The sequence below is a fragment of the Phaseolus vulgaris genome, chromosome 3 (assembly GCF_051622355.1).
Source record: "Phaseolus vulgaris cultivar YP4 chromosome 3, ASM5162235v1, whole genome shotgun sequence".
NCBI classification, from domain to species: domain Eukaryota; kingdom Viridiplantae; phylum Streptophyta; class Magnoliopsida; order Fabales; family Fabaceae; genus Phaseolus; species Phaseolus vulgaris.
This window is the reverse complement of record NC_143500.1, coordinates 3,843,696-3,906,957: the sequence shown is the minus strand read 5'-3', so window position 1 is coordinate 3,906,957 and position 63,262 is coordinate 3,843,696. Positions and strand designations below refer to the sequence as shown.

General features: G+C 28.0%; 3 protein-coding genes and 7 long non-coding RNA genes across 12 annotated transcripts in view; 7 read left to right on the top strand and 3 right to left on the bottom strand.

Annotated features, from left to right (window-relative positions):
* Positions 1-3,136: 3,136 nt before the first annotated feature.
* On the top strand, positions 3,137-4,489 carry LOC137805745 (uncharacterized). The gene is made up of 3 exons (XR_011080230.2): positions 3,137-3,290; positions 3,442-3,516; positions 4,319-4,489. It is a non-coding gene; the product is annotated as an uncharacterized LOC137805745 (long non-coding RNA).
* A 3,127-nt stretch (positions 4,490-7,616) lies between these two features.
* Positions 7,617-8,662, top strand: LOC137805744 (uncharacterized). Its single transcript, XR_011080229.1, has 3 exons — positions 7,617-7,755; positions 8,186-8,352; positions 8,454-8,662. It is a non-coding gene; the product is annotated as an uncharacterized LOC137805744 (long non-coding RNA).
* A 2,433-nt stretch (positions 8,663-11,095) lies between these two features.
* Positions 11,096-12,123, top strand: LOC137805743 (uncharacterized). The gene is made up of 3 exons (XR_011080228.2): positions 11,096-11,235; positions 11,663-11,829; positions 11,943-12,123. It is a non-coding gene; the product is annotated as an uncharacterized LOC137805743 (long non-coding RNA).
* A 5,602-nt stretch (positions 12,124-17,725) lies between these two features.
* Positions 17,726-18,643, bottom strand: LOC137805741 (uncharacterized). The gene is made up of 3 exons (XR_011080226.2): positions 18,517-18,643; positions 18,263-18,427; positions 17,726-17,923 (listed from the first exon to the last, which is right to left on the bottom strand). It is a non-coding gene; the product is annotated as an uncharacterized LOC137805741 (long non-coding RNA).
* Positions 18,644-19,731: 1,088 nt separating this feature from the next.
* On the top strand, positions 19,732-20,486 carry LOC150028630 (uncharacterized). The gene is made up of 2 exons (XR_016519624.1): positions 19,732-19,855; positions 20,287-20,486. It is a non-coding gene; the product is annotated as an uncharacterized LOC150028630 (long non-coding RNA).
* Positions 20,487-24,522: 4,036 nt separating this feature from the next.
* LOC137805740 (uncharacterized) lies at positions 24,523-25,370 on the bottom strand. The gene is made up of 3 exons (XR_011080225.2): positions 25,262-25,370; positions 25,010-25,174; positions 24,523-24,674 (listed from the first exon to the last, which is right to left on the bottom strand). It is a non-coding gene; the product is annotated as an uncharacterized LOC137805740 (long non-coding RNA).
* A 5,135-nt stretch (positions 25,371-30,505) lies between these two features.
* On the top strand, positions 30,506-31,529 carry LOC150028629 (uncharacterized). Its single transcript, XR_016519389.1, has 3 exons — positions 30,506-30,652; positions 30,984-31,139; positions 31,474-31,529. It is a non-coding gene; the product is annotated as an uncharacterized LOC150028629 (long non-coding RNA).
* Positions 31,530-42,964: 11,435 nt separating this feature from the next.
* On the top strand, positions 42,965-47,625 carry LOC137805739 (uncharacterized). Of its 2 annotated transcripts, none has more exons than XM_068605672.2 (4): positions 42,965-43,119; positions 46,501-46,656; positions 46,997-47,149; positions 47,438-47,625. In XM_068605672.2, exons 1-4 carry the CDS (start codon positions 43,056-43,058, stop codon positions 47,587-47,589), a joined length of 525 nt encoding a protein of 174 aa, XP_068461773.1. In that variant the 5' UTR covers positions 42,965-43,055; the 3' UTR covers positions 47,590-47,625. The 2 variants fall into 2 exon arrangements, with proteins under 2 accessions (XP_068461773.1, XP_068461774.2); XM_068605673.2 differs by lacking the exon at positions 42,965-43,119 and adding an exon at positions 46,249-46,408.
* Positions 47,626-49,249: 1,624 nt separating this feature from the next.
* On the top strand, positions 49,250-51,160 carry LOC137806161 (uncharacterized). Its single transcript, XM_068606144.2, has 2 exons — positions 49,250-50,106; positions 50,854-51,160. Exons 1-2 carry the CDS (start codon positions 49,450-49,452, stop codon positions 51,010-51,012), a joined length of 816 nt encoding a protein of 271 aa, XP_068462245.1. The 5' UTR covers positions 49,250-49,449; the 3' UTR covers positions 51,013-51,160.
* Positions 51,161-52,936: 1,776 nt separating this feature from the next.
* Positions 52,937-63,262, bottom strand: part of CPSF73-II (cleavage and polyadenylation specificity factor 73 kDa subunit-II) — a 12,464-nt gene continuing 2,138 nt past the window's right edge. For both annotated transcript variants that reach the window (XM_068606127.2, XM_090300348.1), the window contains exons 5-13: positions 62,968-63,041; positions 61,047-61,183; positions 60,138-60,201; positions 59,190-59,255; positions 58,732-58,801; positions 57,445-57,549; positions 56,322-56,463; positions 54,674-54,770; positions 52,937-54,005 (exon numbers count right to left, since the gene is read on the bottom strand). In XM_068606127.2, the coding sequence (XP_068462228.1) occupies positions 53,541-54,005; positions 54,674-54,770; positions 56,322-56,463; positions 57,445-57,549; positions 58,732-58,801; positions 59,190-59,255; positions 60,138-60,201; positions 61,047-61,183; positions 62,968-63,041 (1,220 nt within the window). In that variant the 3' untranslated portion in view covers positions 52,937-53,540. The remainder of the gene's footprint in view (positions 54,006-54,673; positions 54,771-56,321; positions 56,464-57,444; positions 57,550-58,731; positions 58,802-59,189; positions 59,256-60,137; positions 60,202-61,046; positions 61,184-62,967; positions 63,042-63,262) is intronic.

Here is a 63,262-nt window from a genome sequence, read left to right as displayed (position 1 = left end):
GTCGGAAGAAGTTAATTTTCCCTAAATTAGAAGGAATGCAGGTTATCTTAGCTCATCAGTTTGAGAGAGAGATACGAGAAGGTGCAGAATGTTTTATGTTCTTGGCTTGTTCTATAGTTACTGATAAAGTACAAAAAGATATGTTTGTAGTTCAGGAGTTTATGGATGTATTTCCTGATGAGATTCCTGGACTTCCACCTAAAAGAGAGATAGAGTTTGCAATAGACTTGATTCCCGGAGCAGGCCCTGTGTCAATTTCTCCATATCGGATGGCACCAGCGGAGTTAGCTGAATTGAAGAAACAACTAGAAGACTTATTGGAGAAGCAATTCATTCGACCTAGTGTTTCTCCATGGGGAGCTCCAGTGCTATTAGTGAAGAAGAAAGATGGTTCGTCACGTCTATGCATAGATTACAGACAATTAAACAAGTTAACAATAAAGAATAAATATCCTCTTCCTAGAATTGATGACTTAATGGATCAGTTGCATGGGGCAGTTGTCTTTTCTAAGATAGATTTGCGCTCAGGTTATCACCAAATTTCAGTGAAAGCGGAAGATGTTCAGAAGACTGCTTTTAGATCAAGGTATGGTCACTATGAATTTCTGGTTATGCCATTTGGGGTGACTAATGCTCCAGCTATTTTCATGGATTATATGAATTGGATATTCAGACCTTTTCTTGATAAGTTTGTGGTAGTGTTCATAGATGATATTTTGATCTATTCTCGTACAAGGGAAGAACATGCAGAACATCTTAAAACCGTCCTGAACATTTTGAGAGAAAAACAGTTATATGCTAAACTTTCAAAATGTGACTTCTGGATGTCAGAAATACAATTTTTAGGACATGTCATCTCTGCACAAGGAATATCAGTAGATCCTTCTAAAGTGGAGGTTGTACTTCAGTGGGAACGTCCTAAAACAGTTACTGAAATTAGAAGCTTTGTCGGGTTAGCAGGATATTACAGGAGATTTATAGAAGGTTTTTCTAAAATAGTGGCTCCTTTGACCCAATTGACTAGAAAGGATCATCCTTTTGCATGGACTGAACAATGTGAGAAAAGCTTTGAAGAGTTGAAAAGAAGGTTGACTAATGCTCCTATATTGACAATCCCTGATACCAATCAGTCTTTTGAAGTTTTCTGTGATGCTTCCTATCAGGGATTGGGTTGTGTTCTAATGCAGAATAAGAAAGTCGTTTCCTACGCTTCTCGTCAGTTAAAGGTGCATGAAAGAAATTATCCAACTCATGATCTAGAATTGGCAGCAGTTGTCTTTGCTTTAAAAATATGGAGACATTTTCTTTACGGAGTTAGTTTTAATGTGTTCAGTGATCATAAAAGCTTGAAGTATTTGTTTGATCAGAAGGAGTTAAATATGAGGCAGAGGAGATGGATTGAATTTTTAAAAGACTATGATTTCCAGCTAATATACCATCCTGGGAAGGCAAATGTTGTTGCAGATGCGTTGAGTCGTAAAAAGATACAAATGTCTTCGCTTATGATTAGAGAGTTAGCATTGATTGAAGATTTCAGGAGTATGAATTTGAAGGTTTCCATGTCTTCAAATTGCATTAGTTGTAATACACTTGTTATAACTAATGAATTTCTGGAGAAGGTGAAGGAGAAGCAGTTGGAAGATTCGAAATTGAAGAACTTCATGGGCTTATTAAATACTGACAAAGCTAAAGACTTCTCTTTAGGAGTGGATGGTATTTTGAGATTCAAAAATAGAATATGTATACCAGAGGATAATGAACTAAAGCAAACAGTGTTATCTGAAGGTCATAAAAGCAAACTCAGTTTACATCCAGGAATGACCAAGATGTATCAAGATCTCTAGAAGTCTTATTGGTGGCATGGCATGAAGAATGATGTAGCTAAGTTTGTAGCTGGTTGCTTGACTTGTCAGAAATCAAAGATTGAACATCAACGGCCTGGAGACATGTTAACTCAGTTAGACATTCCAGTGTGGAAGTGGGACAGTATCTCAATGGATTTTGTTACCCACTTACCACGTACTTTGAGGAAGCATGACTCTGTTTGGGTCATAGTGGACAGGTTGACAAAGACGGCACACTTCCTACCTATAGACTTGAGAATCTCTATGCGAAAGTTGGCCCAAATTTACATAGATGAAATAGTCAGATTGCATGGTGTACCCTCCAGCATAGTTTCAGATAGAGATCCTAGATTCACCTCCAGATTCTGGCAAACACTTCAAGAAGCTTTGGGGACTAAACTCAGACTTAGTTCAGCATACCATCCTCAAACTGATGGACAATCAGAGAGAACTATCCAGTCCTTAGAAGATTTGCTTAGGACTTGTGTGTTAGATCATTTGGGCAGTTGGGATGAAATTCTACCATTGGTAGAGTTCACTTACAATAACAGTTACCAAGCTAGCATAGGAATGGCTCCTTTCGAGGCATTGTACGGAAGAAAGTGTAGGACACCTCTGTGCTGGTTTCAGAATGGTGAGAGTGTGTTAATTGGACCAGAATTAATACAACAAACCAATGAGAAAGTCAAAATGATTCAGGAAAGATTGAAAACATCTCTCAGCAGGCAAAAATCTTATGCAGATCAAAGAAGAAGACCTTTAGAATTCTCTGCGGGTGAGCATGTCTTTTTGAGAGTTACACCGTTCACTGGTGTAGGAAGAGCACTCAAATCCAAGAAATTGACTCCTAAGTTCATAGGACCTTATCAAATTCTCAGGAGAATAGGCCCTGTGGCTTATGAAATTGCTTTGCCTCCTCCTTTAGCTAACATTCACAATATTTTCCATGTATCCCAGCTACGAAAATATGTGCCTGATCCTAGCCACATTCTAGAGTCTGATTCCATCCAGATGAAAGAAAATCTGTCATTTGAAGTGAAGCCAATCAGAATTATAGATTCACAAGTGAAACGACTTCGTGGAAGAAGTATTCCCAGGGTGAAAGTATTGTGGGATCTCATATCTGGAGACTCCACTTGGGAACTTGAAGAGGTGATACGAGCATCATACCCTAATCTCTTTCTTGGTAAGTTCATTTTCGAGGACGAAAATTTTTGTAGTTGGAGATAATGTAACAGCGTAAACAAAAAAAAAAAGATAAAGAAGAAAAAGCCAAACCCCTGCCTCCACACACACGAAACCTCTTTCTCTTTCTCTCTCCATCTCTCCCTTCTACCTTCTCTCTAAATTTCTCACTCTATACCTCATCTATTTTAGAATCTAATCATACCACGCTGTAGCAGAAGAGTTAAGGAACATTTCTACCCGATCAGATTTTCAAACAGAGTAAGTTCATTTTTACTCTAAATATCCTTTGTTCTCTGTTTTTCCTTAGGATTTAGTCATCAATCTTGGTGGGATCAGTTGAGAAGTTTAATCCTCTCAACTTATTCTACTATATACTGAAATTTTGTTCTGTTTGGATAATTTGCATTAGACCCGTAAATCTTGAAGCTTATCCGAACGGTGGGGAATAAAATTCTAAAAGTTGCTTGGAAAGCAAGCAATTGAGGTAAGGGAAGCTAAATTTAATTTTTAATAGCACCCTAGGATAGAAGATCTGAATGTGGAAGGGACGTGGTCCCAATATTCAATTTCTCTTGCAGGGATGTTGTTTGTTTATATATTATTTAAATTTGTAAAAATATTAGATTTTGATGGTTTAATATTTAAGGTGTTGTTTTCTTATGTTAATTACGCTTTTGAATGTTGTGGATCTTGTTTGGAATGATATTGTATGATGAATAATCTGGAATTGAATTCATACATTTGGGATAATGTATGGACTGATATTCGTTGTGTATTAAGTATTGATGTCAGGATAATGTATGGACTGATGTTTGTTGTGTATTAAGTATTGATGCCTATGTGGTAACAGAGATCTCCGAGCTTAACTGATGATCTAAGTCACATAGACTAAGATATCAGGTGGTGAGAAGCTGATGGGGGAGTTTATGCACACCGTGACATATGAGATGCACGGCTTGGGTTGTATTGAACTTACCCTGATCCTTTCTGTTGGATTCGCTGGTAATCTTTGGATCAGGTGTTAGTCTCTGGTAGGACTTACTTAATACGGGTCTTCCGGAAGACGTTGTTTGTTGAATATTCTGGATGTGTAGATCCATGTGAGATCTATGTGATTGTTTATTGTTGAGATTTGAAGAAAATTGAATAATTTGATAAATTGATCATGTAATTTGGTTTTCTCTTTGGATTTAAGTGTGTATATTATAAAATTCTATTTTTAGTCGCTTACCCTTGCTTTTCTTGCTGTGTTTGAACTGCGATGAATGTACTATGTACACGAGCAGATGACCATACAGGTGCAGGAGAACCTTAGAGGTTACAGAGTTTTATTTTGAGCTGTGGATATGTAAATATTTGTATTTCTATAAATCTTAATCATGTACTAGGAATATTTTGAAAAACTGTAAGCTTGTATAGAATTATGTAGAACCGGTATTGTAATAGTTATATGTAAATTATGGGGTGTTACAGTAATCATTTTGAATATAAATCTTATTAGATAACCTTTCATTAATATTTAAATTAAATATTTAATAAAAATTAATATATGAATAATTTTACCAAATATATGCTCCTAAAAAATGTTGCTTTATCTTTCCATTGTATTGTTAATGTTAGCTTATGGTTTTGTTCTTTATCTAATCTTAGATGCAATTTTTTTTATTATCAACACCCAATATTGTTTGAGTGTTTAAATTTTTGTTATTAATAAAAAAATATAAATGAAAAACAATAGAGTATACTATCAAAAAGTTAAAAAATTATTTAGTGTTGAATAAGAAAAAAAAAGCAAAATAAACAATAATACAAAATTATTTTGTTTTATTTTTAAGTAAAAAATCCTTTGTTGTTACTTTTTGCACACCCACACCCATTTTATCAACCCCCCTCCCTTTCCTTACATTTTCCTTTTTACCCTCGCAGCCCATTCCACTATTTACGTTTCGCACCTCTGTTTTTATTTCCCGCAGCGTCGTAGCCCATTCCAGTTTTGCGTTTCGCACCCGAGCTTTACTGACACACCTCCTCACTCATTTCCAACCCTAATTTCAAACTCTGGCTTACCCTCTCCCACAGTACGCCTCTGCACACGCCACCTTCAAGGGACATGGAGGAGAAGGACCCACCGCGCAACACAGGACCGCCACCGTGCACCTCCGTCGCGCAGCTCGCCTCTGTCCGCCGCACGAGCGCCCCCAACCACCGTACCAAAGCCACTCAAACCGTCCCAGAACCCCGCGCTAGTCACCTCCAGCCACCTTCAGCCCTTTACATGGTCACTGCACTAAGGCAGTTTCTATATAAAAACTGTAATATTTTTTTTCATTTCAAATCGTGAAATTCAAAAAAATTTGATCGACGCTACCAGTAAAATTTTAGATTGACATGTTCGGTAACTTTCTGGATTGGTGTTTCTGATAACTTCTTAGAATAGTGCTTCCAGTAGTACATGAAAGACAATGTTAAAATATATGCATTTTGGATCTGTCAATCCTTAAGTCAAAATATACATTACGGATTCATCTGGAAAGCAACCTGATTCACTTTCAGATTGATGAATCCGTAGCACACTCCCAGATCCAATTTCAAATAAAATGTGAATGTCAGTTTTGGGATTTATAAAATGTTGGGGGTGCAGGAAGAAAAATGTAGGGGTGCAGGAAACTGCCCTGCACCAACTCCAAAGAGTTCCGCTAGGGCCTGGCCCCCATCTTGTTGGCCCAAAAAAATTTCTGTTATTAGACTGTTTCTTCCAGTACTTCCATATCTTTTTTGTCATCCCATACTAAAATAGGAAAATATCCTTTTATCTTTTTCGTGTCACTCGCATACATAATTCAGAAAATATTTTTGGATCTAAAAGATTTATAAAATCCAGAAACTAATCTCGTATCCAGAAAAGCTTTTGGATTATATAATCCAGAAACTAATCACACATTTAAAAAAAAAATGGATTACGTAATCGAAAAGCTAATATCAAATTAAAAAAAGATTTTTAGATGATGTAATCCAGAAAATAATATCATAAAAAAACTTCCAAATTATATAATCTGAAAGCTAATTACAAAAGGTTTCCAAATTACTCAAAACTAATTACAAATATAAAAAAATACTTGTGAATTATGTAATTCGAAATATTAAAAATATATATTTTAGGAATATAAAAATTTATGGGGTTACACAAAAACTTATGAAGATATAAGAAGAAACAGTCCTACTATTAATATTTTCACCCCAACGCTCCTACTATTTGCAGCATATTTTTAATATAAAAAAGATAATTATGTAAGAATAAAATTCTTGGATTGATTTTGAACATCAAGAGTGAAATTAAGTTAATTAATTAGACATAACTTGATATTAATTTACAATATCATTGGATTTACCATAAAACTTTTAAAATCCGAATAATTACAATTTGAACACACTCAAGTTGACGCTAAAAATGTTATATTTTTATTTAATTTTTATATTAATATATTATATTTAACTCTAAAAAATAAACTTCTTTATCATTGTTTATTCCCTTTAATTTAATTTAAATTTGAATATTTAATTTCTCCTTTTTATAAGTTCATTATTTTGAGTTAATTATTTTAAGTTATTATATATAATACTTTAATAATATAAAATAATATAAGTTGACTATTTTAAAATATTAACTTATATTAATTTTATATTATTAAATTATTACATAATTAATTTTATAAAATTTTTAAAATAATTTAAATGTAATCATTTTTTAATTATATATAATAAAAATTTATTTTCTAAAACTTCAGTCATTTTTTAATTATATAGTAAAAAAATATCATATCAAAAAATGTCAGAAAATCAATGCATAATCAAATGTGTTTTTAAATATTTAAAAAAAATTAATAACACAATTTCTAAACACTTCTTTAAAGTGAACATGAAGTTACTCTACATGAAGAAATACAAGTAACAAAAAAAGAAATTTAGGAGAGTGGGAAAATGGCATTGATTACAAATTTAATATTTAATAACATAATATTAAACTATATTAAATAATACAGTAGTTCAAATTAAATGTAGGGGAAAAAATGGAGTGTTTATGACATTTGTATTCTATATATTGTATATAAAATTATAAATTGAATATTTGACTTTTATAAAATTTCCTTGCTAGAGTACGTTAACTTAATATAACATTAAATATTATGAATTTTAATTAAGATTATGATCATAAAAATTAAAAAAGAATTTATTTTAAAACAACTATTAAAATTAATTTTAAAGATAAAAATAATTAATTATTATATTGTAAACTATTTTGTAAACTAAAAAATTATTGATATCTGTATTAATGTCTATTATTAATAACAAATTATAAATTAATTTTTAAATTGATATCTATATTACTCACCAAATTTTACCTACCAACTTCTTTATATTTTAATTAGTATAAAATATTATTGAATTTTTACTATATTTGTATTATATATATTATATATGTAGTATAATAATATTTAAAAAAAAGTAAATTAAGATTTTATTTTATAATATTAATATCATCTTTTCCTCTTGTATAAATAGGACAAAGTTTGAGTCTAAGAAGCACACAATTATCATTCATACAAAGTTCTCAGCTTTGAATTTTATCATCATATATTGAGATTGTAGGTTGGAGAAGATATGTCGAAGAAGAATTTAGTATTGGCAGTTGTGTTTGTAATTCTTGCCATGGAAGTTTGTGTTGGTATATTCATTTATCCCTTCATCAATGAAAGTTAACTTTTGTTGCATTATTACAGATTTTGATTGATATTTATGGCTTTTGGGTGTTTGATTTATTTTTCTCGTTCGAAAAAATTCTATTCAGTTGTTGGAGAATGGTATAGGGTGATATTTATTCTGTCTTATTGTGAGAACGTGACTTCTTTGGAGGGATAACGTAATTGTATTCTGATATGATCTCATCATGCCTTATATCAATCTTGTCATGTCTATATCACTTTTGTTGATGTTTTATAGAGTATGATGAATCTTCACTTAGTTGGGTGCTAAGAAGTTTGGTATGAGTTTTTTTTGTATAAGAGTTGGAACATTCGTGAAGTGTCTCATTTATTTTATTTATTTATTATTGATAAAAAAAACGTTTTAGAAACACGAAATTGTATGTTTTGTAGGGAATTCATTTTCGATGGAAGAAAACACAGAGGGAAGTGATATAGTTGTGGTTGCATGTCAAACAAAGCAAGACTGTCTTAAAAACATTCGTGCTCTTCCTTGTGGAGCATCAGTTGTTAAGTGTTCTGATGGTTACTGTGTTTGTAATCATTAGATCAAAACAAAGGTATTTTCATTTTCATTATTTATTAATTACTCACTTATCTCTTCCTCATTAAACCCTTTATTTTTTATTTTCATTAACTTTCAAATTATTTAATTTTGCAGGTAATTTGTCTTGAAGGGAATCTATAAGCTTATAAGAGGAGTGAATGATTCTACTTATTTAAACTTTTTAATAAATGTATTTTATGGTTCTATGCTTCAAGCTCTGTCATAGAATAATAATATTCCGAAACAATGAACAAATACATTGTTCATGTTGAAATATATAAAAGTGATTAATACAACATAAGTATCTCTATTTCCCTTTTTAATATGAACATTTTTGCTATTCAGTAATCAAATAAAGGAATAATTATATATAATTTTTTAATTAAAGATTATCAAATAAAATAAAGTAAAATTAGCATTGAACTTTTTTAATGAAAATTGTAAGTATTAATTAGTAATTTGGTAAGATATTGAAGTTGTAATAGTACTTTGAGTTAGGTAAATAAAAATAAATATATCATGTGATAAATAATGGATATAGCTTTTGTATACTAATTATATGGAAGTCATTAAAGACTTGGAAACAACTTTGACTAAAATTAATATGCATGATAATGAAGACATACTTATCAGACATACTAAAACTAATCACACATTTGAAAAAAGATTTTTGGATTACGTAATCCAAAAGCCAATATCAAATCTAGAAAATCTGAAATCTACAAAAGACTTCTAAGTTATGTAATGCAGAAGATAATCTCATGTATAGAAAAGACTTATGGATTATGTAATCTAGAAAGTAATCTCAAAAGACTTCCAAATTACATAATCCAGAAACTAATTACAAATATAAAAAAAATACTTGTGGATTATGTAATCCAGAATATTAAAAAAAAAGATATTTTTTTAATACAAAAATTTATGGGGTGACACAAAAACGTATGGAGGTGTAGGAAGAAACAGTCATACTATTAATATTTTCACCCCGCTCCTACCATTTGCACCATATTTTTAATATTTGCATCGCTTTTTACAAAAGAGGATAATTATGTAAGAACTAATTGATGTTTCTTGGATTGATAATGATGTTTTGAACATCAATAAGAGTGAAATTAAGTTAATGGGATGAAATGTTATATACCAAATAAGTAGAATTAGTTAGAAATAACTTGATATTAATTTACAATACCATTGGCATTTACCATAAAACTTTTGAAATCCGAATAATTACAATTTGAACACACTCGAAATGACGCCAAAATTTTTATATTTTTGTTTAATTTTTATATTTGATGGGAAAAAACGCACGCGAAAAGCAATACACAACCACCAATCAACCGCAGAAAAATAAACGACACAAGATTTAACGTGGTTCGATCGCCAACTGCAACCTACATCCATTTCTTTCCTGTTGCGTACCAATTACAAGTACAATTATCTCTTTAAATATAGATAAATAGAGATAATAAAGGGACATAATGATTAAACCCACTCACTAAAACATGGTGTCTGCTCAACCCAACCCAATTGGTCATGACTTCATACCCAACAATCTCCACTTGAAGTCACGGAATAATGTTCACCTACGCTTCAACTGTTTCAGCCCAACCCAATTGGTTTTGACTTCATACCCAACAATATTAATATAATATATTTAAGTGTAAAAAATAAACTTCTTTATCATTGTTTATTCCTTTTAATGTAATTTAAATTTGAATATCTAATTTCTCCTTTATATAAGTTAATTATGTTCACTTAACTATTTTAAGTTAATTATTTTAAGTTATTATATATAATACTTTAATAATTTAAAATAATATAAGTTGACTATTTTAAAATATTAACTTATATTATTAAAGTATTACATCATTAATTTTATTAAAAATTTAAAATAATTTTAATGTATTCATTTTTTTAATTATATATAATAAAAAGTTATTTTCTAAAAATTCACTATTTTTTAATTATAAAGTAAAAAATTATTATATCATAAAATCTCTAGCATAATCAAATGTGTTATTAAATATTTTAAAAAATTTCAATAACACAATTTCTAAATAATTATTTAAAGTAAACATGAACTTACTTTTTTGAAAATATGATTTGAGAGAAATAATCTCTAATTAATATAGGATGTGATTATGAGGTAGATAAAACATGAAGAAATAACAAGAAAAAGAAATTTAGGAGAGTGGAAAAAGGGCATTGATTACAAATTTAATATTTAATAACATAATATTAAACTATATTAAATAATACAGTAGTTCTAATTAAATGTAGGGAAAAAATTGGAGTGTTTATGACATTTGTATTCTATATATTGTATATAAAATTATAAATTGAAGATTTGAGTTTTATAAAATTTCCTTGTTAGAGTACGTTAACTTAATATAACAATAAATATTATGAATTTTAATTAAGATTATGGTCATAAAAACTAAAAAAGAATTTATTTTAAAACAACTTTTAAAATTAATTTTAAAAATAAAAATAATTAATTATTATATTAATTAATTTAAATACTATTTTGTAAACTAAAAAATTATTGATATCTACGTTAATGTGTATTATTAATAAAACATTATTGAATTTTTACTGTATTTGTATTATATATATTATATATAAAACTAAAAGTTTAAAAGTCTTAAAAATGTGTAGTGTAATAATATTTTTAAAAAAAAGTAAATTAAGATTTTATAATATTAAAATCATCTTTTCCTCTTGTATAAATAGAACAAAGTTTGAGTCTAAGAAGCACACAATTATCATTCATACAAAGTTCTCAATTTTGAATTTTATCATCATATATTGAGATTGTAGGTTGGAGAAGCTATGTCGAAGAAGAGTTTAGTATTGGCAGTTGTGTTTGTAATTCTTGCCATGGAAGTTTGTGTTGGTATATTGATTTATCCCTTCATCAATGAAACTTAATTTTTGTTGCATTGTTGCAGATTTTTTTTATATTTATGGCTTTTGGGTGTTTGATTTATTTTTCTCCCTCGCAAAAAATTATATTCAGTTGTTGGAGAATGGTATATGGTGGTATTTGTTCTGTCTTATTGTGAGAACGTGTCTTCTTTGGAGGGATGACGTAATTGTATTCTGATATGATCTGATCATGCCTTATATCAGTCTTGTCATGTATATATCACTTTTGTTGATGTTTTGTAGAGTATGATGAATCTTCACTTACTTGGGTGTTAAGAAGTTTGATATGTGTTTTTTTATATAAGAGTTGGAACATCCGTGAAGTGTCTCATTTATTTTATTTATTTATTATTGATAAAAAATGTTTTATAAACACGAAATTGTATGTTTTGTAGGGCATTCATTTTCGATGGAAGAAAACACAGAGGGAAGTGATATAGTTGTGGTTGCATGTCAAACAAAGCAAGACTGTCTTAAGAACATTCGTGCTCTTCCTTGTGGAGCATCAGTTGTTAAGTGTTCTGATGGTTACTGCGTTTGTAATCATTAGATCAAAACAAAGGTATTTTCATTTTCATTATTTATTAATTACTCACTTATCTCTTCCCCATTAAACCCTTTATTTTTTATTTTATTTTTTATTTTCATTAACTTTCAAATTATTTAATTTTGCAGGTAATTTGTCTTGAAGGGATTCTATAAGCTTATAAGAGGAGTGAATGATTCTACTTATTTAAACTTTTTAAATAAATGTATTTTATGGTTCTATGCTTCAAGCTTTGTCATAGAATAATAATATTCTGAAACAATGAACAAGTATATTGTTCATGTTGAAATATATAAAAGTGATTAATACAACATAAGTATCTCTATTTCCCTTTTTAATATGAACATTTTTACTATTCAGTAATCAAATAAAGGAAATAATTATATATTAATTTTTTTAATTAAAGATTATGAAATAAAATAAAGTAAAATTAGCATTGAACTTTTTTAATGAAAATTGTAAGTATTAATTAGTAATTTGGTAAGATATTGAAGTTGTAATAGTACTTTGAGTTAGGTAAATAAAAATAAATATATCACGTGATAAATAATGAATATAGCTTTTGTATACGAAGTCATTAAAGACTTAGAAACAACTTTGACTAAAATTAATATGCATGATAATGAAGACATACTTATACATACTAAAACTAATCACGCATTTGAAAAGAGATTTTTGGATTACGTAATCCAAAAGCCAATATCAAATCTAGAATATTTGAAATCTAGAAAAGACTTCCAAATTATGTAATGTAGAAGATAATCCCATGTATAGAAAAGACTTCTGGATTATGTAATCTGGAAGCTAATCTCAAAAGACTTCCAAATTACATAATCCGGAAGCTAATTACAAATATAGAAAAATACTTGTGGATTATGTAATCCAGAATATTAAAAAACGATATAATTGGAATACAAAAATTTATGGGGTGACACCAAAACGTATGGAGGTGTAGGAAGAATCAGTCCTACTATTAATATTTTCACCCCACTTCTACCATTTGCACCATATTTTTAATATCTGCATTGCTTTTTACAAAAGAGGATAATTATGTAAGAACTAATTGATGTTTCTTGGATTGATAATTATGTTTTGAACATCAATAAGAGTGAAATTAAGTTAATGGGATGAAATGTTATATACCAAATAAGTAGAATTAGTTAGAAATAACTTGATATTAATTTACAATGCCATTGAGATTTACCATAAAACTTTTGAAATCTGAATAATTACGATTTGAACACACTCGAGTTGATGCTAAAAATGTTATATTTTTTGTTTAATTTTTATATTAATATATTATATTTAAGTGTAAAAAATAAACTTCTTTATCATTGTTTATTCTTTTTAATTTAATTTAAATTTGAATATCTAATTTCTCCTTTATATAAGTTAATTATTTTAAGTTATTATATATAATACTTTAATAATATAAATAATATAAGTTGTCTATTTAAAAATATTAACTTATATTATTTTATATTATTAAAGTATTACATCATTAATTTTATTAAAAATTTAAAATAATTTTAATGTATTCATTTTTTTAATTATATATAATAAGAAGTTATTTTCTAAAAATTCAGTAATTTTTTAATTATATAATAAAAAATTATTATATCTTAAAATCAGAAAATCAATGTCTATAGCATAATCAAATGTGTTTTTAAATATTTTAAAAAATTTCAATAACACAATTTCTAAACAATTATTTAAAGTAAAGATGAACTTACTCTGTTTAAAAAATATGATTTGAGAGAAATAATCTCTAATATAGGATGTGATTATGAGGTAGATAAAATACGATAAAATACAAGTAACAAAAATAAGAGATTTAGGAAAGTGGGAAAAAAGCATTGATTACAAATTTAATATTTAATAACATAATATTAAACTATATCAAATAACACAGTTGTTCTAATTAAATGTAGGGAAAAAATTGAAGTGTTTATGACATTTGTATTCTATATATTGTATATAAAATTATAAATTGAAGATTTAAGTTTTATAAAATTTCCTTGCTAAAGTACGTTAACTTAATATAACATTAAATATTATGAATTTTAATTAAGATTATGGTCATAAAAATTAGAAAAGAATTTATTTTAAAACAACTATTAAAATTAATTTTAAAGATAAAAATAATTAATTATTATATTGATTAATTTAAATAATATTTTATAAACTAAAAAATTATTGATATCTACAGTAATGTCTATTATTAATAAAAAATTATAAATTAATTTTTAAATTGATATTTATATTACTTACCAAGTTTTACATACCAACTTCTTTATATTCTAAATCAGTGTTAAACATTATTGAATTTTTACTATATTTGTATTATATATTATATATAAAAGTAAAAGTTTAAAAGTCTTAAAAATGTGTAATGTAATATTTTCATGTGATGGCAGATGATTGTTATTAATTGAGGTGTCAGCCTAGCTGAGATGTCTAGTTCCATAGTGATGCCTAGCATGAAAACTTTTTATATATAAAAAGAATGTGTAGTGTAATAATATTTATAAATAAATAAATTAAGATTTTATTTTATAATATTTTATAATATAATTATAATATTAAAATAATCTTTTCCTCTTGTATAAATAGGACAAAGTTTGAGCCTAAGAAGCACAAAATTATCATACATACAAAGTTCTCAGCTTTGAATTGTATCATCATATATTGAGATTGCAGGTTGGAGAAGATATGTCGAAGAAGAGTTTACTATTGGCAGTTGTGTTTGTAATTCTTGCCATGGAAGTTTGTGTTGGTATATTCATTTATCCCTTTTTTTTCATTATTGCAGGTTTTGTTTGATATTTATCGCTTTTGGGTGTTTGATTTGTTTTTGCTCGCTTGCAAAAATTCTATTTAATTGTTGGAGAATGATGTAGGGTGATATTTATTCTGTCTTATTTTGTAAGAACGTGTCTTGGAGGGATGATGTAATTGTATTATGATCTGATCTGATCATGTCTTATATCAGTCTCGTCATGTCTATATCACTCTTGTTGATGTTTTGTAGAGTATGTTGAATCTTCAGTTAGTTGGGTGTTAAGAAGTTTGGTCTGAGTTTTTTTTATAAGAGTTGGGACACCGATGAAGTGTCTCTTTTATTTTATTTATTTATTGTTGATAAAAAAACAGAATAAAAACATAAAATTTGATGTTTTAGGGAATTCATTTTCGATGGAAGAAAACACAGAGGGAAGTGATATAGTTGTGGTTGCATGTCAAACAAAGCAAGACTGTCTTAAGAACATTCGTGCTCTTCCTTGTGGAGCATCAGTTGTTAAGTGTTTTGATGGTTACTGCGTTTGTAATCATTAGATCAAAACGAAGGTATTTTCATTTTTATTATTTATTAATTACTCACTTATCTCTTCCTCATTAAACCTTTTATTTTATTAATTTTTATTTATTTTCATTAACATTCAAATTATTCAATTTTGCAGGAATTTGTCTTGAAGGGAACCTATAAGCTTATAAGAAGAGTGAATAATTCTACTTATTTAAACTTTTTAAATAAATGTATTTTATGATTCTATGCTTCGAGCTCTGTCATGGAATAATAATATTCTAAACAATGAATATATATTGTTCATGTTGAAATATATAAAAGTTTATAATACAACAAAAGTTTGTTTTTATTTTCTTTTTTGATGGGAACATTTTTAGTTTTCAGTAATCAAATAAAGGAATAATTATGTAGATTTTTTTAATTAAATATTATCAAATAAAATAAAGTAAAATTAACATTGATCCTTTTTAATGAAAATTGTAAGTATTAATTAGTAATTTCGTAAGATATTGAAGTTGTAAAAGTACTTTGAGTCAGGTAAATAAAAATAAAGATATCATGTGATAAATAATTTTTGTATAGATCAATTAAAAGTGTATGAATCAAATAAAGAAATAAAATAAATGAATAATTATGTAGAATTTTTAAACATAGAAACCAAATTGATAACACGTGTTATTTTGTAAGTTCGAAATAGTTACGGTTATGTGAACAATGTATTTATTCTTCTTTCTTCTCTTTTATTCCATATAAGATAATTATGATATTCAAAATGTTCTAATTTTAAAATATGTTTATGGATAAAATATGAATATGAAATAGGTAGATGTAAGGAATTTTTTTATTATATATCATTTAAATAAATTATAACTTGATATTAGCTTTTAATTTAAAAATTATTATTTTTAAATATTTTTTTTCTTCAACCTCCATGGAGTGTTAGGATAACACGTAATTATTAAGTAAACTCTCTTTTCTTTTAGAAAATAAATTAAGTAATTTCCAGTTATAATATTTGAAGGTCATTTCTAAAGAAGAAGTTTCTATACCAATTAAAGTAATTTTTTACTAATGATATTATATTATTATAAATTATAGATTATTATTTTAACAACTATTATATATATATATATTAATGATTGTAGTATATATTTATTCATGTTATATTTTTTTATCTATTATTTAAATAGACACTATAAAAAAATCATTAAATAAAAATTAATTTTAGAGATAAAAATTAATTATCATTATATTAATTAAATTATATACTCTTTTTAAGATAAAAAATTATTGATATATAAATTAATTTTTATTATTAATAAATAGTTTTTAAATTATATCTAATTAATTAATAAAGTTTAAAAATCATTTATTAATAAAATTAATTTAGATATTAATAATATTTTAATATCTAAAATAGTATTAATGTAATAATTAATTAACAAAGTTAAAAAAGTGAGAATTACGGAACTCATGATACTGCATGAGAAAGAATTAAAGTTAGTTAATGTAATCTAATAATATGCAATGTAAAACTTAGTTAATGTAATCTAATAATATGTTATAAGTAACAATTAAATAATAAAAACACATCTATTCTCATTAACTCATGAGAGTTGATAGGAATGACAAGGTGGTTGGTACACATATTTTTGGATTAGTCGCATAATTTTTTTAATTAATAAAAAATAAAATTTTAAATATAAATTTTGAATAAATTTATTTATTGTTATTTAGATAAATTAGGTAAATTATTTACATTATTATTCTTACGACACATGCATAATAAGATATGAGTAAAAATATTATTACCATATTTTAATTTTTAATAAAACTTAAATTTTAATTGTATTAATAAATCGACTAATAAAATATTTCATAAAATATATACACTTTTTTAAAGTTAATATATGGAAACACATGATTATTTTTTAATTTAAAAAAGAATATATATATATATATATATATTTATATAATATTATATTTAATTTTTATTATAAACAAGATTAAGTTCTAACTAGTGCATTGAAACCTAAAAAATCTATACATTTTGGAATGCAAAAAAATTTCATTAAATATTAAAAAATTATTATCGAATTTTGTGAAGGTGTTATGAATTAGGATTGAAGGAAGTTTCTTCCTTTACCTACATGTCTTTCATCTTGCATCTTATATTTGAAAAAATACTCAAATTACTTTTGAAATTTTTCATTGAACGTTTTTTCTATAATTTTGGAATGTGGAATCCAGAGACTTTCCGAGTTATAGAATTTGGAAGTTAAAATTTGTGTTTCGGATTGTACAATATTTTAGATTGCACAATCCATAATACAAATTTATATTCTGAATTGTAGAATTTTGAATGAATAATTTTACAATTTTTGAAAATATGAGATTGCATGAAAAAATTATAGAGTGCAAAAAGAAATTTATAGATTTTAAGATATGCAGTTTTGACGAACTATGAATTATGCAGGATATATCTAAATGGACAAACACGTGTTGAAATAGACAATTTATCCTGTTTTTTTTTCCTTAGCAAGCCGTGGACCTGCTCATAGACTTCATCCCACATTGTTATTTTTATTTTTTAGAGTATATATATGCGGAGAAAATAAACACTTTTAATTTATTATTCAATTTTATATATTTCAAACGTCAACCATATACGTTCACAATATTATTCTCCTATGATGAGAGTCCTTTCATCTTACAACCTGAAAACACACTTGTTTAAAATGATTCTTTAACTAGAATCATTCACTTCTCCATCTCTTATTCCTTCCCTTGAAAACAAAGCACCTGCAAAATTGAATAATTTTAATGTTAAAAAAATAAATAAGTAGAAAATATATAGAACTACTGTTTGAATTTACGTTTTTGATAAATTTTCATTCGACGATCTAACCACAAGATACAACAACATTAAATTATTGGAATGTAATATTATAAATCAAATAATTAAAAACTTGTTAGAATGACTTAATATTAATCTACAATACCATTAACATTTTGCAACTTTTGAAATCTGAATAAATAGGATCTGAAGACGATGTCACACTACAAATATTATATATATGTTTAATTTGTATATTAATATATAATATTCAATTATAAAAAAATAAAATAAAAATAAAATACCTGAGTTTTCGTTTTTACGATTACAAGAACAATATCCATTGATACACTTAACTACTGATGCACTGCAAGGTAGAGCACGAATATTGCGAAGACAATCCTTCTTTGATTGACAAGCAACTACAACTATATCGCTTCCCTTGTTTGGTTCCATCGAAAATGAATGCCCTACAAACATAATTATATGCTTTTAATACAAGTAGATAATAGAAATAAACAAAAGAAATTCAGAAAGAAAAGGTAAACAAAAGAAATACCATAGCAAACTTTCATGGTAAGAATTAGGAACAAAAATGTTAATATGAATGAACTCTTCAACATGTTTTTTCAGGCTACAATCTCAAAATATGATGATGAAATTTGAAGTTCAGATTTTGTTATGATAATTTTGGTGTGTCATAGCTTGATTATTTATAGGAGAGTATGAAGTTCTTATTAATGGCAACATAGAAAACGACAATGAAGTAGTAATGTAAATGGTGCAAAAGTTTTGTTTGATGTAAGTGTAATAAATACATTATTTAATATACTATAACATTAATATTAGTATTAATGTTTCATTAATGTTTTGTAATTGATGAAATATTTGTTTTAATTATTATAGAAAAATTAGGTTTAGGATTACTCATACTTTTCGTGAAGGGGATGCGTGTGCTGATAAGTTGACTAATTTAAGATTTATTCATAGAGAATCATTTCATTAGTATCATAGGCTTTCATTTAGTTTGTTCTTAGAATTCTTTATGAATATGTGTAGTGTATCTATGTATCATTTTTGTTAACATATGAGTTTTGGTCCCATATTTTTTGTATTTTTTTTAATAATACTTTTTTCATGTAATGGTACATGATTGTTGTTACTTGAAGTGTCAGTCTAGCTTGATTATTTATAGGAGAGTATGAAGTTCTTATTAATGGCAACATAGAAAACGACAACGAAGTAGTAATGTAAATGGTGCAAAAGTTTTGTTTGATGTAAGTGTAATAAATACATTATTTAATATACTATAACATTAATATTAGTATTAATGTTTCATTAATGTTTTGTAATTGATGAAATACTTGTTTTAATTATTATAGAAAAATTAGGTTTAGGATTACTCATACTTTTCATGAAGGGGATGCGTGTGCTGATAAATTGACTAATTTAAGATTTATTCATAGAGAATCATTTCATTAGTATCATAGGCTTTCATTTAGTTTGTTCTTAGAATTCTTTATAAATATGAGTAGTGTATCTATGTATCATTTTTGTTAACATATGGGTTTTGGTCCCATATTTTTTGTATTTTTTTTTAATAATACTTTTTTCATGTAATGACACATGATTATTGTTACTTGAAGTGTCAGTCTAGCTAAGTTGCATAGTGATGCCTAACATCTTTTATAATATTTTTTAATATTAAAATAATCTTTTCCTATTGTATAAATAGGACAAAGTTTGAGTATAAGAAGCACACAATTATCATACATACAAAGTTCTCAGCTTTAAATTTGATAATCATATATTGAGATTGAAGGTTGGAGAAGATATGTCGAAGAAGAGTTTAGTATTGGCAGTTGTGTTTGAAATTCTTGCCATGGAAGTTTGTAATGGTATATTCATTTATCCTTTCATCAATGAAAGTTAATTTTTGTTGCATTATTGCAGGTTTTGTTTAATATTTATGGTTTTTGGGTGTCTGATTTATTTTTTCTCGCTCGCAAAAAATCTATTTAATTGTTGGACAATGGTGTATGTGGTATTTATTCTGTCGTATTTTGTGAGAACGTATTTTCTTTGGAAGGATGATGTAATTGTATTATGATCATATCTAATCATGCCTATATCAGTCTTGTCATGTCTATATCACTCTTGTTGATGTTTTTGTAGAGTATGTTGAATCTTCAATTAGTTGGGTGTTAAAAAATTTGGTCTGAGTTTTTTTGTATAAGAGTTGGAACACCAATGAAGTGTCTCATTTATTTTATTTATTCTTTGATGATAAAAAAAATGGTTTAAAAACATGAAATTGTATGTTTTGTAGGGCATTCATTTTCGATGGAAGAAAACAGAGAGGGAAGTGACATAGTTGTGGTTGCATGTCAAACAAAGCAAGACTGTCTTCGCAACATTCGTGCTCTTCCTTGTGGAGCATCAGTTGTTAAGTGTTCAAATGGTTACTGCGTTTGTAATCATTAGATCAAAATGAAGGTATTTTAATTTTCATTATTTATTACTCACTTATCTCTTCCTCATTAAACCCTTTATTTTATTATTTTATTTATTTATTTTCATTAACATTCAAATTATTCAATTTTGCAAGTAATTTGTCTTGAAGGGAACCTATAAACTTATAAGAGGAGTGAATGATTTTACTTATGTAAACTTTTTAAATAAATGTATTTTAGGGTTCTATGCTTCAAACTCAGTCATGGAATAATAATATTATGAGCAATGAACATATGTATGGTTCATGTTGAAATATATAAAAGTGATTAATACAACAAAATATATCTATTTTCTTTTTTTAATATGAACATTTTTACTATTCAGTAATCAAATATAGGAATAACTATGTAGAATTTTTTTTTTAATTAAAGATTATAAAATAAAATAAAGTAAAATTAGCATTGAACTTTTTTAATGAAAATTGTAAGTATTAATTAGTAATTTGGTAAGATTTTGTAATAGGGGTAAATAAAAATAAAGATATAATGTGATAAATAATCAATATAGCTTTTGTATAATAAGAATATGAAAGTCATTAATACTGAATTAAATTTAAAGTGTATAAATCAAATAAAGGAATGATTATGTAGAATTTTCAAAAATAAATACCAAATTGATAACACGTGTTATTCTGTAAGTTCGAAAGTTCAAAATACGTAAGTATTGATATTTAATGTCACTTTTGATAAGGATTACCTAAAACAATGTATTTATTCTTCTTTCTTCTCTTTTATTCCATATAAGATAATTATGATATTCAAAATGTTATAATTTTAAATATATTTATGGATAAAATATGAATATGAATAGGTAGATATAAGGAATTTTTTATTTAAATAAATTATATCTTAATGTTAGCTTTTAATTTAATAATTATTTTTTAAAAATATTTTTTTTCAACCTCCATGGAAGGTTAGGACAACACGTAATTATTAAGTAAGATCTCTTTTCTTTTAGAAATTAATTTGTAAAAAATATTTTTTACATCAAGATTTAAGACATGACATTTAGAGATGCTCTCCACTTATACAAGTAATATTTGAAGGTAATTTCTAAAGAAGTTTGTATACCAATTAAAGTAATTTTTTACTAATGATATTATATTATTATAAATTATAGATTATTATTTTAACAACTATTATATATATATATTAATAATTGTAGTATATATTTATTCATGTTATAATCTACACTACACAGGGACTAGAAGTCAAATCTCTTGAAGAATGTCAGAAGTTTTAACCATGACATAAGTCAAGTTTTATTGTTATGATTATTATTATAATTATTAGATATTAATATAATTCATAAAATAAAAATTAATAACATTATTCATATATTTAATATCATTAATTTTATTAAATATTATTACTATTAAATACTATTAATATTATTAAATACTATATTATTACTATTATTAAATATTATTAATATTGTTAAATAATATTAATATTGTTAAATATTATTAAATATTATACATATTATTAATATTATTAAATATTATGCATATTATTAATATTATTAAATATTGTGCATATTATTAAATATTATTAATATTATTAAACATTATAAGTAGTGTTATTATTATTAATATTATAAAAAATATTAATTTTATTAATATTTTTATTAATAGTATTTATATTATTAATGTTATTATTACTAATATTTTTTTTATATTATTAATATCATTAGTACTATTAATATTACTAATATTATTATTATTAATATTACTAATAATATTATTATATTAATATTATTAATTTTATAATATTAATAATATGTATACTTATTAGTTATGATTATTATTATTTATGAATATTAATTATGATTTTATAGTTATTTATATTATAATAATATTAATATTATGTATATAATTATTATGATAATAGTTGGTAGATAATAGAGATTCGTGGGTGATAGTTCGTGGGTAAAAGTTGGTAGGTAATAGAGATCTATATGTAAAAGTTTGTAAGTAATAAGTTTCGTAAGTAATAATTAGTAGGTAATGCTGAATTTATCTACGAATTTAGAATTTATGGGTAATATCCGTAAGTAATGTTGTCTGTGGATAATATTCGTAGTTTATGTTGAATTTACCTACGGATTTGAATCCGTAGATAAAAATTCGTAGATAATACTGATATTTTTGTAGTGATTATTTAAATAGACACTATAAAAAAATCATTAAATAAAAATTAAATTTAAAGATAAAAATTAGTTTATTATATTAACTAAATTATATATTATTTTAAAAACATTATTATAAAAAATAATTTTTATTATTAATAAATAGTTTCTAAATTGATATCTAATTAATTAATAAGATTTAAAAATTATTCATCAATAAAATTAATTTAAATAGTAATAATTTTTAATATCTAAAATGATATTAATACATTAAATAACTAATGATTGAATAGTAGTAAGAGTTAAATATATTAACAAAGTTAAGGAAGTGAGAATTACGGAACTCATGATATTGCATGAGAATGAATTAAAGTGAATTAAATAGAAAATTATTCTTCAAGTAAGTGAATTTTATTTATGTATATCTGAACATGTGTAAATATATTACTTAATTATAATACCTATTTAAAAAGTTATTTTTATTTTTTCTTATTGTGTTATGAATTATTATTGTGTGATGAATTGTATTATGTATATGAGTAAATGTTAATATAGGTGAAAAAACATATCAAAGAAAATAAACTTTTCATTAGTTTTTTTTTTATTGTAAATGACTTGTATTTATCTAAATATTTTGAAACACTCCATACTCAGTATAGATCATCTATTAGATTTACACAATATGTTATAAGTAACATTTAAATAATAAAAATACATCTCCTTCTCATTAATCCATTCTAAGTGTTTTATTTGACTTTGAAGTGAGAGTTGGTAGGGATGATAAGGTGGATTGGTCCGCCATGCATAATAGCTCGGTCGTAAGTTTGTGGATTAGTCCGCATAAATTTTGTAATTAATAAAAAATTATTCTTAAATATAAATTTTAAATAAATTATTTATTTATTTTTAGTTTGATAAATTAGGTAAATTGTTTTACATTTTTATTCTTACAATACATGCATAATAAGATATGAGTAAAAAAAATTATTATGATATTATGATTTTTAACAAAATTTGAAATTTAATTGTATTAATAAATTTACTAATAAAATATTTCATGAAATATATACACTTTTTAAGCTAATACATGTAGGATACATGATTACTTTTTAATTTAAAAAATAATATATAGTACTATATTTAAATTTTATTATAAAAAATTAAGGTTTCCCTAGTGCATTGAAATCTAAAAAATGTATGCATTTTAGAAAGGCAACAAAATTATTAAATATTAAAAAATCATTATCAAAATTCTTGAAGGTGTTAGGATTGAGGAAAGTTTCTTCCTTTACCTACATGTCTTTCATCTAGCATCTTATATTTCAAAAAATATTTAAATTACCTTTTGACATTTTTCATTGAACGTTTTTTCTTTAATTTCAAAATGTGTAATTCATAGATTTTTCAGGTTATAGAATTTGGAAAAAAAAATTGTGTTTCGGATTGTGCAATATTTTAGATTGCACATTCCATAATACAAATTTAAATTTTGGATTATAGAATTTGGCATTAATAACTTTACAATTTTTGAAAATATGAGATTGCATGGAAAAATTATGCAGTGCAAAAAAAAGAAATTTATAGATTTTATGATATGCAAACCTAACCTACCTGCTCGAAGTGCGAATTCTGCAAGACACATCTAAATGGACCAACGCGCATTGAAATAAATAGTTCATCCCATTCTTTTTTTTCCTTAACGAGTCGTGGACCGGCTCATAAAGTTCATCCCACATTGTCATTTAGAATATATATATATATATATATATATATATATATATATACCAACGCGCATTGAAATAGTCCATTCAATTCTTTTTTTTTCCTTAACGAGCCATGTACTAGCTCATAAAGTTCATCCCACATTGTCATTTAGAATATATATATATATATACACTTTTGATTTATTATTCAATTTTTTAAATTTCAAACCTCAACCATATACGTTCATAATATTATTCTCTATAATGAGAGTCCTTTCATCTTACAACCTTAAAACACATTTGTTTAAAATGATTCTTTAACTAGAATCGTTCACTTCTCCATCTCTTATTCCTTCCCTTGAAAACAAAGCACCTTCAAAATTGAATAATTTTAATGTTAAAAAATAAATAAATAGAAAATATATAGAACTACTGTTTGAATTTATCCTTTTGATAATTTTTCATTCGACGATCTGACCACAAGATACAATAACATTAAATTATTGGAATGAAATATTATATATCAAATAATTAAAAATTGGTTAGAATGACTTAATATTAATTTACAATACCATTAGCATTTTGCAACTTTTGAAATCCGAATAAATAGGATCTGAAGACGATTTCACACTACAAATATTATATATCTGTTTAATTTTTATATTAATATATCATATTTAATTATAAAAAAATAAAAAAATTAAATACCTGGGTTTTCGTTTTTAGGATTACAAGCACAAATTCCATTGATACATTTAACTACTGATGCATTGCAAGGTAGAAAACGAATATTGCGAAGACAATCCTTCTTTGATTGACATGGAGCTATGACTACATCATTTCCCTTGTTTGGTTCCTTCGAAAATGAATGCCCTACAAACATAATTATATGCTTTTAATACAAGTAGATAACAGAAAGAAAAAAAAATCAGAAAAAATAGATAAAAAGAAAACAAATACCATGAAAAACTACCATGGCAAGAATTAGGAACAAAAATGTTAATATGAATGAACTCTTCAACATAGTTTTTCAGGCTACAGTCTCAAAATATGATGATGAAATTTGAAGTTCAAATGTTTGTTATGATAAATTTGGTGAGTCATACCTTGATTATTTATAGGAGAGTATGAAGTCCTTATTAATGGCAACATAGAAAACGACAACGAGGTAGTAATGTAAACGGTGCAAAAGTTTTGTTTGATGTAAGTGTAATAAATACATTATTTAATATACTATAATATTACTATTATGACTAATGTTTCGTTGATGTTTTTTAATTGATGGAATACTTGTTTTAATTACTATGAAAAAATTAGGTTTAGGGTTACTCATATTTTCCGCGAAGAGAATGCGTGTGCTGATAAGTTGGCTAATTTAATATTTATTCATAGAGAATCATTTTATTGGCATCATAGATTTCCATCTAGTTTGTTCTTAAAATTCTTTATGAATAGGTGTAGTCTACCTATGTATTGTTTTTGTTAACATATGGGTTTTGGTCTAGTCCTTCCATATTTTTTGTATTTTTTTAATAATAATTTTTTCATGTAATGACAAATGATTGTTGTTACTTGAAATGTCAGTGTAGCTAAGTTGCATAGTGATGCCTAACATGAAAGCTTTTAAAAAAATAAAAAATTAAAGATAAGAAATAATTAGTTACTACATTGTCCAAATTATATACTATTTTATAAATTATAAAATTATTGATATTTATATTAGTTTTTTATTAATAAAAAAATTATAAATTAGTTTATAATCACTTTAGATACAGGTTTTTTTAACTAATTTTTTAGTCTATAAAATAGTATTTAACTTAGTTAAGGTATTAGTTTTTATATAATGATTTAGTTTCTATTTAACAATTTTTTGAATGTAAAATAATAAAATAGGTTAATTGTAACCGCACGTAAAGAAAAAGCAACATACCTCCATAGCTTTTATCCTTTCTCTTTCCCAACTTCTCTTCTTTCCCTTTTCTCTTCAATTTCTCTTCCATAAATCATTTATTTCAAAATTTGATCACACCCTGCAATAGTTGAGAAGTCAAGCTACATTTCTATCCAATTAGATTTTCAAACATAGTAAGTTCATTTTTACTTTAAAGATATCTTATTCTTTGTTTTTCTTTATGATTTAGTCATCAACCCGTGTGAAACCAATTGAGAAAAATGTTTCTCTCAAACTAAAATTTGTTAATGTGTGAATAACTTGCTCTAGGTTACTGAATTTTGGAATGATTCCCTTGTTTGAGGTAGAATTTTCATCAGATAAGAAATTACAGGTAAGGGAAGTTATCTATTTTTTTTTATATAGAACCTTGGATAGTTGATTTAAATAATAAGTTAATCTAGTAATTGTATGCATGTTAGGTTATAAAGTTAGTTAAACTAAATTTGATTATGAGTTTATATGAGTATGAATTTGAAATATACATGTAATTGATTTGAGAAATCTTAAATGATGTATGTATGAGTGATTGATATGCATTGTATGTGAATGATGTGTGTTATATGTGAATGATGTGTTGTATGTGAATGACATGTGCCGTATGTGATTGATGAAATTTGCATGAACTTGATGTTATACATTCGAGGTAATGTATGAGATGTTGTGTTTTGGTACATTAAGTATTAAAAGTCTATGAACAAAGATCATCTAGCTTCACTGATGATCTAAGTCACATAGACTAGGGTATCAGTTGGTGAGAAGATGACGAGGGACTTCATACACATTGTGACCGCTTGTAGTCACACGATATGGATGTTTAAACTCATACGAATCCAATTGGAGTATATTAGATATTAGTCTCTAGTAAAGGCATACTTAATGAGTCTTCCAAAAGAGAATAAATCCATATGTTATCACTGATTGAAATGAAATAAAAAAAGTATTGGGGATTGAAAGGAAATCAAGGTACTGTGAAACAAATGTATTTATGTGGCCACAATTTGATTAATGAGTCTTTCGAAAGACGATATATTCATATGCAATCACTATGATTGGCTTGAAATCAAAGGTACTGAGGGTTGAAACGATGTGAGGCAAATGAATCTATGTAAAGTCAATATGATTGAAATGAAATCAATGTACTGTGGATTGGAATGAAATCGAATTATTGTGATTGATATTTGGATTTTGTATGACTGTGTTTCAGTAAAAAAGGAACTAATTTAATTATGAATTACTAATCAAATTAGCTATCTTACTTATATTTTCGTGTGTCAGAACTTTATTTTGATAGCTTACCCTTACATGTGTTTGCTTGTGTATGAACTGTGACGACTGTACTATGTACATAAGCATAGCAAATGATCATACAGGTACGGGAGAATCTAAAAGGCTTTAGAGTTTTGTTTTAAACTATGAATTGTAAATATTTGTATTTTTATGAGTCATAATCATGTATTATAAATGTTTTGAAAAACTCTAAGCTTGTATATAAATATGTAGAACTTGTATTGTAATAGTTAAATGTATTTTTGGGGTGTTCCATTAACTATTTTTTAGAAATCACACTTATTTAATGCAATCTACTAATATATTATACATAATCCTTAAAAGAATAAAACTTCAAGTATTTTTAATAAATATATTAAATAAATAATCATGAAAATTATTATATTTAATATGTCATAATTAAAGTGTTGAAACTTTAACGTTTCTTTTTTCTTTCTATTTTGTTTTTTTCTTTACATTTTTTTATAGGATATTTTTAATTGATCAAATTTTTACTTTTTAGATAAAGTAAGTACATGTTTATTTTAAAGATTCTTTATTATTTTTTGTTTCTTGTGATTTTGTCATTAATTTTTATGGATTGGTTAAGAATATTGATCATTTCATCTTAATTAAACTCATACAAAAATTTGATTATGTTTGGATCACTACATCATTTTTAAACTTAGGACAACACTGAACTAAGTTACAATACAATCCAAGTCGTGCATCTCATATGTCATTTTGTGCATGAACTTTCTCATTAACTTCTCACCACCTAATATCTTAGTCTATACATAGGCATCAATACTTAATACACAAACAAACATTTGTCCATATATTATCCCAAATGTATGACTTCAATCCCATACAATCTTCATCATATAGTATCACTCAAAATGCGATATACAACATTCAAAAATCAATTTAACATAAAAAAATATATTTAAATTCTAACCCATCAAAATCTAATATTTCTACAAGTTTAAACAATATATAAACAAACAACATCCCTGCAAAAGAAATTGAATATTATGACGATATCCCCTCCACATTTAGATATTCTAGTCTATGATACTATTGAAAGTTAAAGTTAATTTCCCTTACCTTAATTGATTGCTTTCCAAGCCACATCTGAAATTTTAGTTTCTCACGATAAGCTTCAAAATATAAGGGCCTAATGCAAGTTATATAAATAGAACAGAATTTCAGTATATAGTAGAATAAGTTTAGAGAATTACTTATCTCAACTAACTCCACCAAGATTGATGACTAAATTCTAAGGAAAAACAGAGAATAAAGGATCTTTAGAGCAAATATGAACTTACTCTGTTTGAGAATCCGTTCAGGTATAAATGTTCATTAACTCCTCAACTACAACATGGTGTGATAATATTCTAAAATACATGGAAATTAGGAGACAAAATTAAGAGAGATGGGAGAGAAGAAAGTTGGGATCGAGAGAGAAAATTATGTGAGGGAGGAGGGTGTCCATTGTTGTGTTTACCAGGGAGGGGGTTACATTATTTAGGCAATGTGATGAGCCCAATGTTATTGTGAAAATGTGTGATCTTCTACTTTAACAAAGTTTCCTCTAACTAGAAAAAAAAATAAAGACGATTTCTTGTAAGATAAATTTAAATTTAAAAATAAAACTTTTTTAATTTTAAACTGAAAATTTGAATTTAAAAAAAAAACTAGAAAACACAGTTTTTAAATTTCAAACTAAAAATTTGAATTTGAAAACACAATTTTTGAATGTAAAGGATGAAAAAGGAAAATGAAAAACACATTTTTATCATATAATCTATCATTTTTTTTTTCAAAACCTAATAATTAAACGATTCTATTTTGTTGTGGTAATTATGAATATCTTATCATTTAATTAAGATATAACCACAATTCATTCAAATATTTGCCTACATAAAAAAATTGTCAATATATGTATATTACATATATGTTTATTTGATAATTGACATTAAGTCAATTGAAGGTAAAGTATAATAATTTTACATAATAATGATTACAATAATATTTTTTTATTCATATAGATATTAACAAAGAAAATTACTCTCTCAAAAAATAAACAAGCCTAATATATATATATATATATATATATATATAATATTTATATTTTATAAATTATTTTAATTATTCAAATTCACATTATAATTCTTTATTTTACCATATAAGAGAATTTTATATATACTCATAGTCCTATAACAGTAATTTTTTTATAAAACAAGATATCTATATTTATGAGATTCTTATACTTTATTTAATCTTTTATTATAAATTATATAATATTAATATCTCATAAATTACATTAATTTATTTTTATGTAGTTTTTTAAAACTCAATAAATTATAAATGATGTGTTTTATACATTAAGAAGATTACTTTCCTATTTAAATAATATACATTTACTCCATTATTTTTATAATTTCATAAATATAAATATATTTGTTAACAAAACTTTTAGTTGTTATGAATTTGTTCAACCAGGCAAAGAAGAATTAAACCCTCAAAACTTGTTTTAATAAAAGCATACATAAATACATGCTTACAACACTAATTCAAACAAATCTTACACATTTAATTTAAATTTTAATATTTGATTCACACTTAAATTATATGTATAACGTTTCTTTCAATTAGTTTCAAGTCTACCCTCTACTATAAATATTCAAAACGATCAATAGTACATACCATGAAAAAACCCAATTTTGCTCTATTTAGATAAATTGAGTTTCAAATTTTGTATTTTTCTTCACTCACAAAATTTCAATCTTGTATCCCAAGGCTACAACCTAGAAGATATGTCAAAGGGTTCATTGAAATTAGTCTTTTTGTTCTTCATTATTGCCATGGAAGCCTTTCATGGTGTGTATTTGTTCTATAATTATTTGTCCCATGTTCTATGTAATATTTTTCTCATATCTTCTTATACTAAAATCATTTAATGAATTTTGTAGGTTTTTCATTCTCAAAGATACCAATGGAGAAGGGTGGAATGGTTGATTCATCTCAATGTTTTACCGATAAAAATTGTGTTCCCTACGTTCCATTTATGAAATGTGGTGGAGCAGGTGTTTTTTGCAGAGATGGTGCTTGTGTTTGTAAACACAAAAGTATGTAATATCAAAAGATGGAGTCAGATATTCATCTTAATATTTTTCAAAGGAAGATTACAACTCATTTATGAATAAGAATAGAGATAGATTGAATTAAAATTAGTAATACTTTCATGAGTTTTATTAAAATAAATAAATTAAACTATTATAAAATTAAATTAATATGAGATAAATTAAAATTATAAAATTGAATTAATATGAGAGAACATAATTGAATATAAATTGACTATTATGTATTTGTTATTTGTTCTATAATTATTTCTTCCATGTTGTATGTAATATTTTTCTCATATCTTCTTATACTAAAATCATTTAATGAATTTTGCAGGTCTTTCATTCTCAAAGATACCAATGCAGAAGGGTGAAATGGTTGATTCATCTCAGTGTTTTACCGATAAAAATTGTGTTCCCTTCGTTCCATTTATGAAATGTGGTGGAGCAGGTGTTTTTTGCAGAGATGGTGCTTGTGTTTGTAAACACAAAAGTATGTAATATCAAAATATGGAGTCAGATATTCATCTTAATGTTTTTCAAAGGAAGATTACAACTCATTTATGAATAAGAATAGAGATAGATTGAATTAAAATTAGTAATACTTTCATGAGTTTTATTAAAATAAATAAATTAAACTATTATAAAATTAAATTAATATGAGATAAATGAAAATATTATAAAATTTAATTAATATGAGAGAACATAATTGAATATAAATTGACTATTATGTATTTGTTATTTGTTCTATAATTATTTCTTCCATGTTGTATGTAATATTTTTCTCATATCTTCTTATACTAAAATCTTTTTAATGAATTTTGCAGGTCTTTCATTCTCAAAGATACCAATGTTGAAGGGTGGAATGGTTGATTCATCTCAGTGTTTTACCGACAAAAATTGTGTTCCCTTCATTCCATTTATGAAATGTGGTGGAGCAGGTGTTTTTTGCAGAGATGGTGCTTGTGTTTGTAAACATAAAAATATGTAATATCAAAAGATGGAGTCAGACATTCATCTTAAAGTTTTTCAAAGGATGATTACAAGTCATCTATGAATACGAAAATAGATAGATTGAATTGAAATTGGTATTCCTTTCATGAGTTTTATTAAAATAAATAAATCAAACTATTATGAAATTGAATTAATATAAATTGTTCTAATATGAGATAAATTAAAATATTATAAAATCAAATTAATATGAGAGAATTATGTGAAGGTAAATTGTGTTTTATTACATCACAATTTTAATGAATTAAATTTTATTTAATAATTTTAAATTACGTTAGCATATACATTGTTTGAATTATTATCTGTAGATATTTTATTTCAAAATATATTTTTACATCTCAAGTGTTATAATTCAGTTCAATTTAAATAAACTTATTTAAGAGTAATATAGTTTTTTTAATTAAATTAATATAATAATTCAATATAAAAAATAAAAAATTTCATTATACAATTTAAATAAGTTTTGTATCAATTTAGTTCAAATATTTTTTTAATGTAAATATTTGTATTTCTATAAATCCTAATCATGTATTAGGAATGTTTTGAAAAACTCCAAGTTTGTATAGAAACTGGTATAACTGATATTGTAATAGTTATATGTAAATTATGGGGTGTTACATTTAATGGTATCAGAGCAGTTCATCCTTAGGATAACCTGAGGGTAGTGGGTTTATTCTGTTTTTCCAGCGTGTAGATTTTTGTTTAAGTCTAGCCTCAAAACTTAGTTAAAAGTTTCTAATAAGATGTTTGATAAAGTTGTTTTTCTTGAAATTTTGTTTGTGTTCGAGTCAAGTTAATTGTTATGAATAAAGATGAAAGTATTAAGAATGAAAAGAATCTTGATAGAGTGGTGATGGTGCACACTCATGACTAGATCAAGATTATTTTCTATCTTAATTCTAAGTAGCTAGAGTACATTTTAGAGATAAGTTTGATTTATTTTTTTTACCTGTTTCGTATGATTATTTCTTTGAAGTTAATTTGTCTTAAAGATGTAGTTGGAAATTTTTAGTAATTTCGAACCCAATTCTTTACGTGCTTAGAAGATGACACGTAGACCACCTACTCCTCCTCCACCAGTAGATATGCCCAACTTAGCTCGGGCAATAGAGATGATGGCAACAACCTTGCAACAACAGAGTGCTACTATTGCACAACAACATCAGGCCGCCCTTCATCAATTAGAAACAACTAGATTAGCAGCAGAAGCATCTCAACTTCATCAACAACCCCATACCTTTAGTCTGGAGGATTTTCTAAGACACAATCCACCCAAATTTAATGGCAAGGTAAATCCAGATGGAACAGACCAGTGGTTGAGAGACATAGAAAGAATATTTGAAGCTACTCAATGCCCTAAAGAGAGAAAGTTATCTTATGCCATTTATATGCTTATTGAAGAAGCTGAGTTTTGGTGGATAGGCATGAAGCAAATGATGGAAGACAAAGGAGAAGATGCCACTTGGGAGAACTTTAAAGTAAGATTCCTGGAGGAGTATTTTCCTGATAGTGTCAGGTATGCAAAAGAAATTGAATTCATGCAGTTGGAACAAAGAAATCTTTCAGTCACTGAATACGCTACTAGGTTCAAACACCTAGCAAGATTCTACACCCAGACCATGACTGAGGCTTGGAGATGTAGAAAATTTGAGTTTGGATTGAAGCAAGAACTTAAAGAAGTGGTGATTCCTATATCCATTAGAGATTTCCTTGCTCTAGTGGAGAAAGCAAAAGTATTGGAGAGTTTGAAAAATAGTAGCATACTTGCTAAGCCTTAAGTGGGAGGACCTTCTAAGAGCATGCCTAAATATGAAGATAGAAAGAAACCTTATTTCAAACCTCAATCTCATAGCAGTGGAAGACCCAGTTCTAAATCACCACCTAGTTCCAGATGTTTTAGATGCGGTGGGCCACATGTTGTTAGATTTTTCCCTCATCCAGTGTCAAATGTGACATGTGATAGATGTCACAGGTATGGTCATGCAACAAAAGACTGTCGTGTCCAATTGGTAGCTCCAAATTTTGGCGGAGTGCAGCAAGTACAACAAAATAGTAATAAAAAACCCAAAGTTGTTGGCAGAGTTTTTGCTATTGGTGGAGCTGAAGCTTCACAGTCTGATAGCCTTGTTAGAGGTATTTGTTCTATCCTTGGAACATAGTTATCTGTATTGTTTGATTATGGGGCAACCCATTCTTTTATATCTTTTGATTGTGCTAAGAAACTTAAGTTGGCAGTCCGAGAATTAGAATTTGAGTTGGTGGTATCTACACCAACATAAGGTATTATAGTAACTTATTCCATGTGTGCTGAGTGTCCAGTAATTATAGATGGGTAGAGATACAAGATCAACATGATTTGTATACCTCTAAAAGATTTGGAGGTTATATCGGGAATGGATTGGTTGTCTGCTAATCATATCCTTGTAGATTGTGGTCGGAAGAAGTTAATTTTCCCTAAATTAGAAGGAATGCAGGTTATCTCAGCTCAACAGCTTGAAAGAGAGATACAAGAAGGTGAAAAATGTTTTATGCTCTTGGCTTGTTCTATAGTTACAGATAAAGTACAAAAAGATATGTTTGTAGTTCAGGAGTTTATGGATGTATTTCCTGATGAGATTCCTGGACTTCCGCCAAAGAGAGAGATAGAGTTTGCAATTGACTTGATTCCTGAAGCAGGCCCTGTGTCAATTTCTCCATATCGAATGGCACCAGCAGAGTTAGCTGAATTGAAGAAACAACTAGAAGACTTATTAGAGAAACAATTCATTCGACCTAGTGTTTCTCCATGGGGAGCTCCAGTGTTATTAGTGAAGAAGAAAGATGGTTCGTCACGTCTATGCGTAGATTACAGACAATTAAACAAGTTAACAATAAAGAATAAATATCCTCTTCCTAGAATTGACGATCTGATGGATCAGTTGCATGGAGCAGTTGTCTTTTCTAAAATAGATCTGCGCTCAGGTTATCACCAAATTTCAGTGAAAGCGGAAGATATTTAAAAGACTGCTTTCAGATCAAGGTATGGTCACTATGAATTTCTGGTCATGCCATTTGGTGTGACCAATGCTCCAGCTATCTTCATGGATTATATGAATCGGATATTCAAACCTTTTCTTGATAAGTTTGTGGTAGTGTCCATAGATGATATCTTGATCTATTCTCGTACAAGGGAAGAACATGCAGAACATCTTAGAACTGTCCCGAACATTTTGAGAGAAAAACATTTATATGTTAAACTTTCAAAATGTGACTTCTGGATGTCAGAAATACAATTTTTAGGACATGTCATCTCTGCACAGGGAATATCAGTAGATCCTTCTAAAGTGGAGGTTGTACTTTAGTGGGAACGTCCTAAAACAGTTACAGAAATCAGAAGCTTTGTCGGGTTAGCAGGACATTACAGGAGATTTATAGAAGGTTTTTCTAAAATAATGGCTCCTATGACCCAATTGACTAGAAAGGATCATCCTTTTGCATGGACTGAACAATGTGAGAGAAGTTTTGAAGAGTTGAAAAGAAGGTTGACTAATGCTCCTATATTGACAATCCCTGATAACAATCAGTCTTTTGAAGTTTTTTGTGATGCTTCCTATCAGGGATTGGGTTGTGTTCTGATGCAGAATAAGAAAGTTGTTGTCTACGCTTCTCGTTAGTTAAAGGTGCATGAAAGAAATTATCCAACTCATGATCTAAAATTGGCAGCAATTGTCTTTGCTTTAAAAATATGGAGACATTTTCTTTAAGGAGTTAGTTTTGATGTGTTTAGTGATCATAAAAGCTTAAGGTATTTGTTTGATCAGAAGGAGCTTAATATGAGGTAGAGGAGGTGGATCGAATTTTTAAAGGACTATGATTTCCAACTAATATACCATCCTGGGAAGGCAAATGTTGTTGCAGATGCGTTGAGTCGTAAAAAAATACAAACGTCGTCGCTTATGATTAGAAAGCTAGCATTGATTGAAGATTTCAGGAGTATGAATTTGGAGGTTTCCATGTCTTCAAATTGCATTAGTTGTAATACACTTGTTATAACTAATGAATTTCTGGAGAAGGTGAAAGAGAAGCAGTTGGAAGATTCAAAATTGAAGAATTTCATGGACTTATTAAATACTGACAAAGCTAAAGACTTCTCTTTAGGAGTGGATGGTATTTTGAGATTCAGAAATAGAATATGCATACCAGAGGATAATGAACTAAAGCAAACAGTGTTATCTGAAGGTCATAAAAGTAAACTCAGTTTACATCCAGGAATGACCAAGATGTATCAAGATCTGAAGAAGTCTTATTGGTGGCATGACATGAAGAATGATGTAGCCAAGTTTGTAGCTGCTTGCTTGACTTGTCAGAAATCAAAGATTGAACATCAACTACCTAGAGGCATGTTAACTCAGTTAGACATTCCAGTGTGGAAGTGGGACAACATCTCAATAGATTTTTTTACCCACTTACCACGTACTTTGCGGAAGCATGACTCTGTTTGGGTCATAGTGGACAGAATGACAAAGACGACACACTTCCTACCTATAGACTTGAGAATCTCTATGCGGAAGTTGGCCCAGATTTACATAGATGAAATAGTCAGATTGCATGGTGTACCCTCTAGCATAATTTCTTATAGAGATCCTAGATTCACCTCCAGATTCTAGCAAACACTTCAAGAAGCCTTGGGGACTAAACTCAGACTCAGTTCAGCATATCATCCTCAAACTGATGGACAATCAGAGAGAACTATCCAGTCCTTAGAGGATTTGCTTAGGACTTGTGTGTTAGATCACTTGGACAGTTGGGATGAAATTCTACCATTGGTAGAGTTCACTTACAATAACAATTACCAAACTAGCATAGGAATGGCTCCTTTCGAGGCATTGTACGGAAGAAAGTGCAGGACACCTCTGTGTTGGTTTCAGGATGGTGAGAGTGTGTTAATTGGACTAGAATTAATACAAAAAATCAATGAGAAAGTAAAAATGATTCAGGAAAGATTGAAAAATCTATCAGCAGGCAAAAATCTTATGCAGATCAAAGAAGAAGACCTTTAGAATTCTCTGTGGGTGAGCATGTCTTTTTTAGATGTAGGAAGAGCACTCAAATCCAAGAAATTGACTCCTAAGTTCATAGGACCTTATCAAATTCTCAGGAGAACAGGTCCTGTGGCTTACGAAATTGCTTTGCCTCCTCCTTTAGCTAACATTCACAATATTTTCCATGTATCCCAGCTAAGAAAGTATGTATTTGATCCTAGCCACATTCTAGAGTCTGATTCCATCCAGGTGAAAGAAAATTTGTCATTTGAAGTGAAGCCAATCAGAATTTTAGATTCACAATTGAAACAACTCGTGGAAGGAGTATTCCCATGGTGAAAGTATTGTGGGATCTCATCTCTGGAGATTCCACTTGGGAAATTGAAGAGGAGATACGAGCATCATACAACCTCTTTCTTGGTAAGTTCATTTTCGAGGACGAAATTTTTTGTAGTTTGAAATAATGTAAGAACGTTAAAAAAAAAGAATAAAGGTGTAGAGAAGCCCTTTTTCCCCACCACGGTTTTTTTTTTCTTCTTTCTCTCTCTCTCTCCATATTCTCTTCTCTCCCTCTCTCTTAATTTCTCTCCCAATCTTCATTTATTTTAGAATATGATCATACCACGCTGTAGCTGGGGAGTTAAGGAACATTTCTACCCGATCAGATTTTCAAACAGAGTAAGTTCATTTTTACTCTAAATATCCTTTGTTCTCTGTTTTTCCTTAGGATTTAGTCATCAATCTTTGTGGGGTCAGTTGAGAAGTTTAATCCTCTCAACTTATTCTATTATATACTGAATTTTTGTTTTGTTTGGATAATTTGCATTAGGCCCGTAAATCTTGAAGCTTATCCAAACGGTGGGGAATAAAATTCTAAAAGTTGCTTGGAAAGCAAGCAATTGAGGTAAGGGAAGCTAAATTTAATTTCTAATAGCACCCTAGGATAGAAGATCTGAATGCGGAAGGGACGTGGTCCCAATATTTAATTTTTCTTGCAGGGATGTTGTGTGTTTATATATTGGGTTGTTTGTTTGTATATTATTTAAATTTGTAAAAATATTATATTTTGATGATTTAGTATTAAAGTGTTATTTTATTTATGTCAAATAGACTTTTGAATATTGTGGATCACTTTTTGAATGACATTGTATGACGAAATGGTATGGAATTGAATTCATACATTTGGGATAATGTATGGACTGATGTTTGTTGTGTATTAAGTATTGATGCCTATGTGGTAACAGAGATCTCCGAGCTTCACTGATGATCTAAGTCACATAGACTAAGATATCAGGTGGTGAGAAGCTGATGGGGGAGTTCATGCACACCGTGACATATGAGATGCACGACTTGGGTTGTATTGAACTTACCCTGATCCTTTTTGTTGGATTCGCTGGTAATCTTTGGATCAGGTGTTAGTCTCTGGTAGGACTTACTTAATACGGGTCTTCCGGAAGACGTTGTTTGTTGAATATTCTGGATGTGTAGATCCATGTGAGATCTATGTGATAGTTTTATTGTTGAGATTCGAAGAAAATTGAATAATTTGATAAATTGATCATGTAATTTGGTTTTCTCTTTGGATTTAAGTGTGTATATTATAAAATTCTATTTTCACTAGCTTACCCTTGTTTTTCTTGTTGTGTTTGAACTGCGATGACTGTACTATGTACAGGAGCAGATGACCATACAGGTGCAGGAGAGCCTTAGAGGTTTCAGAGTTTTATTTTGAGCTGTGGATATGTAAATATTTGTATTTCTATAAATCCTAATCATGTATTAGGAATGTTTTGAAAAACTCCAAGTTTGGATAGAAACTGGTATAACTGATATTGTAATAGTTATATGTAAATTAAGGGGTGTTACATTTCATCTTGCATCTTATATTTCAAAAAATATTCAAATTACCCTTTGACATTTTTCATTGAACGTTTTTTCTTTAATTTCAAAATGTGAAATTCAGAGACTTTTCAGGTTATAGAATTTGGGAAAAAAAATTGTGTTTCGGATTGTGCAATATTTTAGATTGCACATTCCATAATACAAATTTAAATTCTGGATTGTAGAATTTGGCATTAATAACTTTACAATTTTTGAAAATATGAGATTGCATGGAAAAATTATGGAGTGCAAAAAAAAGAAATTTATAGATTTTATGATATGCAAGCCTAACCTACCTGCTCGAAGTGCGAATTATGCAGGACACATCTAAATGGACCAACGCGCGTTGAAATAGATAGTTTATCCCATTCTTTTTTTTCCTTAATGAGTCGTGGACCGACTCATAAAGTTCATCCCACATTGTCATTTAGAATATATATATATATATATATATATATATATATATATATGGAGAAAATAGACACTTTTGATTTATTATTCAATTTTTTATATTTCAAACATCAACCATATACGTTCACAATATTATTCTTTATGATGAGAGTCCTTTCATCTTACAACCTTAAAACACATTTGTTTAACATGATTCTTTAACAATTCTATTTTGTTGTGTTAATTATGAATATCTTACCATTCAATTAAGATATAACCACAATTCATTCAAATATTTGCCTACACAAAAAGGTAATTGTCAATATATGTATATTATATATATGTTTGTTTGATAATTGACATTAAGTCAATTGAAGGTAAAAGTATAATAATTTTACATAATAATGATTACAATAACATTTTTTTATTCATATAGATATTAACAAAGAGAATTACTCTCAAAAAAATAAACAAGCCTAATATATATATAATATTTATATTTTCTAAATTATTTTAATTATTCAAATTCACATTATAATTCTTTATTTTACCATATAAGAGAATTTTATATATACTCATAGTCCTATAACAGTAATTTTTTTATAAAACAAGATATCTATATTTATGAGATTCTTATACTTTATTTAATCTTTTATTATAAATTATATAATATTAATATCTCATAAATTACATTAATTTATTTTTATGTAGTTTTTTAAAACTCAATAAATTATAAATGATGTGTTTTATACATTAAGAAGATTACTTTCCGATTTAAATAATATACATTTACTCCATTATTTTTATAATTTCATAAATATAAATATATTTGTTAACAAAACTTTTAGTTGTTATGAATTTGTTCAACCAGGCAAAGAAGAATTAAACCCTCAAAATTTGTTTTAATGAAAGCATACATAAATACATGATTACAACACTAATTCAAACAAATCTTACACATTTAATTTAAATTTTAATATTTGATTCACACTTAAATTATATGTATAACGTTTCTTTCAATTAGTTTCAAGTCCACCCCTACTATAAATATTCAAAACGATCAATAGTACATACCATGAAAAAACCCAATTTTGCTCTATTTAGATAAATTGAGTTTCAAATTTTGTATTTTTCTTCACTCACAAAATTTCAATCTTGTATCCCAAGGCTACAACCTAGAAGATATGTCAAAGGGTTCATTGAAATTAGTCTTTTTGTTCTTCATTATTGCCATGGAAGCCTTTCATGGTGTGCATTTGTTCTATAATTATTTGTCCCATGTTCTATGTAATATTTTTCTCATATCTTCTTATACTAAAATCATTTAATGAATTTTGTAGGTCTTTCATTCTCAAAGATACCAATGGAGAAGGGTGGAATGGTTGATTCATCTCAGTGTTTTACCGATAAAAATTGTGTTCCCTTCGTTCCATTTATGAAATGTGGTGGAGCAGGTGTTTTTTGCAGAGATGGTGCTTGTGTTTGTAAACACAAAAGTATGTAATATCAAAATATGGAGTCAAATATTCATCTTAATGTTTTTCAAAGGAAGATTACAACTCATTTATGAATAAGAATAGAAATTTGAATTAAAATTAGTAATACTTTCATGAGTTTTATTAAAATAAATAAATTAAAATATTATAAAATTAAATTAATATGAGATAAATTAAAATATTATAAAATTGAATTAATATGAGAGAACATAATTGAATATAAATTGACTATTATGTATTTGTTATTTGTTCTATAATTATTTCTTCCATGTTGTATGTAATATTTTCTCATATCTTCTTATACTAAAATCATTTAATGAATTTTGCAGGTCTTTCATTCTCAAAGATACCAATGCTGAAGGGTGGAATGGTTGATTCATCTCAGTGTTTTACCGATAAAAATTGTCTTCCCTTCATTCCATTTATGGAATGTGGTGGAGCAGGTGTTTTTTGCAGAGATGGTGCTTGTGTTTGTAAACAAAAAAATATGTAATATCAAAAGATGGATTAGGATATTCATCTTAAAGTTTTTCAAAGAATGATTACAAGATGAATACGAAAAGAGATAGATTGAATTAATATTGGTATTCCTTTCATGAGTTTTATTAAAATAAATAAATCAAACTATTATGAAATTGAATTAATATAAATTGTTCTAATATGAGATAAATTAAAATATTATAAAATCAAATTAATATGAGAGAATTATCTGAAGGTAAATTGTGTTTTATTACATCATAATTTTAATGAATTAAATTTTATTTAATAATTTTAAATTACTTTAGCATATACATTGTTTGAATTATTATCTGTGGATATTTTATTTTAAAATATATTTTTACATCTCATGTGTTATAATTCATTCAGATCAATTTAAACAAACTTATTTAAGAGTGATATAGTTTTTTTTTAATTAAATTAATATAATAATTCAATATAAAAAATAAAAAATTTCATTATACAATTTAAATAAGTTTTGTATCAATTTAGTTCAAATAATTTTTTAATGCTTGTATATATGATTTTTTTTATGGATAAAAAAATATATACAGACCATTAAAGTATATGAAAGAAATATATTTAATGTTTTAAGAATAGTGATCAAATAAGTTAGATTTTTTCATAAAATGATACATATGTTTTTTATTAGTTTAATTATCCTTTCAGAGTATATATTAAAATAAAAAATTAATTTCTTCCTCCAAATTTCAAAAAGTTTAAAAATCATTCATTGGATCTCAATTACTTTAAAAATTTATCGTGGTCCGAACATTTTTTAATTATTTCAATTTCGTCCTAACTTTTTCTTTTTAAGTTTTTAACGTAGTCCGAACTTTTAAAAAATTTCAACTTGGTCCAACTTTTTAAATAAAATTCAATGCGATGCCAATTTCTTTTAAAAAAATTCAATGTAATAATAATACATATAATTCAATTTAGACAATTGCTTCCTGCACCATATCACTGCACCGAGTGAAAAGATGAAACTATCCTTAAAAAAAATTTACAAAATATGTGTTCTTAGATTTTTTTTTTTGGAATGAAATTTTATTTATGGATTTTTTTATTCTGAATGGGTTTTCATTTTTGTTTCTGCATTTTCATTTCCGAAACACAATAATTTTTTTTCGGAATGCATTATTTTTCAATTCTGGATTTTTTTATTCAAAATAAAATTTTAATTTTTTTCCAAATTTTTATTTCCGAAACTCAATAACCATTTCTGAATTTATTTTTTCAGAATATATTATTTTCAATTTTGGATTTTTATTTCTGGAATTAAGAACTTTTTGGAAATTAAAAATGATTAGGTGTAGGAAGCATTTGCCTTTAATTTATAGTGGTAGAGTCGTTGAGATAAATCATTTTTAATGAGAACAATCTAGTTGAATATTTAAAAAAAAATTGTAACGATATTGAACTTCTTAAAAATATCATAATTTAATTGTTTTTTTTTCCTTAATAGAAAGATTACATATTGATAATTACAATGACATTCTTTTATTCATATAAATATTTTTCCTTATAAATTAATTGTTTGCAAATTTATTTCATTGAGTGACGCTTCCACACTAACAAAGAGAATTATTCTATACATTTATGAGATTCTTTATTTAATCTTTATTTAATTCTTTATTTTATGTAGTTTTTTAAAACTCAATAAATTATAAATGATGTGTTTTATACATTAAAAAGACTACTTTCCTATTTAAATAATATACATTTACTCCGTTATTTTTATAATTTAATAAATATAAATATATCTATTAACAAAACTTTTAGTTTTTTATGAATTTGTTCAACCAGTCAAAAAGAAGAATTAAACCCTCAAAATTTCTATTAATGAAAGCATACATAAACACATGCTTAAAACACTAATTCAAACAAATCTTACATATTTAATTTAATTTATAATATTTAATTCACACTTAAATTACGTTTTCTTCAATTAATTTCAAGTCCACTCTCTACTATAAATATTCAAAACGATCAATAGTACACACCATGAAAAAACACATTTGATCTATTTACACAAATTGAGTTTCAAATTTTTAATTATCTTCAGTCACAAATTTCAACCTTTTATCTTAAGGCTACAACCTCAAAAATATGTCAAAGGGTTCATTGAAATTAGTCTTTTTGTTCCTCATTATTGCCATGGAAGCCTTTCATGGTGTGTATTTGTTCTGTAATTATTTCTTCCATGTTCTATGTAATATTTTTCTCATATCTTCTTATACTAAAATCATTTAATGAATTTTGTAGGTCTTTCATTCTCAAAGATACCAATGGAAAAGGGTGGAATGGTTGATTCATCTCAATGTTTTACCGATAAAGATTGTGTTCCCTTCGTTCCATTTATGAAATGTGGTGGAGCAGGTGCTTTTTGCAGAGATGGTGCTTGTGTTTGTAAACAACAAAGTATGTAATATCAAAAGATGGAGTCAGATATTCATCTTAATGTTTTTCAAAGGAGAATTACAACTCATTTATCTCTTCCACGTTATCTGTAATATTTTTCTTATATACTTCTTATATTAACATTATTTAATGAATTTCGCAGGTCTTTCAAGTGGAAAGGTTGATTCATCTCAATGCTTTACAGATAAAGATTGCATTTCCTTCATTCCATTTATGAAATGTGGTGGAGCAGGTGTTTTTTGCAGAGATGGTGCTTGTGCTTGTAAACAAATGTAATATCAAAAGATGGAGTCAGATATTCATCTTAATGTTTTTCAAATGAGAATTATAACTCATTTATGAATAAGAATATAGATAGATTGAATTAAAATTAGTTATCCTTTCATGAGATTTATTAAAATAAATAAATTAAACTATTATAAAATTAAATTAATATGAAATAAAATATTATAAAATTGAATTAATACGAGAGAGAAGGTAACTGAATATAAATTGAGTTTAATTACATCATAATTTTATTGAATTAAATTAAATTTAATAATTTTAAATTACTTTAGCATATACATTTACGTCTCACAAGTTATAATTCAGTTCAATTTAAACAAACTTATTTAAGAATAATTTAGTTTTTTAAAATTAAATTAATATAATAATTCAATATAAAAATAATAATTTTATATTCTTATAAAATTTAAATAATTTAAATAATATTACTATTATAATTGTCGTTAATAATATTAATAATAAAAATAAGGTATGTAAAATGTGTGTGAATTGTGTGTATATGGACCATCTAGGATCACAGAAATAAGATGGTGTTTAAACGAGGTGAGGTAGATATCGAAAAAATCTTCCATATAACACAATTTAAGGTGTGGACTAGTATGAAAAATATATCATCTTTTGTTTTGTTCTCCTTATCAGATTGGATGTTATGCCCTAAGTGTTTGAAATACGTTAAATGAGTCTCGCTGTCTTAGGTTGTGTTATTGTATTGTTTTCGATATATGTTTGGAAGTTTTGCCTTATTCTTAGCTTGATATCTATAATTGTATTTGTCGTAGCAGGTTTATTTCTTTGTTATATGATATGTGGTTTGTGTGTAATATAAATATCTTTTTAAACCTATTTGTAACTTTGTCCTCTTCTCTTTTCATATCTTGGCCGTATCAAGGAAAGGTTTTTTTTTTTTTTTTTATTCTCTTGGTGGAGTGTTATGGAGAAACTGGTAAAAAGAAGACTATAACTGACGTGGAGACTTTTGGAAGGGTATATGACATGTATTACAACACTCCATGCTGGTTTCCAACACTAGCATGCTTTTGGATTTTGTTGGTGGGTCAGATGGTTGATGTTGCTAAAACTATTGGGCCTTGAGCGGTAGCACTTTTATAACTATGTATTTTTTGTGGTGCATTTGGAACACATAACAGATTGAAGCGTAGTGTTTCCTGTGTTTTGGTTGTCACAACTGTAAACTACCAAAGAAACTATGTTGTTTAGACAGCTTGTGGTTTTGGTCTTGTTTTGTTAGTTGTTGCATTATTATGTGATGTTTTGGGCTTCTAGTTAGGTTTTTTGTTTAAGTCATTTCATTCACAGGCTGCTTGACATGTATGTAGGTTTTTGAGATGATATGTTAGTGGGTTGTTATGAATTCTGGCTTGGAGGTCATTCTTGTGTATATGGGTTGAGACGTTCCTTAAGTGTCCTAATTTGTTTAATGTAATTAGTTCATTGTAGATAAAAAAATAACAATATTATGATTATTATTACTCATAATAATAATTATGATTATGGATTATAAGTCTTGTGTTTAGAAATTCATAGTTATTAAGAGATAATTTATCCAATCTCTAACAATGGGATGAATAAAGATTATGAATGAGTATCTCTTAAATATATTAAATATTTGAAGTAATTTATTGGCTTTTTAATTTTTTATACGTCCAAATTTCAGTCATGATGTTGTTGAAATGTTGAGAAAGTTTTAGCAATAATTATTTATAAAATAATATGTAATTAATTTTATTGTATTAAAATTATGTCACAAACAATCTTTGGTTGTGGACAATAGAGATAGTTATAGAGATAAATTAGAGTGTGGAAGATAAGAGACTATTATTTATAAATCATTGTATATGATTGATTAAAAACGAGTAAAATCACATTTTCTACAATCTTTTGCTAATCTAGAATATTGACCACCCTAATAAAGAAAATTACTCTCTTAAAAAATAAACAGATAATATAAATATATATATATAATATTTACATTTTTATTTTTTTTAATTATTCAAATTTACATATAATAATTTATTTATTATAATTTATTATTTTACCATATAATAGAATTCTATATAAAATCATAGTCGTATAACAGTAATATTTTTTTATAAAATAAATATCTAATTTATGAGATTTTTATAATTTATTTAATTTTTATTATAAATTATTTACTATTAATGTATCATAAAAGTATTACTTTATTTCTTATGTAGTTTTTTTAAAAATTAATAAATTATAAATGATGTGTATACAGGATTAAGAAGACTACTTTCTACTTAAATAATATATATTTACTCCATTATTATTATAATTTAATAAATATACATATATTCATTATTAAAACTTTCTGTTATGAATTTGGTCAACCAGCCAAATTCAAACTAGTATTACACATTAATTAATTGTTAGAATCAAAACTCACATCATTTTTATTTGTTTATTTGAATGTTTAAAATAAATGTATGTATAAATATTAAGAGTGAATCATATATTAAAAATTAAATTAAATGTTTCTTCAAATAATTTCAAGTCCATCCTCCACTATAAATATGTAAACCAATCAATAGTAAACACCATGAAAAAATCCATTTGTTCAATTTACACAAATTGAGTTAGAAATTTTGTATTTTTCTTCACTCACAAAATTTCAATCTTGTATCCCTAAGCCTACAACTACAACCTAGAAGATATGTCAAAGGGTTTATTGAAATTAGTATTTTTTTTCCTCATTATTGTCATGGAAGCCTTTCATGGTGTGTCTTTGTTCTATAATTATTTCTTTCATGTTCTATGTAATATTTTTTTCATATCTTCTTATACTAAAATCATTTAATGAATTTTGTAGGTCTTTCATTCTCAAATATACCAATGGAGAATGGTGGAATGGTTGATTCATCTCAATGTTTTACCGATAAAAATTGTGTTCCCTTCGTTCCATTTATGAAATGTGGTGGAGCAGGTGTTTTTTGCAGAGATGGTGCTTGTGTTTGTAAACAAAAAAGTACGTAATATCAAAAGATGGAGTTAGATATTCTTATTAATGTTTTTCAAATGAGGATTACAACTCATTTATGAATAAGAATAGAGATAGATTGAATTAAAATTGATAATCCTTTCATGAGTTTTATTAAAATAAATAAATTAAACTATTATAAAGTTGAATTAATATAAAATTAAATTAATATGAGATAAATTAAAATATTATAAAATTGAATTAATACGAGAGAACATAATTGAATATAAAGTGACTTATGTATTTGTTCTATAATTATTTCTTCCATGTTTTGTGCAATATTTTTCTCATATCTTCTTATACTAAAATCATTTAATGAACTTTGCAGGTCTTTCATTCTCAAGGATACCAATGGAGAAGGGTGGAATGGTTGATTCATCTCAGTGTTTTACCGATAAAGATTGTGTTCCCTTCGTTCCATTCATGAAATGTGGAGCGGGTGTTTTTTGCAGAGATGGTGCTTGTGCTTGTAAACAAACAAGTATGTAATATCAAAATATGAAGTCAGATATTCATCTTAATGCTTTTCAAAGGAGAATTACAACTCATTTATGAATAAGAATAGAGATAGATTCAATTAAAATTAGTAATCCTTTTATGAGTTTTATTAAAATAAATAAATCAAACTATTGTAAAATTGAATTAATATGAGAGAACATAACTGAATATATACTGGGTTATGTATTTGTTTTATAATCATTTCTTCCATGTTTTATGTAATATTTTTCTCACATCTTCTTATAATAAAATTATTTAATGAATTTTGTAGGTCTTTCATTCTCAAAGATGCCAATGGAGAAGGGTGGAATGGTAGATTCATCTCAATGTTTTACCGATAAAGATTGTGCTCCCTTCGTTCCATTTATGAAATGTGGTGGAGCAGGTGCTTTTTGTAGAGATGGTGCTTGTGTTTGTAAATAAGCAAACATGTAATATCAAAAGATGATGTGGGATATTCATCTTAATGTTTTTCAAAGGAGGATTACAAATCATCTATGAATAAAAATAGAGATAGATTGAATTACAATTAGTAATCTTTTCATAAATTTTATTAAAAAATAAATAAATAAAACTATTATAAAATTGAATTAATATGAGATAAACTAGACTGTTATAAGATTGAATTAAATTAGTTAATAAATTTAAATAAATTGAGTTTAATTATATAATTATTTTAGTGAATTGAATTTAGTTTAATAGCATATACATGGTTTGAATTATTATCAATGAATATTTTATTTTCAAATATACTTTTACATCTCACGTGTTATAGTTCAGTTGAATTTAAACAAACTTATTTAAGAGTGATTTAATTTTTTAAAAATTAAATTACTATAATAATTCAATATATTTTTTTAAATGATTATAATGTTTTATACAATTTAAATAAGTTTTATATCAATTTAGTCAAATATTTTTTAATGATTGTATATCTGAATTTTCATGAATAAAAAATATATAAAAAACATTAAAGTACATTAAAGAAATATATTCAATGTTTTAAGAATAGTGATCAAATAACTTATATTTTTTTTATTGCACCTTAGGATAAAAAAACAGAAAATCAAATGGTACATTTAAATGCATAACCTAAGTTAATCAAGGAAACTAACTTTTACATTCACAATATTGTGTTCACAAACCGTAGGGTTTTTAACACACTCACTTTTACTTTTTGACACTTAACAAAACCATCTACATCACCAAAAAATATAAAATAATACTAGTCTTTCTGGATTAAAACTCATAAAAAAAACTTCAATATTAATCGGTTAGGAAATAAATAAAAAAAGTAGTTTTCAATTAATCAGTTTAAAAATAAAAAATTAATTTAAAAAGTACAATTTAACAATACATTTGAAATTGTATAACTTTCTACATTTGAATTATACATTCCAAAATACTAAACAACATTAAAAATAAATAATTTTAAATAATATATTTTAGAACACAATGTCCAATTTTTTATCTTGCTTCTAAAAGCTTTTCTGATCACCCATTCCAGAGTCTTCTCAATAAAACACATAAAAAAACATTTTTCAGATTTTTCATGCTCCCATTAGAAATTACAATGGAGGTTTAACAAAAACTACGAGAGTGCAAGAAGAAAGAACCATAGTGTTTTTGGGGTTTGAAAGATAATATTTTTCATGGGGCTGCTTCTTCTTGCATCTCCGTACATTATTGTACACTCTTCAGTAAAAGAATAAATTAACCTTTAAAAATATTTTGAATTACATAATTTAGAAGATATTTTTTTAGATTTATAGAATTTAAAATTAATTTAGAAATTATATATATATATATATATATTTCAGATTATATAATTCAAAAGTTAATTTTAAATTTTAAAAAAATTATGTAATCTAGAATCTAATTCCAAAGCTAATCATGAATTGGAAAAGGATGAAATCCAAAATATAAATTACACTTTAGGGGAGTGACCCAAGAATGTATGGAGGTGCATGAAGAAGCGGGCTTTTAACAATAAAAAAAGAAAAAGGCCCATTAAAGTTTTGGATAATTTAAACCATTACCAACGACCCGGTCCATGAAAGTTTTGGATCATTACGAACGACCTGGCCCATTTGATAGCTATCCCCGTTCATACAAAACCTCTAACCAAACACCCTCTCTACTAATAACCCTAATTCGTTCCCTCTCTCTCTTCACATAAACCCTACAAATCACACACACAAACCTCATCTTCGCGCCGCACACATACACTCTCACACACTCTCTCTCTTCCAAACTTTCTCTTTCCCTCTCTCCCAATCCACAATGGCAGAGCGCGGAGGTGGTGACCGCGGCGGTTTCGGGCGTGGCTTCGGCGGACGCGGACGTGGTGGCGACAGGGGTCGCGGCCGTCGCCGTGGGCCTCGCCGTGAGGAGGAGGAGAAGTGGGTCCCAGTGACGAAACTCGGACGTCTGGTGAAAGAGGGCAGAATCCGAAGCTTGGAACAGATCTACCTCCACTCCCTTCCCATCAAGGAGCACCAAATCATCGACACCCTCGTGGGTCCCACCCTCAAGGACGAGGTCATGAAAATCACGCCGGTCCAGAAACAGACCCGGGCCGGTCAGCGAACCCGGTTCAAGGCCTTCGTTGTGGTTGGCGACAGTAACGGCCACGTGGGTCTCGGCGTTAAGTGTAGCAAGGAGGTGGCCACCGCTATTCGTGGCGCCATCATTCTGGCGAAGCTTTCCGTTATCCCCGTTAGGAGAGGGTACTGGGGTAACAAGATCGGGAAGCCCCACACCGTTCCGTGCAAGGTTACTGGCAAGTGCGGTTCTGTTACCGTGAGGATGGTGCCCGCACCTCGGGGTTCGGGAATTGTGGCGGCTAGGGTTCCCAAGAAGGTGCTGCAGTTCGCTGGAATCGACGATGTTTTCACCTCCTCCAGAGGATCCACCAAGACTCTTGGCAATTTCGTTAAGGTTTGTGTTGCTTTCTCTTGCAAATTAGTCTCTTTTAGGGTTTTGAATTGGAAATATGTAGGTACTAATTGAGTGACTGCTTCATGTGCGGTGGTTTATGATGCAATTGTGGAAACTATGAAAATTTGTGATTTATTTTGTCCGATTCTTCTTATGGATTGTTGATGATTTGTTTGTTTTGATTCGCTTGTTTGCCTTTTGGATTAAGGGTATTTTCAGGAACACTGATTGTTATGGTTTTTGGTTGGATGTTTGTTATCTATGTTTGATTTTTTTATAAGAATGTTTCGATATAAATGTCCCATGTTCATTATCATCTATTATCACCTAAATCGCAAGATGTTTTTTGAATGTAGTTGGTCAGTAAATCTACCTTTTTCGTTTGCAAGAGGAGTGGTTTCATTGTGTATGAATGTATTTGGACTCATTACCAATGTTGTCTACAATTGGTAGTTTTAAAGCAATAAACATTACTTAACAAATTTCCAAAGTATTGAATATCCATCAATTTACCTATGTTTATGAATGTTAGTAACGTTTAGAAACTGATGTGAAAGTGTGAAAGATCTTTTATTATAGAGGGTCTATTGATTTGTTGTATGGAAGTGATAGATGATATTTTTGCTGCAATTGAGGGCATTGAAATGCATCATGGATTCCATTATAGAGTTGCAATTTTCATGCATTAATTGTTCTGATGTTTTCTTAGTACTCAAAATGATTGATACCTGTATTTTTGTTTTACAGGCCACATTTGACTGCCTGATGAAAACCTATGGATTCCTGACACCAGAATTCTGGAAGGAGACTCGCTTTACCAAATCCCCATTCCAAGAGTACACAGATCTGTTGGCAAAACCAACAGGGAAGGCCCTTATCTTGGAGGAGGAAAGGGTTGAGGCTTGATTTACCAGTTTTTGATTTTATGCATGTTTTAGGAACTATTACTTATATATGTTGTTGCTTCTTGCTTTACTTTTGGTTTTTGAGGGACGGCATGTTACTCTATGCATTTTGATTATTTCCATGTTTTAATTGACTTCAGTTTTGAGTACACCATAGTTTTCCACCTTTTTAATTGGATTGTTGCAGCTAAATTACAGAATTCAGAAAAACGGCATTGCCCACCCATAGCTTCCCTCAGTAGAAGTGACTTTAAGAATTGCGAGATGCTTGGCACCATTGTCGAATTTCAAATGTGATTTTATTGTGTGGCGAAATTTTATGTTTCTTGATATCAGGTGTGTTCATACTCTGCATCTAACCCACACCTGTGACTGCACATTCTAATTAGAAAACAAAATTTTGGACTTTAAAATTCGATGAATTCAGGAGGACGATTTAAATACATGAGTGTTATGTTTTCTTCCAGTAAAATCTTACTTCCTCGAAAAAATAGATTTTCACCTATTGCTGTAGTAATGTTTTTGTAAGCTTGATAAAAAAATTCATATTCTGAAAATTTTCCTTCTATCAAATTTTGCTTCTAACATGTGTTGCTGTTAATGAGTTTAACGAATTCTAGAATAAGTATTTACGAATGATTTGTGATTAATTGTTTTTATAAGATGTTTTCTGTGATATTTGTAAAGTTTCTCTTTGCTTTATTGATTGTGATAACTTGAGTTTAATTTTCAATACGTTTTTTTTTATGTTTTTGGATATATTGATTATGTCACAAAACAATTTTTTTTTAATTTCTTTCAATATATATTTTAACTTAATTTATTAGTCACTGCTTTAGTCATGTTAGAACATTAGATAATTGATTCTTATACTTTTGAAATTCATATAATAAAAATTAAAGTTATAATTTTTTTGATAAAGTTCGGTAATTAAAAATTTGGTGATAAAATTTTGAAAGTTGATAATATAGTGTAATGGTAAAATTTATAAAAAATGCAAAAGTTATGTAGTTTAAAATATGTTATATATTATTCTATAAAGTATCTTATGTCTGTTATTATTCATTGCTAATTTCACAAATGACGAATGTGTAATGTTATATAATTTTAATTGTTAAAAGTTACAAAATTTAAAATTAATGGTCAAATTTGCGGAAACAAAAATGTTAGCGATAAAATATGTACTAGTCTTCATTTAATTATTAGATTTATTTATTTATTAGTTTCCAGAATAATATTAATTTTCAAAAGTCATTATAATTTTAGATAACATCCCACCCAAAGTCAAGCTGACTATTAACCCAGACTAAATTCTTAAAGAAAGAATACGATTAAAAAGAATAAAAATTACAAATTCATTTTCTCTAGTAATATTTAAAATTCTCAAATTTATTTAATCAAAATTACTATTATAAATTCCTAAATTTTATATTCTTTTTCAAACTTTTTATCAAAATATATATTATCCTGAAATATTTTAAATTCTTTATAAAATACAGGCTTGATTAAATTTTTCATAAATGTTAATGTAAAGTAATATTGTGGTAATTTATAATGACAAGCAATTTGTATTATTTACATTACACACGACATCATTTTATATTAACCATATAATCTCACATTTTTTTAATACATAAACTTAAAATTTACTGAGAATTTAAAATTTAATTAAATATTAAATAAATTACACAGGCTTATTAGTTATAATTCACTTCTACCACAACCAACTACGATAGGACAGCTCATACTCATTAGGTTACTTTTGCAAAAATATAAAGGAAGTCTTTTATAAAAATAAATAAACAAAATAAAAGACCAAGCTGGAATTCAGATGATTGAATGACACGTGGCAACCTATTAGTAATTATGGAACATGTTTCATAGAACAAGCCAATAAAATATGCAAAGATAAATATGGGAACAAATTGTACAGAACTCGTAAAGGATCAATTAATAGCAATCACAGTAAATCCCTTCAAACCTCCATCATAATGCTATGTTAGAATCACATAGTATCACATTATTAAGGCCCCATAGACAAATTTCTATTGGAATCAATTTCCATCAATTGCTCAGTGTACAGCAGAAATCTAATCTCGAAATCAAACTCCTTATAAAGAAAGGAAGAATAACCCCAAACCATGCTGTTCTGTTTAAACTGATTCTCTTTCTATGGAACGAACCATTTCTTGTTGATTCATTCACATACTTGCTTCAGTGCTCTGAGATAAACTTCTTCTTCACTGGGTATATATGATCTAAATTGCTGAGATTTGTTTCCTCGCAATTTTCTCATTCACTGCTGACCAAAACAGCAGAAATACACTGCTTTGGTTATTATATTTTGGGAGGTTTCCTTAATCCTGCAAGGACAATAATGCTTCTACAGAAGAGGGATGCAGGAAATATTATTTGCAGATGCTCTTCAAGAAATTGAGTATTTCAAGATAAGTCGCAATGAAGTTCTGAATAAAAGAACTAAGGCTGAGAGCATTTGTCACTTAAGCTATCCATTGAATCACCAATATGTCAGAACGTTCCGCTCAACGTATCGTGCTTCTGTTCCTCCAACATAAGCAAAAGTTCATCCTGGTGTACAATCTTTGCCTTTTTTCCCTTCTCCACGACCAAAACTCCTTCTGATACCCTTTCATCTTCAACTTGGAGCATAGGCATTAAATTTTTATCTGGCGTAGTAGAGTTATATATGTCCGCCGAATTGCATTTCTGAAATGTGAAGTTCGGACTCAAGCAGCTTCGAATGAAAGTGTCTGAGGCTTCTGCATTTACATAGTGAGTTGAAGGAATGCATATGGTTTCATTGTTTGCAGGATCATAACATTGAATCCCAAATTCAGAATGAATTTTTTCTTTAAGGGATGCCATCTTATGCTTCTCCCCATGCACGAGTATAACATGCTTGGGGGCGAGAAAATTTACAAGATCCATTATCCCTTTAGAATCAGTATGAGGACTAAAAGCTAATTGATGAACCTGCCAATTTAAGACGAGTCAAAGTTATACCATAAACTACATGAACTGTCGCAGTTACCTTCAATGCTAATTTGTACAATATAGTCCTCAATTTACAATTTAACTATAGGGCTTTCTTGTTTTTGGATATTCAAGCATTTCAAGACCTTTAAATTTAAACAGTTTGCAATCTTGGCCTTATTTCTATAGCACACTAGTTTTCAAAACAAAATTTCAAGATAATCGGAGGAACAGCAATAGGTGACAGCGACACAGACATTAGTTGAAGTGGAATATGAAACCTAAAATCAGTTTATGCCTAGTGTACCAATATCAACTCAAGCAGAAGAGGACAGAATTTGCTTATACCCAACAAAGAAATGAAAAATAAAATATGGTTTCAGTTGTAAATATTAATATGAAAAAATTCATGTCAGAAGCATACTCATCACCTCAAACACCAAACTCAGGAAGTTAGACTAATGTACTCTGTGAAGGTCAAGATGTTTATTTTCCAAATATCAATATACTAATCATGTTATTTTCATCACTGTGCAGATTTATCAACTTGTACATGCTGCTAACGCTGTTCCTACCCATGCCATGTGGAGCATCTATAAACTGAAGTTCATAAAAATACTGAATTTTTAGATATATCTCCCCGTAATTGGGTAGGAATTAATATTTACCTGGCATCGCACATCTATTCTTGTATTAGCATCCAGATCAACTTTTCCCCGCTTATCTGACATTAATTTATGACCTATCGTTCCAGCCACACAATACCTACAAGAGTACAAAGTAACGGACAGGCAGAATTCAACTGGTTTGCGAGTATATGAAAATGGTATAGATCAAAACATTTTTTCTGGTATACATTCATACATATTTTTTCTTTAAAAGAAAAAGAATACTGTGGAAGAGACAGTAAAATGAATGGCAAAGGAAAGTCTCTCCATGCACACAATACATGTCGTGACATGGTGTAGAATGCAGAATGACAGGCCATGAAATAAATAAATAAAAAACTATACATATGAGAAAAAACAAAAATTCGTGGTTACTTCTAAAAGCAACCACAAACTTCTGTTTAAGACAGATTTTTGGGTTGCCACCATCCAATCCAACATCAATAACATTGCACACCAGTAGAACTGGAGTTTGTGTTATATTTTGTTAGACCTGTAAGTCATGACTGCAAACGAGGGGAAAATAACTGAATTGTTATGTGGCAATAAGAAAGTGGGGAGGATCACGCAGGAATCATACTATTGGCCTAAAGGTAAAGGGAGAAAATATAGGTAAACGTGTTTGGGTGGTATTTGGGTGGAGGATGGCTCTTCTCATCATCTAGGCGCCTGTTTTCTGTTGTTTTCTTTTGCTTACATTGTGACTATTCTATATTTGTAAGGAGATTATCTCAATCTAAATTCATTTGCTCTTTCTCTTGGATTCTCTTATTCCATTATATACAGATATTCTCCTCCGATCAGTGATAAATATTTGTACCAGTTTAGCTATTTCCCTAATATGACACCTTGTTTCCCATCAAATTCTCACTAATCTTTACCTTGTGCTCCTTTGCCTCATCCACAATCTATCACTGTTTTTCTTATTTTTCCTTCTTTTTTTTTACTTGTTTAATTAATTTACCAAAGCCCTTTCTTTCCACAAAATCTGTAGTTTTGTTTTCTTTTAGTTTTCTTCACTTAAATACAAGCTTCAGTATAGAAATTAAAATCCATATTTTGGTTAATTTATCAAAATGGAGTTAGAATTTTGAAAAGTCTCTAAACATTGATCTGAGGAGTTCTCCCCAAATTCTGAAACCTCAACCTAGGGTTACCCCTTCAAGCATTATAATATATGCTGATCCTATCCTTCCAATTTTTTAATTTTTTGGGTGAAATGATTGGATTTATGCATGGATGGGTTGAATAGATAGTGGGTAAATGAATGTAATTGCCACCTGTAAAATAAATAATAAAATGGAAAATCGTTAACCTAAAATTTATAACTTTTATCTATAACAATCATGTGAAATCATTCCTATGCTTTGAAAAGGCAATCTCACTCGTACACATCCAAAACAATCATTTGCAATTTCAAATTTTAAATCTTCTTTCCATCCCAAAAATGTGAACCAGTCATTTCCTAAAGTGACAGGCTATCACCAATGTATATGTACCAGATTTATTAAGTTTTAGTCAAGCGTGATATTCATCATTAAAGGGAAATATTAAAATAGGAAACATTTATCTGCATTTTGCTCATCATGCTATCAAATGGCTAACATAAGAGGAAGAAAGTAAAGAAAAAGAAGAAATAGGAGGCTACCCAGGCAAAGTGACAAGGTTATTTTCTGACACTGCCCAGTGCTTAAAAACTTCAAGTGAAAATCCACCGCTTATCATCCCGGGAGTGGCGAAAAGAACACAAGGACCAGGAGCATCTATCATAGACTTTTCAAATTTTTGAACTGTAACATCCAAACCAGATGAATGAGACATAGAACTTATCAGATGATACACATAATTGCAACAAAAGATCTAATCTTAATTTCTTAAGTTTTCACACGGAAGTTTCAATATGGATGAATTTGAATAAGTTCGTTTAAAATTAGAATTAATAATATGCTATATTAGCAAAATTTCATATATTTCCACATAATACTCCATTTGAACTTCTACTTTTATTACTCCAGAGTCTAGACTTTTACCGACTGACCTTGAAACTTCACTAGAAGTTTCATTAGATATTAAAGATCAAGGCCTAGCATAACAATGACACAATTTTCTCAATATTCTTCGTCTTGCCAATCAAAGTTTGAGGACACACCATAGTCATTATAGTAAAACAATGAAAAGAAAATTTTTGTCAACAAAAATGGACCGATTTCCTTTTGTTGATTTATTTTTGTTTTCAACAAATTCAAATTTGTCATTACTAGATATGAAAAGAAAATATTTAAAAATCCATATCATCAAAAGGTCAAGCTTTGGTATATATGCTAAATGGATGTCAAGCATATGAATCTGATGGCAGACATTCTTTCTTATAAAACCTATAAAGCAACTACTCATTTCTGGTCTTTTAGGACACCCGTTACAGCTGCCAGTCAACTACCATGTGTTAGCCATTTCACTCCTTTTGCCCACAATAATCAAACCCTTTGCCATTAAAAATCAATCAGCACCAAGCCCTTACCTTTTTGCTATTAAGAAATTAATGTTTTAAATATCGAATTCAGTAATCCTTTGGCAAACTGTTAAAATTATTGAACTTAAGAACTATAATCTCTGACTTAGGACTGCTCCAACGTCAAGGCTCTGTATCATGGCATTAAAGATATGTAGCAAACATTAAAAAAAGGAACTGTATACACAGATGTGAGTGAACATATGAATGCATAACGATGCCAGCCAGAATATTTCTGATATGTAAAAAATATTAAAATTACCATTTTTAAAATCGAAAGCATTATGTTTAGAGTATGTATCTTTAATCTTCTGGCTTGTCCAACTAATAAGCATTTTATAATATGCATTGGCCTGGATTGTTAAACCTGGAAAAAAATAAATCAAGTTTTTATCAGCACAGATCCCGACAAATAATGGAAAAAAATATACATCATTGGAATAGACAACTCAAGAAGTTATAAAAGTAAGCTGTATTTTTGTTGAGTTGAGATATATATGATGAAGAGACAAGAAGGTAATCTCTCTCTCTCTGTGTTCCACTAGAGGAACATATACTGCTAAAGATCTACCGCTGTCATCTCCATTTACTGATTCATCTGAAACTTCCTCGCCCAATGAAGCTCCCATCATCAAACATTTTCCAGAACCTCATTAGTTCTTATTTCAGCTTGCTCCCTTCAATTTTTTTTTTTTATTTCTCTCTAGCACTAATTCTCTTCTCTAGTTCCTGAACCCTTTCAAAAGACTTCATCTTTTGTAGAACCATGAGCTCCTAGAATCATGAGAGGAGCTCTACTACCAATTAATAGCATCCAATCAAAATTAGAGAGGTGAAGAATGTAGCTTTTATAGGATATGTATCAAAATATACAAAAGCAGAGATCTAGAAACGATATAGAAAAATAAGGATACATAATTTACTACTCCTAGAGAAACCTGTGACCACCCTCTTAAACCTTACTCAGAATCTAAAACTGATGTATACCCTGTCATACTCTTTTATCTGTCCATGACTAACTATAAAAATCGAGGAATTTTGTAGTGGAGGTTTATATTTTTTTTCTGTTATAAAATATAGTTTTGAAATTAAAAACCATACACAGAGATATTCCTTTCAGGTTTCAATTTTAAACCTCTACAGAAAAATTTCAAGGCAAGATTTGAGATAATGTCACAAGACAAAAAAACATGTGATGATATCTGGCATTAGTGATTATATCTTTAAAAAAGGTAAGACTGGCTGTTTAATTAAGATAACGGAGAGCAACTCTGGTTAGTTAGGGTTACTACAACCTCAGTCCTGGCCCATTAAGCCACGTGGAAGATTTAAAAAAAAATTATGTGCTGTGCAGAAGAAAGCTCCTTATTTAATATATTGAATGTACATAATATATTTACAAAAGTAAGTGTAAAGCTTAGGAAATAAGATAAATTCTTGTTTTCTATAAATGGGAAGGATTACAGTGAAATGATTCTGTATGGTTTGTATATACAAAACAATAGATCAAATAGAGATCATTGACACAAAACTATAGGCTGATACGAACCTGCTGAGAAGTAGATAGGAACCTTCAAATTCATGCGTTCCCAGTAGTCCTCCAACAAAATACATAGTTCCTAGATATTGTAACAGCTTCGTAAATATAAGACAAACATTGCATATATATCATAGTTTTGAAAATTGAACTGGTCACTAAAGACAGTAATTTGAGTCCCTCATGGTTTATCAATATAACCTTTGTGAAATTGTTTTTTTAATTTAATATATAGATATAGATATAGAAATAAGGATAAAATGCTTGTCTGGGACAGCATAAATTATAGGAAATTATCTTTTAATTTTCCAAAGGTCTCCCAAAATACAGGCAAAATTAAGCGATAGTTTCTTCAAAATATGTTGAACCAAATACAAACTTAGAATTTATAAGTGAAATAGGTGCTTGTACTTTATCCATTGGCTATAAATTAAAATCAGTGAGATGAATAGCGATCTTAATAAGAATACCTGAGCTCTTCCAAGAGCAAATGTTGGAATAAGCACCTTGCCTCCACATGATACACATTTATGAACCTAAATAATTTAATTTGAAACTTAGTACCCAACATCCGAGTAGCTATGGACCGAGTCATTTTGAAAAACAAAAGCAGAAAATTAAAAGAGAAAATAATGTAACTTGATACCAAATCTCTAACACAGCATGTAACTATCCTGCTTCCTTCCAAATAAACACAAGGACTCCTTTTTAAAATCAAAACTAATGCTAAAGTTGTCAATACATTTAACATAGAAAAACAAAGGTGATAAACTTTATTGCATAAAATATGTTATACTAGTGAAATATTAGTTTTGGCAAATGTCTATATCTGTAAAAATTGATTACCATTAATATTTATTAGGGATGTAAGTGTGGGGTCAACATTGACAACTACCAAAACCAAACATTATATTGTATCAATATTTAGGGTTCGATCCAGACAGAAAAAATCACTAAAACTTGTACAGCCAATATAGATCAACAAGTCTAATGCAGTAACATCATAAACAGATATTCCTAAAACAGCTCAGTCTTAATATTCTTTGCCAGATCAAATGCCACCTAATGGTAAGCATAAATAGCACTCATTAAAAAAAATTCCTTTTATCCCTTCAGTCAAACCTGTCTTAATCAACAAAAATTGGTCCACACCATGAATACAAACCAAGGATTCTTCAAACATACCAAAAGTCCATTTCTAATATAACCAATGGCAGGTCAATGTAAAATGTAACGGCAAAAGTATGACAAGAAAGGACTGGGAAAGTGAGATCAACAATATTTTTTTCTTAAATCAAGGTCTGAAAGAAAACATGACACCATATTTTATTTTATTTTTCACAAAATTACTATTATTAACAAGACACCATATTACACAAGCAGCATTGCATCATAAACTAAGTGTTGCAAATACATACAGCTTTGAGGAATTCCCTCTCTCGAGCATATCTTGAATCACGAATTGTAGTAGCATATGTGGATCTGAAATTATTTTTTTAGAATCATATAAAAAATGTATCCAAGAAAATCCATCTTATAACTTCAAGCATTAAATCCAAAATAGTATTCATGCATTTAAAACCCACTAAACCATTAATCAATATGAAGAAAAAAAGTGATGATAACACAGATAAATTTACTGTACCTTGGTAACATGACACAATTATAGAATGTTTATGCAAAACTACTATGGACTGTATTAATCTATCAAATTTTATATCTGAGGTAGGTAGTTAGACAAAATCCTTCATCCAAACTACTAACGAATACCAGAGAATTCAGTTTAAAGATCCAAAAATTTCACAACTTTGGTTTACATTTGATATTGGGCCATAAACTCATTCTTTTACAATTCTGATGGTGCCTTTCAAGCACAGAGGAAAAATTTACTGAATAGCAATAAAACCAATGATGCTTATTATTGTACCGGTTGGAATATCATGCAAGAAATGCAGTAATGGGAATTATAATAGTTAAATGCATTTTGCCGCAAAACAGTAATAATGAAAAAATAAGACAAGAAGAATTGATCACATGACCTCTTGGTCACATCACATATGGTTTGATACAATTCAAGAACCAACATCCAAAATTTTAGGCAATTAGGTACTAGGCAAGGCATAATTCATATTTCTAATAGTAATATCAATGAGAATGAGCTAGTGGTAATGCATGCAGATTAGTAGTCCATGAAAAGTTTGTTCAAAACTCAAAATCACTGTAGAAAATAAAGTAAAAGATAAACAAGAAAAGAACATTTATCACTATCACTACAGTATTGATAACTTTGTTATAAGGTTGATTTATACAACCTATGATGTTCTTACTCGGTTATTAGAAGGTCCAGCCGTAGTCGATCAATTTGAGCTGCTCCAAGGTGTCTATCTGGTGTCATATTGTAGTCTCCGGTATAAACCATTTCTGCATCCCCTACTTTTGCATAGAACATTGCAGCTCCAATAACCTTAACATAACGATGGGCTTAAGTACTAAAACATTAATGTAAGGCTTAAAAGAAGACAGTGAAAAGATAGAAGAAGTGAGAAAACTCTAATTCTATTTCTTAATCCAAACAGTACAAGGGAGTACATTACATAGAGACTCTACCATCCTAGAAATAATTGCAATAATTAATAATAATTCTTCATATCCCTACAATATTTTTACAATAATTGATAATAATATATTTTCGTGACTCGACAATCCCCCTTAAGCTTTAAGCTGGTGAATGAATATCAATCGTTCCCAACTTGCATGTAATATCATGAAACCATTTTGTGGGAATCCCCTTTGTAAATAAATCTGCAAGTTGGAGTCTTGATGGGATGTATGAAGTTATAAGGCCATTATCCAACTTCTCGTTGATGAAGTGTTAGTCTATCTGTATGTATTTGGTCCTATCATGTTGGACAGGATTGTGAGAAATACTAATAGTTGATTTATTGCCACAAAAGAGAGTCATGAGTTCTTCACATTTTACTTTAAGATCATTCAAAATAATTTTCAACCATAACAATTTAGACACCTATGTGTCATAGCTCAAAAATCTGCCTCTATATTGAACCTTGTAAGAACATTTGTTTTTGTTTCACAAGTGTTTCCACCAGGAACATGCAATATCCTGAGATGGACTTCCTATCAGTAACAAACCTAGAATAGTCTGCATTAATATATATCTCCATATTTAATTTTCTGCCCTTGTTAAACAGCCCCCTTCCAGAACTTGTATTCAAATGTTGAAAGATTCTATCCACAGCCTACCAATGTTGATCTCTTGTATCATGCACAAATTAATTGACCACATGCACAACATAAGCTATGTCTGGTCTAGTGTGGGCCAAGTAAACGAGTTTCCCTACAGGTTTCTGAAATTGGCCCTTAATTATTTTAGAGCTATCTTCTTCACTCCCAATTTTATGTTTTTGTTGTATAGGAGCTCTAGTAGCCTAGCAATCAATGTTACTCGTTTCTAAAAAGGTTAAAACATATTTCCTTGGAGAGATAAAGATGCCCTTTATGAGTAGGAAACTTCAATCCCAAGGAAGTACTTGAATTTTCTTAGATCCTGGTCTCAAACTAAGCAGCAAGTTTTTGTTTCCAGATCAGTTTGCCACGTCTCTTGCAACAATCATATCATTAACATATACCCAGAAAAGAGTAAGTTTCCCTTCTAATGAATGTTTAATAAACAGGACATGGTCTTCATTAGTCTGCATTGCTCTTGTTCTTCTTCATCTACTGAAGACTCTCAGACCACTGTTCCTTTCCAGACAAGATAACTGCACGTGGTACTATCTTAATTTTTTTCCTTGACACAGTGAAACCCATGTCCTTTTACAGAACAAAGGAAACTTGATTCCTTAAGCTGTATCCTCAGTTGTTGATACCATACAATCTACTTCTTGATCATACAACCCAAATGCACCACTGCACAGAATTTCAACCTATGCTAGTTTTAGAACCCTAATCTCGATTCTTGAATGCTACCAGACACATTCAACTAGAACTATGAGAAGGCTCCTGCTTGCAGATGTTCAAATGGATTGCCATACACTTTCATTATATTATGATTGTTGTCTAACTAATGATTTGATTTTCCAATTTTTCAGCATCTTATCCTCTTTCATTTAAGAACCATGAAAACTAAAAAAGAACTTTTACGGTAAAAAACTTCATCAACACATCTGATGCCATACTTTTTTTCAGAAAACTAAATATGGCTTCAGAAATGAAGCTCACAAGCCTTACATGTCCTGCATAATAAGCCCGTATCTGCAAGTCTTCATCTACTTGTACAGTCTGCCTCAAATCAACAGCAGTAACTGCACAGGGAATCAAATTAATTTACAATTTAGATACTAATGTCAGAAACATGGTGATTTTAGATGGAAACCTGCTGTGTTCAAAAGTCCAAAACAAATACTAAACTACTGATAAGTATAGCTGAATCAGTTTTAAATGCACACAAAAATTTAAATCATGTAAATGAAATCTACCAAGATTTATCAATTCGAAAAAAACAAAACTTAAATGGCACATTTAT

What these genes read in the sequence shown, in the direction of transcription:
- LOC137806161 (XM_068606144.2), top strand. Translation starts at nt 49,450, where the DNA reads ATGGCAGAGCGCGGAGGTGGTGACCGCGGCGGTTTCGGGCGTGGCTTC. An exon ending in CTCTTGGCAATTTCGTTAAG is followed by an intron (nt 50,107 to 50,853) that starts GTTTGTGTTGCT and finishes TTTGTTTTACAG; the next exon opens with GCCACATTTGACTGCCTGAT.
- LOC137805739 (XM_068605672.2), top strand. Translation starts at nt 43,056, where the DNA reads ATGTCAAAGGGTTCATTGAAATTAGTCTTTTTGTTCCTCATTATTGCC. An exon ending in TTGTGTTTGTAAACAAAAAA is followed by an intron (nt 46,657 to 46,996) that starts GTACGTAATATC and finishes TGAACTTTGCAG; the next exon opens with GTCTTTCATTCTCAAGGATA. An exon ending in TTGTGCTTGTAAACAAACAA is followed by an intron (nt 47,150 to 47,437) that starts GTATGTAATATC and finishes TGAATTTTGTAG; the next exon opens with GTCTTTCATTCTCAAAGATG.